General features: G+C 51.0%; 3 protein-coding genes across 6 annotated transcripts in view; 1 reads left to right on the forward strand and 2 right to left on the reverse strand.

Moving 5' to 3' along the window:
- The first annotated feature begins 41,902 nt into the window (after window positions 1-41,902).
- Window positions 41,903-47,626, forward strand: ABHD8 (abhydrolase domain containing 8). The gene is made up of 4 exons (XM_044420992.1): window positions 41,903-42,603; window positions 43,681-43,851; window positions 44,430-44,646; window positions 46,602-47,626. The coding sequence occupies exons 1-4, from the start codon at window positions 41,903-41,905 to the stop codon at window positions 46,755-46,757; spliced, it is 1,245 nt and encodes a 414-aa protein (XP_044276927.1). The 3' UTR covers window positions 46,758-47,626.
- Window positions 47,627-55,146: 7,520 nt separating this feature from the next.
- On the reverse strand, window positions 55,147-66,332 carry ANKLE1 (ankyrin repeat and LEM domain containing 1). Of its 3 annotated transcripts, none has more exons than XM_044421044.1 (9): window positions 65,967-66,332; window positions 64,538-64,690; window positions 63,768-63,873; window positions 62,440-62,548; window positions 59,608-62,331; window positions 59,204-59,366; window positions 58,078-58,249; window positions 57,452-57,581; window positions 55,147-56,029 (listed from the first exon to the last, which is right to left on the reverse strand). In XM_044421044.1, the coding sequence occupies exons 1-9, from the start codon at window positions 66,077-66,079 to the stop codon at window positions 55,869-55,871; spliced, it is 3,831 nt and encodes a 1,276-aa protein (XP_044276979.1). In that variant the 5' UTR covers window positions 66,080-66,332; the 3' UTR covers window positions 55,147-55,868. The 3 variants fall into 3 exon arrangements, with proteins under 3 accessions (XP_044276979.1, XP_044276980.1, XP_044276981.1); XM_044421045.1 differs by having other exon boundaries at window positions 64,538-64,823; XM_044421046.1 differs by lacking the exons at window positions 57,452-57,581; window positions 58,078-58,249.
- Window positions 66,333-66,750: 418 nt separating this feature from the next.
- BABAM1 (BRISC and BRCA1 A complex member 1) overlaps window positions 66,751-70,074 on the reverse strand; it is an 11,567-nt gene continuing 8,243 nt past the window's right edge. For both annotated transcript variants that reach the window (XM_044421042.1, XM_044421043.1), the window contains 3 exons: window positions 69,535-69,664; window positions 69,090-69,176; window positions 66,751-68,108 (listed from right to left, as the gene is read on the reverse strand). In XM_044421042.1, the coding sequence (XP_044276977.1) occupies window positions 67,908-68,108; window positions 69,090-69,176; window positions 69,535-69,664 (418 nt within the window). In that variant the 3' untranslated portion in view covers window positions 66,751-67,907. The remainder of the gene's footprint in view (window positions 68,109-69,089; window positions 69,177-69,534; window positions 69,665-70,074) is intronic.

A 70,074-nucleotide genomic window follows, 5' to 3' on the forward strand; every position in this document is an offset into this window, starting at 1 on the left:
TCCCTTGCTACATAGCCTCGGGGCGGCTCACACAAATAAATAAATATAATACAAATACAGATAAAACCTGGAAAGATGAGCTTGCATTTTGGACAGGGAAATTAAGAGATTGTTTAGAATTTTGGGACTGGATAGGGTCTTTTTACAAATAATGTGTAAGGAAAACTATCCCAGGATTGGGGAACCTGCTGAACTTACATTCTTCTGTATTCTGTCATAGAATAAATGTTATATGCACAGTGTTTAAAACCAGATCTGGCATTCTATTTATTTTATTTAAAGCTTTTGTATGCCGTTCCCTTGCTACATAGCCTCGGGGCGGCTCACACAAATAAATAAATATAATACAAATACAGATAAAACCTGGAAAGATGAGCTTGCATTTTGGACAGGGAAATTAAGAGATTGTTTAGAATTTTGGGACTGGATAGGGTCTTTTTACAAATAATGTGTAAGGAAAACTATCCCAGGATTGGGGAACCTGCTGAACTTACATTCTTCTGTATTCTGTCATAGAATAAATGTTATATGCACAGTGTTTAAAACCAGATCTGGCATTCAGTCTCTCTTTGAAAGGAGCTTTCCTTGGAAACATGATAGTCTTCTCTTTACTGAATCAAGGAATGCTTTATTTCAGTCACAACACCACTTACAAATAAAACCAAAACTCAGTACTAAATCACAATTGGACTTTCCATATATCTTGCCACATAATCATTCACTTGGATTTTTCTCACAGGACAGTTCCATGAGGCTTAGCAATGCCTCGTCACTCACCACTGAGCCAGCATCCCCCATTAATTTGTCTAAGGAGAACATCAGTAAGAGAACATCCAGTGAAACCCGCTGTATCAGAACGAGGTGGCTCCGTCTGGTCCAGCTGTCTCTTTCCTCCCGTTGGACACTTCCTGGAAAGAGCGCAAGAACAAGACAACAAGAACCCTCCTTTCCACTCCCTGCAGCTATTGCATGGCAGACCACCTGCAAACATGGGATCATTCCTCCACTACCAGAACTAGCCATCATCAATAGATTTGCCTTCCGTGGATTTGCCTGACACTGTTTCAAGCAGCTCTAACCTTTCCAGGTGCAGTGGGAGAGTCCACTAGCCAGTGCGGGCGATATATTGAGGGGGAAGTCATGTTTGTCTTGCAGCTACTATGCAATTGGTGGTGAGCACCCTTTTCAAACGGCTGCAGTTTGCTCAGAGATCTACCAGGAGGTCTAGTTGTATCTTCTGACTACCCTGATTCAGATTAAGGTCAAACAGGGGCTTGTTGCCCTACTCTGGAGCTTTTTCAGCTTGTCTGCATCTTAAACTCTGGTGCCCAGAACTGGATGCTAGACTCCAGGAGTGGTCTAACCAGCGCTGAGTGCGGAGGAACTAGTAATCCATGGGATTTGGAAGTGATGCTTTTATCCATGCAGCCTAAAATAGCATTTGCCCCTTTGCAGCCACATCACATTGTCCCCTCCCCCACTTTTATTTGTTTTAGAATACAGGAAAAAAGAACAAGTTCAAACATCTGAAATGCAAATATATACCATTCACAATGATGTTTGTCCATCGTTTTCGATGGACGAAAACGTGGAAGCCCATTCCTTATGGGGTGTATGGGGTGATCAGGGAGGCGTAGCATCTCTGGTGTAGGGGCATGTCGTGTCCTCTTAGGGCAGCTCGTCCACCTTTGGTCCCCACTCGTCACCCAGCTCTCCCCTGTGGCTCCCAGTGGCTGCAGCATGCGCAGCGGCCACACCCCGGGCAACAGCTTCGACAGGCTGGCCAAACCAGGCAGAGGGTAGCCCTTGAGTCAAGACCTTTGGTGAGATAGGGACTTGTCTGTCCCGAGCATGTGAAGACAGACCCCGGCGGATTGAGCGGATGAGACCTACTCGAATAGAACCAACGGTCATGAAGCATTTTCTGCAAGCCTTGTGGTGCGCTAAGAGCGCGGCAAGGCACGAAGAGACCCTGGTCAACCGCTGCGCCCAGCCCATCTCCAACCGTCTCGACTCTCGTCCTGCCACTGGAGCAAGATGGATTCTGGGAAGAGAGAGTGAGGCTGACTATGCACACCTCTCCCTCACTTTAATCTAATCCACGCGCAAGTCTTGACATTCTCAGTTCTAGTAAACCTCAAAGTCCTGTGGTGATGGGCAAGCGACGAAGCAGCAGGTGTGGATACACTGGGAGCTGTAGCCAAGGACCTGCACACAGGCGGCTCAGGTCTAATGGTCGTCTTCTTGCTGACCGAAGCAACAGCTGGATTCGGCGCCTACCTGAGTGACTGAGCAGCCCTCTAGGACCGCACTGCTCACCTCCGTAGCAAGAGGAAGGGGCTAGAAAAGGTGCCCTAAACATTGTTAGCTTCACAGAACCCTGGCCAGCTTACTGTAGCTGGAGGGGATCCATCTTATGCGGTTGAACAACAAAACTGCAAACAAAACGTAAATGCAAGGTAACACCACTGACTATTGGCACATGGAATGTATGCACGCTTCAAGACAACCCCTCAGCAGATCGACCAGAAAGAACAGCAGCCCTGGTCACCACAGAGCTCGCATGATTTAACATCGATATTGTGGCCCTGTGTGAAACTTGCCTAGCCAACGAAGATCAACTCACAGAAACGGGAGGCGGTTACACATTCTTCTGGTGTGGACGTAGCAGTGACGACGACGTGAATCTGGAGTTGGCTTTGTGGTTAAGAATCATCTTGTCCCCATACTTGCCAGTCTTCCCAAGGGCGTGAACGACCGACTCATGACAATGCATCTCCCGCTACCGAGAGAAAAGCAAGCCACACTGATCAGCGCCTACGCACCCACAATGACGAATCCGGATGAAGTAAAGGACAAGTTTTATGAAGATCTCGATGTCTGACTCTCATCCGTGAAGCGCACTGACAGGCTGATTCTAGTTGGTGAATTCAACGCGAGAGTAGGATCCAATCACTCTGCCTGGGATGGCGTCATTGGAAAAAATGGAATTGGCAAATGTAACAGCAATGGCTTACTACTACTGAAGACATGTGCGGCTCATGATCTGATCATCACTAATACCATCTTCCGCCTGCCCACTTGCAAAAAGACGTCCTGGATGCACCCACACTCCAAGCACTGGCATCTCATTGATTATGTCATCGTGCGGAGGAAAGACAGACAGGATGTAAGGGTGACCAAGGCCATGCCGAGTGCTGACTGTTGGACTGACCACAGACTCATCATCTCCAAATTAAGCCTTCACATCAAGCCTAAGAGACGTCCACAGGGAAACAAAGCTGTGATGAAAAGATCAATGTCAGCAAACTGAGGAACCCCAACACAGCAGCTTCACTAGCAGAAGATCTTGACAACCAACTCTCAGAGCTGCAATTAGAGGAAAATGCTGAGAAGGACTGGGAATGCTTTCGGAATATTGTGCACTCTTCTGGCGCCGTCGTTATTTGTTTTTCGGCGCCAGGCGAAGACCTTTTTATTTAAGCAGTATTTTAAATGTTAATATTATTGAATTTTATTTGGCCAGGGCGGCTTGTTTTATAGTGTATATTTTATATTATATATTTGTATTTTATTGTATATATTTTAAAATGTTATTTTAATTTTTTGTTGTAAGCCGCCCCGAGGCTTCGGCGAATGGGGCGGCATAAAAATGTTTTAATAAATAAATAAATAAATAAAGGTTCTTGGACCCTCACACAGGAAACAGCAGGACTGATTTGTTGAAAATGATGAAAAGCACCGCCTTCACCGTGCTAATCAGAATGACCCATTGTCAACAGCTAAGAAAAACGCCTTAAACAACGCTCGCCAAGGCTTTTGACACTGTGAGTCGCGAAGGTCTGTGGTGCACCATGTCGAAGTTTGGGTGCCCTGACAGATTCATCCTGATGGTATGTCAGTTCCACAACGGCATGACGGATTGTGTTTTGGACGATGGAGAAGCTTCAGAGGCCTTTCCTGTCACAAATGGCGTCAAGCGAGGGTGCGTGCTGGCACTGACCCTGTTCAGCATAATGTTTTCAGCCGTGCTGACAGACGCCTTTCCGAACAACTCCTTGGGAGTCAGCCTGAAATACCAGCACCGATGGGAAACTGTTCAACCTGTGAAGACTCCAGGCTGTCACCAAGATAAAGGAGACTATGCTACAAGACCTCCTTTTTTCCTGACGACTGTGCCCTGAATGCTGGATCAGAGCAGGAAATGCAAGCCTGCATGGACACATTCGCAGTAGCATGCGACAACTTTGGCCTCCTCATCAACACAGAGAAAACCAAAGTGATGCATCAGCCAGCTCCGAAAGCCCAATACCAAGAGCCCACCATCACAGTGAAGGGACAAAAGCTGCAAGCAGTGGACCCGTTTACATACCTTGGCAGCACCCTTTCCCGTGCAGTGACAATTGACATCGAGGTCAACTGCAGAATCGCCAAGGCAAGCTCTGCATTCGGCAGACTGCAGACCAAAGTGTGGGACTGCCGTGGAATAAGTCTTGCTACAAAGCTTAAAGTCCACCGAGCAGTAGTGCTAACTACCTTGAAGTATGCCAGTGAGACTTGGACAGTATACAGGAGGCACGCTAGGCAACTGAACCACTTCCACACGACTTGCCTCTGCAGACTTTTGAGGATCCGGTGGCAGGACAAGGTGCCAGACACAGAGGTCCTCTCCAGAGCAGGCCTGCCGTCAGTTCCCACCCTGCTGATGAAAGCCCAGACACGCTGGGCGGGCCATGTTGCAAGGATGCCAGACCACCGCATCCCCAGACAGCTCTTCTCTGGTGAGCTGTCTCAAGGAAAGCGATCGCACGGGGGACAAAAGAAGTGATACAAAGACATGCTGAAAGCCTCTCTCAAGTCCCTGGTTATCGACACCACCTCCTGGGAGACCCTGGCACAAGACCGATCAACATGGCGCACGCTGATCCACCAAGGCTGCCCAACTTCTGAAGCCAGAAGGACAACTATAGCACAAGAGAAGCGAGCGCTCCGTAAAGCCAGAGTTGCAAACGTTGCAACATGGTGCCCGCAGATGTCTGCCTGACTCCGTGCCCGTATCGGCCTTACCAGCCACCTGCGGACACACCGTGGACAACTCACAACCCGTTAGATGTCAAGGTCTTCATTCACAATATCAATAATATAACACACAAAACCCAACGGATGATTAAAGAAGTAAATAATACTGTGTTCCCACCACTCAGGAGACCAATAATACCCCCATTTCATTTGATATAGTATAACAATTAACAATATATAATATCAATTATACCCATATCCCCTCCAAAAATTCAGATAGATTAGGCTTATACTAACTCTTTTTAAATTTTTATTTCTGTTGTCAGTTTATCATTAATTACCATATTCCATATTTCATCATAGAAACATAGAAACAGAGCGAGCCCAAAGGGGTCTCCTGGGCCATCTAGTCTGACCTCCGGCTCCAGCCGGCTACTCTCACCACATGCCCACCATGTGCATGTACAGCCTATCTATGAACACCCACACCGATGGGGCCTCAACCACCTCCCGGGGAAGCCCATTCCACACCCTCGGGGTCCTGACTGTCAGGAAGTGCTTCCTGGTGTCCAAATGGAAGCCTGGTTCCCTGAGCTTTGCTCCGTTGGGAGCCCGTCCTGCCTTCCTCTGCAGGGGAGATCAGGTCTCTCCCCACCTCCATGTGACACCCCCTCACATACCTGTGTGTCGCCAACAGATCCCCTCTGAGTCTCCTCTTCTCCAGGCTGAAGAGACCCAGTTCCCTCAGTCTCGCCTCATACGGCATCCCCTGCGAACCGGCCGCCAACCTTGTGGCCCTGCGCTGCACTGACTCCAACCTGGCTATACCCTTCCTGCAATGAGGGGCCCAAAACTGAGCACAATACTCCAGTTGTGGGCGCACAAGAGTCATATAGCGTGGTAGTAAAACCTCTCGATCGAGAAGCCACACTTCTGGCTGTGCAACCAAGGGTGGCGTTCGCCCTCTTGGCCACCACATCACACGGCTGGCTCATGTTCAGCCTGCAGTCAACCGGCACCCCGAGGTCCTTTTCACAAGAGTTGCTCTCCAGCCACTTGTCCCCTAATCTGTACTTATGACACCTATTCCTATGCCCCAAGTGCAAGACCTTGCACTTACTACACTGAACGCCATCCTGTTGTCGCCTGCCACTTCCATCGTCTGTCCAGATCCTGTCCAGATCGTACCATTCATGCCTTTGCATAACCCAATTCTGTTTCAAATATCAATATCTGTTTCCAATATCACTAACCTATCAATAACCTGGCTGTCCTCATCAAACTTAGGATCAGTTCTTCCTTAACTTCATTTATATCTTGTTTTCCTATCAACAGCAATAATATAATTCTTGGTGACATTCCTAAATCTATATCTGAAATTTCTCTAATTTCGTTAAACACTATAATCCAAATCTCTTGTATATTATCACAATCCCATCACATATTTTTATAAGTTCCAATCCCTTTCCATCTCCAACATATATTAGAATATTTATCATTAATTTGATTTAACTTAACTAGTGTTAAGTACCATCTCCATATCACTTTATATCCATGTTCTTTAATTCTAACCGACATGTTCTTATATTCTCTTCTATTCCAAATATTCTTCCAATCCTTGTCTTTTATTTCACCTATGTCCATTTCCCAAATTGATTGTAAACTTTTTGTCTGATTGATTGATTTTAATTTATATGAATATCCTATAAATTTTAGCATTTCTTCCTTTGCTTGTATATTCTTCCTTAATCTCACATTCTTTCACAATTGTTTCAGTTGTGTTGTCTTTCTTCAGCTTTAATTTATCCTCCATCTTTACCCATTTTTCTAATTGAATTCCATTTAACCAATTTAATTTGGCCTTTGCCAATACACTCCTTCATTGTGTTATATTCTTTTATTTTTATAATCTACCCATACACGATCATTTTAAATGTATTAATCCAATCCTTTGATTCTATTTTTGTGAATTTCTCCATTTCGATCCCTGGTGTTAATGCAGAAATTTCTGGAATGAACTGTTGCCTCTAATTTTCCCATACTTCCATTGTATTTTTTAAAAAGGAATTTTGAATTCTCTTCATAATCTTTTTAATATCATTTTAAAACCAGTATATCCCTAAATGATCACCTATTTCCCTTAATTCTTTTTAATTCGATATCACCATATTAGTTCTTTGCTTTGGGCTATAATATCTCAAACTATCTTTCATTGGTTTGCAACCCAATACTTTTTAACATCTGGAATGTCCAGCACTCTTTTATTTGTGATTCATACTATAGTACTTATTCTTGCTCTCTTCCCTCCATTACAATAAGCCTCCAATAATTTCTGCTTTTCCTTTAATTCTTGATCATAAAAACTGATCGTTGTTGTTAGTCATGAAGTCATGTCCGACCCATCGCGACTCCATGGACAACACTCCTCCAGGCCTTCATGTCCTCCACCTTCCCCGGAGTCCACTAAAGCTCACGCCGACTGCTTCAGTGACCCCATCCAGCCACCTCATCCTCTGCCGTCCCCTTCTTCTTTTGCCATCTATTGTTCCCAGCATTAGGCTCTTCTCCAGGAAGTCCTTCTTTCTCATTAGATGGCCAAAGAATTTGAGCTTCATCTTCAGGATCTGGCCTTCAAAGAGCAGTTGGGGTTGATCTCCTCTGGGACTGACCAGATTGATCGCCTTGCGGCCCAAGGGACTCACAGGAGTCTTCTCCAGCACCACAATCCAAAGGCCTCAATTCTTCGGCGCTCAGCCTTCCTTATGGTCCAGCTTTCACAGCCATACATTGCAACTGGGAAAACCATAGCCTTGACTATACACACTTTTGTTGGCAGGGTGATGTCTCTGCTTTTTAGAATGCTGTCTAGATTTGCCATAGCTTTCTTCCCCAGGAGCAAGCGTCTTTTAATTTCTTGGCTGCAGTCCCCATTTGTGGTGATCTTGGAGCCCAGGAAAATAAAATCTATCACTACCTCCATTTCTTCCCCATCTATCTGCCAGGAAGTGATAGGATCAGATGCCATGATCTTCATTTTCTTAATACTGAGTTTCAAGCCAACTTTTGTGCTCTCCTCCTTCACCCACATCAAGAGGCTCTTCAGTTTCTCTTTACTTTCTGCCATTAGAGTGGTATCATCTGCATGGTTGTTATTTCTCCTTGCAATCGTAATTCCAACTGGTGATTCATCTAGCCCCGCCTTTCTCATGAAGTGCTCTGCATATAAGTTAAATAGGCAGGGCGACAGTATACAGCCTTGCCAAACTCCTTTCTCAATTTTGAACCAATCAGTGGTTCTGTGTCCAGTTCTCACTGTTGCTTCTTGACCCGCATATAGGTTTCTCAAGAGACAAATAAGATGTATTCTCATCCCATTAAGAACATGCTACAATTTGTTGTGATCTACACAATCAAAGGCTTTGACATAGTCAATGAAGCAGAAGCAGATGTTTTTCTGGAACTCCCTAGCTTTTTCCACGATCCAGCGTATGTTGGCAATTTGATCTCTAGTTCCTCTCCCTCTCCGAAATCCTGCCTGTACTTCTGGTAGTTCTCGGTCCACATACTGCTGGAGCCTAGCTTGCAGGATTTTGAGCATCACTTTGCTAGCATGTAAAAGGAGTACCATGGTGCGGTAGTTTGAACATTCTTTGGCATTGCCCTTCTTTGGGATTGGAATGTAAACTGACCTTTTCCAATCCTGTTGAGTTTTCCAAATTTGCTGGCATATTGAGTGTAGCACTTTTACTGCATCGTCTTTTAGGGTTTTGAATAGCTCAGCTGGAATACTGTCACCTCCACTGGCTTTGTTGTTGCTCAGACTTCCTAAGGGCCATTTTACTTCACATTCCAGGATGTCTGACTCGAGGTCAGTGACCACCCCATCGTGGTTATCAGGGACATTAAGCTCTTTCTTGTCTAGCTCCTCTGTGTAATCTTGCCACCTCTTCTTAATCTCTTCTGCCTCTGTTAGGTCCCTGCCATTTTGGTCCTTTATCATGCCCATCTTTGCATGAAACGTTTCCTTCATATCTCATATTTTCTGGTAGAGATCTCTGGTCCTCCCTATTCTATTGTTTTCTTCTATTTCTTTGCACTGTTCATTTAAGAAGGCATTCTTATCTCTTCTAGCTATTCTCTGGAATTCTGCATTCAGTTGGGTTTATCTTTCTTTCTGCCTTGCCTTTTGCTTCCCTTCTTTCCTCAGCTGTATGTAAAGCTTCCTCAGACAGCCATTTTGCTTTCTTGAATTTCTTTTTCTTGGGATGGTTTTAGTTGCTACCTCTTGTACAATGTTGCGAACCTCTGTCCATAGTTCTTCAGGCACTCTGTCTATCAGATCTAATTCCTTAAATCTGTTTGTCACCTCTACTGTATATTCAGGGATATGATTTAGGTCATACCTGAGTGGCCTAGTGCTTTTCCCTACTTTCTTCAGTTTAAGCCTAAATTTTGCAACAAGAAGCTCATGATCTGAGCCACAATCAGCTCCTGGTCTAGTTTTTACTGACTGTTTAGAGCTTCTCCATGTTTGGCTGCAGAGCACATAGTCATTCTGATTTCTGTGTTGACCGTCTGGTGATGTCCATGTGCAAAGTCATCTCTTGGGTTGTTGGAAAAGTGTTTGCTATGACCATCGTATTCTCTTGACAAAATTCTTCCAGCCTGTGCCCTGATTCATTTTGTACTCCAAGGCCAAACTTGCCTGTTATTCCAGCTATCTTTTGGCTTCCTGCTTTAGCATTCCAATTCCCCATGATGATAAGGACATCATTTTTGGTGTTAATTCTAGAAGGTGTTGTAGGCCTTCATAGAACCGGTCAACTTCAGCCTCTTCAGCACCAGTGGCTGGGGAATAGACTTGGACTATTGTGATGTTGAATGGTTTGCCTTGGATTCGAACTGAGATCATTCTGTCATTTTGGAGATTGTATCCCAGCACTGCTTTTCCTACTCTTTTATTGACTATGAAGCCTGCTCCATTTCTTCTGAGGGATTCTTGCCCGCAGTAGTATACCTGATGGTCCTCTGAATTAAATTCACCCATTCCTGTCCATTTTAGTTCACTGATTCCTAAGATGTCGATGTTCAGCTTGCCTTGATTGATGGATCTTACATTCCAGGTTCCTATGGAGTATAGATCTTTGCAGCATCGGACTCTCCTTTCACCACCAGATGCATCCACAACTGCATGTCCTTTCGGCTTTGACCCAGTCGCTTCACTCTTTCTGGCGCTACTAGTACTAGCCCTCTGCTCTTCCCCAGTAGCACATTGGACACTTTCCAACCTGGGGGAGTCATCTTCCAGTGTCGTATCTTTTTGCCTTTTGGTACTGTCCATGGGGTTTTCATGGCAAAGATACAGGAGTGGGTTGCCATTTCCTTCTCCAGTGGATCACGTTTTGTCAGAGCTCTCTGCTATGACCTATCCGTCTTGGGTGACCCTGCATGGCATAGCTCATAGCTTCATTGAGCTACTCAAGCCCCTTCGCCATGACACAGCAGTGATCTATGAAGGAAAAAAATCTGATTGGGCTCATCCGAAACAAAAAAATTTATCTTTGGCAGAATCTAATCTAATATTGTCTACTAATATTGTCTAAAAGTCTACTATTTTTAATTTATAGTTCTTTTAATATATCCAATTCTTCACTATTGTGATTATTTAACATCATTTCTGATTGTTCTCAACTAACTTGCAACCCACAGTACTTCTCTAATTCCTTTAAATGTGAATGTATTCTCTCTATAGTATTTATTGGCTCTTGAAATGTTAACAATGTATCATCCGCTAATAAATTAATTTTAATTTTCTGACATACTCTAATTTCTTCTATCTGTATATCGTTCCTTAATTGCATTTGCCAATACTTCCATCATTAAGGCAAATAATATTGGTGATAAGGGACAACCCTGTCTCATTCCTCCGCTTAGGGTTATTGTTTCTGTAATACCATAATTTACTATTATTTTTGCCATATTTTCTGAATATAATTGATTTATTACTTTCTTAAACTTTGTTCCAAATCCCATCTTCTCTATTAAGATCTTCATTGTTGGCCATTCCAAACAAAGACTTTAAATATATTTAAATATATCTAATGGGAGTATACTTGCCTTTATATTTTGCTTCTCAATATAATAAGTAGTATTTAATATTCTCCTTTCTACCTCTGACTCCTTATAAACCCACATTGACCATTCTCTATATATTTATATAGAAATGCATTCAATCTATTTACCAACATCGCTATAAAAATCTTAGCATCTTGATTGATAAGAGATATCGGTCTATAATATCCAGAGTTTGTAAGATCTTTATTAGGTATTGCTATCAACACTATCAAGGATTTTCTTCAAGAATTTGGAATTATTTCCCCTTCCATCATTTTATTAAACATCTTTTTTACCTCAGGGACCAGTAATTTTTTGTTATAATATTCCACACCCAGTGCATCAGATCCTGGTGCTTTACCTATTTTCAGTTTATTAATAACTTCCAGTATCTCTTTTTCTACTGTTCGAGTTTCCATGATTTCTTTATCCTATTCTCAAATTTTATGCTTTAAATTCTTTTCTATATATATATCTGACTTTCTTTCAAATCTATTTCATTTCCCATATACAACTTTTCAAAAAACCTTTGAAAAATTAAAAGTTTTTCTTTCATCTTGTTTATTTATTCTTTTATTTATAATACTTATATGCCATCCTATTCGCAAAAAGCCTCAAGACGGCTTACAGCATAAAATAAAATATAACATAAATAAAATTCCCGGCTCACACTGGCTGCAGTTAAAAACATAGAAAATTAAAACTTATTAAAATATCACTGGAATAAAAAGGTCTTAACCTGGTGTCGAAAAACAAATAACAATGGCGCCAGGCAGACCTCTCTGGGGAGCGCATTCCATAGGCAGGGTGCCACCACAGAGAAAGTCCTCCTCCGGGTACTTTGTCTCCTAATATCTTTCACAGAGGGTTCCCGGAGGAGGGCCTCTGCTGCCGATCTCAGGGGGCAGGAGGGCAAATATGGAAGAAGGCGTTCCCTCAGGTATCTGGGTCCCAAGCCGTTTAGGGCTTTATAGGTCATTACCAACACCTTGAATTGAGCCCGGACTTCAATGGGAAGCCAGTGAAGCTGGTAGAGGACTGGGGTTATGTGAGAATAACGCCCAGTCCCCGTCAGCAACCTGGCTGCTCTGTTTTGTACCATCTGAAGTATCCGGACCGTCTTCAGGGGCAGCCCCACATAGAGCGCGTTGCAGAAATCCAACCGGGAAGTAACCAACGCGTGTGTCACTGTCGCCAGGCAGTCTTCCTCAAGGTAGGGGCGCAGCTGATAGATTAGCTGAAGCTGAAGGAAAGTGCTCCTCATCACCACAGTCACTTGAGCTTCCAAGGACAGCTCCGGGTCGAGGAGCACTCCCAAGCTGCAGACCCTGTCCTTTAGAGGGAGTGCAACCCCATCCAGGGCAAGGTCCAGGCCACCTACCCAGGAATTCGATCCACCCACCAACAGGACTTCCGTCTTGTCTGGATTAAGTTTCAGTTTGTTGGCCCTCATCCAGCCCATTACCTTGGCCAGGCACCGGTTCAGTACAGCCACTGCCTCACCTGGATTGGTGGAAAACGAGAGGTAGAGCTGGGTATCATCAGCGTACTGATGACTCCGCAGCTCACACCTCCTGATGACCTCTCCCAGCGGTTTCATGTAGATATTAAATAGCAAGGGGGACAAGATGGAGCCCTGTGGAACTCCGTGGCATAACTGCCATGGCGCAGAGTCAAAGTCCCCCAGCACCACCTTCTGGAGTTGGCCATTGAGATAGGAGTGGAACCACTGCCAAGCAGAGCCTCCTACTCCCAATTCTGCCAGTCTATCCAGAAGGATACCATGGTCTATGGTATCGAAAGCCGCTGAGAGATCCAGGAGGACCAACAGGGACACACTCCCCCTGACTCTCTCCCTGCACAGGTCATCATACAGGGCGACCAAGGCAGATTCAGTACCAAACCTGGGTCTGAAGCCGGACTGAAATGGGTCCAGATGATCAGTTTCATCCAAAAGTGCTTAGAGTTGTCCCGCCACCACCCGTTCCAACGCCTTGCCCAGAAATGGGATGTTGGCCACCGGTCTATAATGGGTCGCTCTGGATCACTCTGGATCCAGTGATGCCTTCTTTAGGACAGGCCTGATTACTGCCTCCTTTAAAGGAGCGGGTACCCGGCTGTCCCTCAGAGAGGCATTAATAATCTCCAGGACCCAGGCACCAATCCCGTGTTTGGCTTTGGTCAGCAGCCACGACAGGCAAGGGTCAAGTAAGCAGGTGGTGGGACATACTTGTCCAAATCATCAGACCGCAATAACTGAAATTCATCCAAGAATACCTGACCAGACAGAGTCATTGGCTTCTCCCATAAAGGATCTGAGTCACTTGTGGAGTCCAGCTTGTGACGAATCTGAGCGATTTTCTCCTTGAAGTGCTGGGCAAAGTCGTCGCAGCAGGCCATCGAAGGTGGTACAGGATCTTTCTCAGGGCCAGGATGTATCAGCCCATGTACCACTCAAAAGAGATCCACTGGACGGCACTGTGAGGCGGCAATGAAAGTGGAGAAGAATTTCTTCTTCGTCGCCCTCACCACCACAGCATGGGCTCGATAATGAGCTCTTAAGTGTGTTCGGTCAGATTCATCCCGTGATTTCCTCCACCTGCGCTCTAGTCGTCTCCCAACCCGCTTCATCACCTGTAATTCAGATGTGTACCATGCGGATGAACGGGCTCTGCTGGGCAGGAGAGGACGCTTAGGAGCGATCGTGTCAATAGCTCTGGTCATTTCCCCATTCCACAGTTCGACCAGAGCATCAACAGGAGCGCCAGCTTTATCAACCAGAAAATCCCCCAGAGCCTTCAGGAATCCATCCGGATCCATCTGGCTCCAAGGGTGGACCCACACAATAGGGTCTGCACCCTTACAGAGGGAAAGGCCGGCATCAAGCTTGAGCCTCACCAGGAAGTGATCTGACCATGACAAGAGAGTCAGACACAATTTCCTCACCCTCAGATCACCCTCTTCCTGCCCCGTCGAGAAAACCAGGTCCAGCATGTGTCCATGTTCATGGGTCGGGCCTATGACATGTTGAGACAGCCCCATGGCCGTCATGGAGGCCATGAAGTCCTGAGCCGCCCCGGTCAGAACAGTCTCAGCATGGAGACCAACATCCTGGGGATCCTCAACACCAGGTCTGAGCCAATCTCCATCAGCTCAGGCAAGGACTCTGATGGGCAGAAGGGTGCATGGTACACTAGCAGAATCCCCAATCTGTCTTGGTTGCCCAACACCAGGTATAAGCACTCTAGACCAGGCCTCGAGAGAATAGGAAGCCCTGCAAGGGAAATAGAAGCTCGATAAATTAAAGCGACCCCCCCCCTCCCCTCCGGCTGGGGTTGGTGCTGGAGCAGATACCCGGTTGGGCACAGTTGAGAGAGGGACACATTCCCCCCACTCTCCCGCCCAGGTCTCTGTAATGCAAGCCAGGTCGGCCCCCTCATTCACAATTAAATTGTGGATGAGGGAAGTTTTGTTATGGGCCAACCTGGCATTGAGCAGCAGTGCCATCAGGCCCGAGGGGTGGTTGATAAGCTTACCCAGAACCTTCCAGCTGGGGGAATAACCAGAAGGAGGAACAGGTGTCAAACCATCTGTCCCTCCTTCTACTAGGCCAACCTGTTAAACCCCCAATGCCATATCGACCATTGCCCAACACCACCCCAATGGTGGCGCCCACACGCTCCCCAGGCAACCCCATGGAAGCAGCCAGATGTGAAGCCATTAAAAACCAATCCAAAAAATACGATTAAAATACGATTAAAACCACTCCAACCCTCCCCTCACAAAACACACATACGCTCGCCCACACGCCCAAAGTTCCTGGCCAGCCCAGCCCCACACAGCCGCAAACAGCCCCAAACGGCGATGACGCCCTTAGGCCGTCGCCCTTCGAGTTAAGCCGGCGGCCCCTCCCTGAGCCCCGTCCCCAATCCGGCGCAGCTGCCACCCATGCCGGCGGGGAGGGGGGGCCACGGACAACTCGCCGGCAACGATGGAGGGCCCGCAGGCCAGCAGCGTCCCCCGGTCCCGGTCCCACAGAGGCCGCCGTCCGTCCGTCCGTCCGTCCGTCCGTCGGGCAGCGGCGGCATCAGCAGGCAGGTCGGGTCGGCTTTGGTGCCTGTGGGCGGTGGCGGTGGTGGAAAGTGGCCCAGTCCAGTCCCGGCTCAGGCCCGGCCGATCTTGTTACATCTTTCCGCTTTTTCATTCTTTATTACTCCAATTATTTTTTTGCTTTTTTGACTTGTGTGGCTCTGACCAGCATTGTGGAATTTTTATTACTATTTTCATAAAATTCTCTTTTCAAGTAAATTAGATATCTTTGCACTTGTTCTATTTCAATATTTTGTATTTCTTTTCTTTTTAGCTGTTAATTCTAGCATAATTTTGTTTTCTCTACTTTTTATATGTTGTTTCTCTAATTCTTTAATTTCTTTTCCTAATCTTGTTACCTATTGCTCCTTTTGTTTTCTGAGATTATATGAATATTGTATTCCTAGCCATCTTAACTACTGTTTTCATTGTATCCCATATTACATTTGTATTACTGCCTCCTTTTTCATTTATTTCCCATATTTCTTTTAATTCTTTTTCCATTTTATCTAGAATCTTCTCATTTTTAAAAATCTTTAAATTCTCCATCTATTTGCCTGTCTATAATCATGTTTTATTTCCATTTGCATTATTATCATTGCATGATCTGATATTTTAATTATGTTTCTATCCACATTAAAGATCTTAGATAATATTTCTGGTGTTACAAATATATAAATTATTCTTGTAAAATTTTTGTGGTTTCCCATTTAACTCTCTCAATATAAAAAATCTACTTAAATCTGTATTATTATATTTTATATCTAATTTTGATGGGTTGGATTTATCTTTTTCTTTATCCATAAGCACATTATAATCACCCACCATTATCACATATCCTCTTTTTATTTCTTATATTTCTTTATACACCTTATCATAAAACTTCCTATGATTTATATTAGGTGTGTATATATTAGCTAAGGTCACCTCTTGTCTATAAATCAAACCTTGTATTATAAGAAATCTCCCCAAATGATCTCTTTTTATAGCTTTTGTTTTAAATTCACATCTTTCACATTTAAATTTAAATTTCACATCTTTTGGCAACAATAATTGCAACACCTCTTAATTTTGATGTGCCATATGATTTTTTGTATACATCTGCCCAGTATAATTTTAATTAATTCACGCCATCTTTCTTTTGATGTTTCTTGTAAAAATATATCTTCTTTTTCCCTATAGATTTTTCAATTCTAGCATGTTTATGTCTTTCTCCTAAGCCATTTATATTCCAAGACACTATCGTCTATGTTTTTCCTATTCTTTCAATACATCAAAAAAAAAAAAAAAAAATTGGTCTCCATATGTGATTAAATAAACCCTGCATCAAAAACATAACAAAACCCCAATTAAACATATCCCTACCCACACCATATTCGCCACCACATTTATATATGGAAAGATATATATCTTGTCAACCTTCTTCCGAATCTCCTCTTCTTTCTGACTCTACGGAGGAGGTGAACCTCCGACTGCTAAATCCAGCTTCATCTCCTCCTCCCGGTCTCTTCTCTCCTTCCCCGTCTTCCTTCTTGAGAATGTGGACACACCCATCAATTTTTGCATTTGTGCTGCATATTCATCATCAGGAACAATTCCAAGCGCCTTCAATAATTCCAATGCTTCCTCCTTTGTATCAACTCTGTAATATTTTCCATTGTATGAAAATCTCAAAAAAATCAGAAACCCCCAACTGTATTTTATAGAATTCTTCTATTCTATGGAAATATCTGGAAGAATAGATTTAGCCCAGTCCAATATTAATTGAATCAGTTCGTCTCCATTCTCTTTCCCATCCTCTGGATATCCTTTAAGGTGTAGGTTTGTTCATCGTCATCTGTCCCAAATCTTAATCACGCTTTTAGAGACTTGGTTTATCATGGTCATCTGTTTTTTTAACTCTGTGTCTTGTTCTCTCATCTGAACTTTCACTTCTGTAATTCTTTGGAGATTCTCTTGACTTGGTTTAGATGATTCTTTTATTCTTCCATCCATATTGTTTATTTTAATATCTAATATCTTCAGATAATTCTTCATCTCATCTTTCACATCATTAAAAGCTGACATCATTTGTTTCCTTATTTCTCTTCTTTCTTGTAGAAGGATATCAGAATTGTCCAGCTGTGTTGATGAAATCATTGATTTTTCTGGTGATGTTCTTTTTCCCATTCAATTTGGAACTTTTCTCTACGATGGATGAGGTTTATGAGAAGGATCTTGTTTCACTTTGGATTTTTGCCAAATGCTTTCTGGCTCTTTTCTCACGCTATCTGCACTTTTACTATGTTTGGACATACAGTCTATAGTTGTTATTTCCAACTGAGAGGAGAGAGCTCTTGAGTTTAGTGATCTTAAACTTTCAAACAGAATATATCTCTGCAGCTGCAATTTAACATCTAGCCAGCAGAGGGAGCTGAAGTATTACAATTCACAATACTACCAGCAAAATATAGTCTTCCTCTTTATGTAACTTCCACTTTTTTATGTATTTCTCTTTATTTCTTATATTTTATCACCGCAGCAAAAACAAAAAAGCACAGAGATGCTAATCCTGGGTCGTTAATTAACTTTGCTATATGTTCCTTACAGTTCTGTCCAAATGTTTTCCCTTTTAGCCTTCCAGCTGCACAGCGGAAGTAGCTTCTTACCAAGAAAAACAAGAATCATTCAAGAAAAACCTCCCCCTTCCCCCTCCCCCCACTTCTCAAGCTGCTTTTAAGCTTATTATAACAAGTGGCTGAGGTGTTTATAACATAGACACTGTTTCTCAATCCATAAACAGCCGAGATGCAGTTTACTCTGGATTAGGCCCAGCAGTTTCAAATTAAAAAACAGCTCTTGATCCATGTCTATGTTTCAAATCTTCCCAGGGGATAGAAAAAAGAATTGACATACATTTCATGCATTTTTTCAGTGCTTCCTAATCTGAGTATATTTTAATCATATTTTCCCCCAGTGGTCAGGAGGAGAAAGAATTCAGCCTCTGGAGTCCAGCCAAGCTAGCTCCACCCTCTAAGCCACAATCACATTGTTGACTCATATTTAGTTTGTGATCTTCAACAATTCCAAGTTCCTTCTCACTTGCAGTACTGTTGAGCCAAGTATTGCTCATTTTGTAGCAATGCGTTTGGTTTCTTTTTCCTGGGTGCAGTAGGGAAATTTGTCCCTACTGAATTTCATTCTGTTGCTTTCAGCCCAGTGCTCCACCCTATAAAAGCGCATTTACCTTTCTTTCGGTCTTCCAGGGTATTAGCTATTCCACCCAGTTTTGTGTCATGCAGAAATTTGATAATTGTTCCCTGCACTTTGTCATCAAAATCATTACTAAAAATCAGATTATTCTGGCAGGATTTGTTCTTGAGAAATTCATGTTGACTTCTCATCATCACTGCATTGTTTTCAAGGTGTTTACAGACTAACTGCTGTACAATCTGCTCCAGAATTTTCCCAGGACTTAATGTCATACTGACTGGGGAAACTCCCTGATGGAATGTGGGAATGCTGTGGACAAAAGCTACCCTGTTTTTAGCAAAGCTTTTGACACAGGGCTTCATGATTCACAAACTAGGTCAAAGTGGGCTAAATGAGCGATGATCAAGTGGATCCACAGTTGGCTAGAGAATCAGACTCAAAGAATGGCACCTTCTCAGAAGAGTTCTGGACCCAGAGCTCTTCAGCATTTTCATTAATGGTTTGGATGAGGAAGTGCAATTATCAGATTTTTGGATGAAAAAAAATTGGGTGGGATAGTTCATACCGTGGAGGACAGAAAGAAGATTCAAGATGATCTTGATAGGCTGGAGCGCTGGCCTGAAAGCCGCAGACTGAAATTCAATAGGGACATATGCCAATTTTGCACCTAGAAAAAAGAAACTGAACACATCCTTACCAAATCATGCTTGGAAAGCAATTTATTTTCTTTCACCATAAAAACTCTGTGTGGGGGATTTGTCACACACGTTTTTAACACAGCACTAATTTCCGATTCTCCTTGCCTAAAGTGACCTGGATAAAGCAGCATGAACCTCCCCCTGCTTTGTAAATGTTGGCATCTGCATGGAGCAACGGTGGCAAAGCTGCAAATTTCCACCAACAATGAAGTATCCTGGCCTGTAGTGATCTTACTGGACTGGGAAAGCTCTGACCAAGGGGCACCTGCTCTGCAGCACCATGAGGCCACTGGCTTGGGGAAGGAGCCAAGCGATCAGCAGCAGCCAAACCAAGAGACACATGGAGAAGCCTTCCGCCTTTGCCTGGCAATCACAGAAGGCCAAGGCCAGCAGGCAGCACAGCTGCCATGACTGACACTGCCCACCTCCGCCCCAGTCCCACTTGGGAAGGCTCAGGACCTCTTTGTAGTACGGATATTTTCTCCCGGATTGCTTTGTGGTGGACTCGCCCGATGGAGATGCACAGGAGAGGCAACACATTTCGGTCATTTTGAGAACTTTTGGTGGAGAAGTAAATTCAGTCCCACCTCAATAGGCTCTCTTTGCATCTTGGGGGGAGGAAAACATGGTCAGGGTACTGCCTGGACCTATCAAGCTGGAGCCTTTGGCCTTAGTTCTCTGTTCCAGGCTAGATCCCTTCCAAAGCTGAGTGCGCCAACCCTCAGTACTTCACAGAGGGCTAAGGAACAGGAAAGTTGCAAGTTGCGCAGATGCAGTCGACACTCTTCTACCTGTGCATCAAAGATCTTCAGGCATCTCGCCTTTTACTGTCAGCTCTGGTGCAAACTGGGGCTTGCAACACTTTCCATCCCCAAGAGGTGCAGAACCCCCACCCCACCCCAAGATGCTGGTTAACTGGTCCTTTTGACCTTGTCCAGAGGTCAGCACTTGTCCTAGAGACCTTTACCAATCAAGTTACATCCGATTAATGATATCTTATGAACCAGTAACGTGGGAAGTTCTCTTTAAAGTTATGCCTAGAGGGGAGGGTACATAAGCATACCTAAAGGGCTGGCCAAATGTAATTTTTTGTTTCAGAAATTCCCATGAGGTTCTGCTGTACTACAAAAGCCTTTGAAAAGGTGCCACTTCCATTAAGTCCCTGGCCTGGATGCTCTGCACCCTGAGACTGGTGAGGGAGTTTTGGGGGTGCTGGGAAATGGACTGCTTGCCCCTTTCGGAACTGACTGCAAGAGGCCCTCCGCGCCTTTCCAGCAATCTCCTCTGGGCCCCACTGGCACCTGAAGGTGGACAGACTCCCTTGCCCTTTGCAATGGGCTCTCTGTGAAGAGTTTGTAAAGATATATAAGGATATCCAAGGACATACAGGGACCTACCCTCCCAGATTTCTTTTTATCGTGGCTGGATCGATTTGTTTTAGCTGTTGTTTTTGTTGTTTAAATGGCTGTATTTTTATTAAAGTAAATGACATTTTGCTACATTATATAATTTTATTATAGAATTTACTTCTCTATTGAATATTGCAAGCTGCCCAGAGAGCTTTAGCTTTTGAGCCCTATTGACAACAAAATCCCCCTTTTTATCTGGAGGGATTTCTGTAACAGATGAAGTCTATATTGGTACCAGTGATGTAGGGAAATGCAATCGTGAGGTCCCAGGAACCAAATTTAGGTTGCTCTGAAGAAGGCTGAAATCTAGAACCACCTGAAATGCTGCCTTTTCCGTGCGCAGGGCCAGCTGTGTGGAGAGGACCAGGCTTGGCAGGCAAGGGGTGTCAGCCACGTTGGAATGACACAATGCAGGAAGTGCTCCCCTGTGCTTCAAGGAGTCCAGCAGTTAATCTAAAGCTTGGGTCCTCAAACTAAGGCCCATGGGCCAGATCCAGCCCACCATGCCTATTTAACTGGCCCACCCCACAGGTTTTGCACTCCCCAGCTGCGGGCGGGTGCGGGCGGGTGCAGGCGTGCGGCTTGCTTGTGAGGTTGTTTTGGACTAGCTCAGAGAAAATGATCTCATGAGCAAGCTGGCGCCTCGCCGTGCGCATCAGGCGGTAGCTTGCTCACAGGGAGACCATTTTGGACTCAATAAGAGAAAATGATCTCCTCGCAAGCAAGCTGGCACCGCACCCCACGCCGCCTCCCCCAATACCCGCCTCACCTCACATGTGCATGCTTGTGCGTGCACTCCCCCCCTCACCCCCCCCCCGGCATTGCCTTGGTGGCCCGCGCCCACTGCTGGCACCTATGAACTGGCCCCCTTTAGAAAAAGTTTGAGGACCCCTGGTCTAAAGCGTGAAGACTCCTCAGCAGAAGCATCTGTGGGGGGCAGTGATGCCTGCCTCCAAAACCAATTCAGTTCTAGGAACACACAATTGCCCTCCAGGCCAGAATGCTCAGCATGATCTCGAGGCAGGGAATGAAATCAGGGAGGGCTCAAGCTAAGGCAGTGGCGTAATAACGGGGGACTTTAGCTATTTACTCACTGGCTGGATAAATAAATGCATGTCCCAGTTCTGACAGAGGGTTAAAATTCCTCCATGGTCTAAAACTCTGCCTCCTGGAACAGTTGCTTGCAGACGCAACCTGAGCGGAGGCAATCCTGGATTTGATCCTAGGTGGGGCGCACATTTCAACGTCATGGAACGGGTTTGGGCAAACAGCACAAACATCACGATGCATGTCCACCTACAAGGCAAGATATGCGGGAAGGTGAGCACACGTGTCCATGTGCACCACAGAGAACAGGAACTTGGGGCTGGGACCAGGGGGCCCAACTGAGAGGTGGCAGGCAATCCTTCAGCCTTTTTCCCCTAAAGCCAGAAAGCCTGCTATGGGCACACAAGTCACATTTCTGAAGTATAAATTTGTAGGTATGTTCAGCGTAATGTTTCCAACTTTGATCGGGGGGTGACCTCAAGGCTGCCCTCACTGGCATGGCAATACCTGTACTACAGCTCAGTTGCGGGGACCTGGCTTTATTTTATTTTATTTTATTTTATTTTATTTTATTTTATTTATTTATTAAAACATTTTGATGCCGCCCCATTCGCCGAAGCCTCGGGGCGGCTTCCAACAATAAATTAATATAAACATTAAAAATCCAAAAAACACAATATAAAATAAGCCGCCCTGGCCAGATAAAATCCGTTACTACTAACAGTTAAAATACGGCTTAAATAAAAAGGGTTATTTATGCTTAGATATCCCTTGTGAGTGGGCAGCTTTCTTTCTCAGACTTCATGCATCTGAGGTCATCTGGCCTGGAACTTTAAACCATCAAAAAATGTCAGTCATTATAGTTTCCCAAGTCTAACTGCCATAGCCTAAGAGGGCATTCCTTCCCTCAGCTTAGCCATGGCTTGTTCGACCCCATTCAGGAAATCAAATGGGAACGTCCTTCCTTCCACCAGACTGAGCCCAGTGAAATGGCTTGTCTTCCTCCTGCTCTGCTTCCTCTGCTCCTTCCTCTTCCTTGGCCATTTGGTCAATCTGAGGTCACCTGCCTTCTTCAACAAGCTGCTTTGGGCATCATCAAGCTGTTGCCATTTCTTCTTTTCTGGCAAAAACTGTAATGGTGGCCCTGGCCTTTAAGGCCGCCAAGCCAGGAAATGTGGCAGGAAAACTCCTGGGGAGGCAACTGGCAACCTCCATTGCCTAGTCTGGCCTTCATCCAAGTGGTGATCTGGAGTGTCCAGCTTCTGACCTCTCCCTCCTTCCCAGACCTGAACTTCCATTTGCCGGCTGGAGAGATCTTTGGGGCGTGCAAAGAAGGCTCAGCCCCCATGTTTTACACAGTCCTCAGCGACATTTATTCCTACGCTGGTTTCCTGGCTCTGGCGCTGGTCCATCACCTTCAGCATGCTGGTGTTCTGCGGCACAGTCTCCTTTGCGCCCAACCAACTGAGCATCAAGGGGAAGGCCATGGAGACCGTGGAGATCTTCTCCATCTTGGCCTCTGGGGCTGGTCTTCTGGGTTGCATCTGTGTCCCGAAATGTCACTTCATTGCACTGAGGCCCAGCTTCAACTGCAAAAACCAGGGGAAGGCCTGAGACGGTGGCACCTTCCCTGCTTATTCAGTCACCAGTCTAGCATTCCGCCCCAGCTACCTACCAACGTAGTCCCCCCGGCACACAAGTGGAAGAACGGCCTCCATCTCACCCGTCTTGCTCCACTCCTAGGCAAGCAATCTGTGAACCTCACTCTTGGTTGAGATGTGTCCCTCCAGTTACTTTGATCATCACAGAATCACAGCTTCAGGAGGGGTCCCAGAGGTCATGTAGTCTAACCTTCAGCTAATCGGGTTCTACAGGGAAAAATTTGCCAAGCAGCTTCTCCTTGGATACCTCCAGCAAAGAAAAAAAAAAAATAAGTAAGCATTCGGCACACTGGGCCCCTTGCCACCTTCCACTTAGGAGATTTTTTGTTCCATGAAGCCCTCTACCCAGAGCGTTTTGTAGCAATACTCCCTGAAATATATCCCCCCTCCCCGCAATGTCTAGCAATTGTGACCCTGGCAGTGACAAGTAAATGAGTGATCAACTTAATACTCACACTGTTAGCTTCTTCCAGAAAGAGATTCAATCATGAGTGGGCCAGTAGCTTTGGGACATGCTGGTTTGCGATTGAACCGAGTTCCAATGTTACCGTTCCCCGCATAATGGATCTTCTTCACCGTCTCACCATATATGTACGGGCATCCCTGACTTCTGGCACCCCCTCCAGTATTGTGGGGAAATTTGATTAATCAAATGGGAGAGATGCCTCAGGGCAGGTACCAGTCGTGAACCGGATTCTGGTTGTCATTAGGGTAGATCTTTTGGCCTTTACAAAAACCTCTGACTCAAAGGCTTGAAGACTCAACGGAGAGTCTGCACTGGAAAAGACAGCCCTTTTTGTTTCGCTTTTACATATGCTTGCTACGAGGCTGCAGTGCAAACACAGCTGTAAACTCACACACATCCCTGTTCTGAAGGAGGAAAAGACATGCCTGTAGACAAAACTAGTCAGCTCAGAATCAACAGAGAAATGTATACAAGAAGGGTCATTAGGCTGGATCAGTCCAGGGTACATCAGGCCGCACAGCTGCCCAGAGGAAGCCCAACCCTCCTGCCCGTGTTTCCCAGCAACTGGGGCACATGCACCCACAGCCTCTGATACTGGAGAGAGCAGAGAGCTGCCAGGACTCATCATCATGGGGTACTTCTGCTCCTCGGTGAATCCAGTCCCCTTTTAAAACCTTTCAGATTGGAGGCCATGAAGCTTTCTGACTGGTGGGAGCTTGGCTGGGAGATGGGACCTAACAGCCTGACTCTTCCAAGAAATTTGGTAGCTCTGAATTTAAAAAGAGAGCTTTTGAGCATGTGCAGAATGTCATGCTTCCAACTTGCTTAGCTCTTCACCGTGCCAGCTGAACTACGGGGACGCTGCTGGGCTTGCTTCTGGCAACTTGCTGCTAAAAGGACTGGAGAGACCTGAGTTTGAATCCACCCCATCCACCCCCCCCCACCACCACCACAGCCGTAAAGCTTTCCGGGTGGCTTTGGGCCAGTCACGGGGCCTCAGGCTAATCTATCTTACTGGGCTGTTCTCAGGATAAAATGGAGAGGAAGAAGACCATTAAGCCATGTCCACTAGAGATCCAGAGATGGCCACTAACTATAGACCAGTGGCCAACATCCCGTTTCTGGGCAAGGTGTTGGAGCGGGTGGTGGCAGGACAACTCCAAGCACTCTTGGATGAAACTGATTATCTGGACCCATTTCAGTCCGGCTTCAGACCCGGGTACAGTACTGAATCTGCCTTGGTCGCCCTGTACGATGACCTGTGCAGGGAGAAGGACAGGGGGAGTGCATCCCTGTTGGTTCTCCTGGACCTCTCAGCAGCTTTGGATACCATCGACCATGGTATCCTTCTGGATAGGCTAGCGGGACTGGGGGTCGGAGGCACTGCTTTGCAGTGGTTCCGCTCCTATCTCAACGGCCGGTTCCAGAAGGTGGTGCTGGGGGACTATGGCTCTGCGCCATGGCAGTTATGCCATGGAGTACCGCAGGGGTCCATTTTGTCCCCTTTGCTGTTTAACATCTATATGAAACTGCTGGGAGAGGTCATCAGGAGGTGTGGGCTGTGGAATCATCAGTACGCTGATGATACCCAGCTCTACCTCTCGTTTTCCACCAATCCAGGTGAGGCAGTGGCTGTACTGAACCGGTGCCTGGCCGAGGTAATGGGCTGGATGAGGGCCAATAAACTGAAGCTCAATCCAGACAAGACGGAGGTCCTGTTGGTTGGCGGATCGGGCTTCGGAGAGGGTGAAGTGACCCTTGCCCTGAACGGGGTTGCACTCCCTCCTAGGGACAAGGTCCGCAGCTTGGGAGTGCTCCTCGACCCGGAGCTCTCGCTGGAAGCTCAGGTAACAGCAGTGGCGAGGAGCGCTTTCCTCCAGCTTCGGCTGATTCATCAGCTGCGCCCCTACCTGGAGAACGACTGCCTGGCGACAGTGACTCATGCACTGGTGACTTCCCATCTTGACTTCTGTAACGCGCCCTACGTGGGGCTACCCTTGAAGACGGTCCGGATACTTCAGTTGGTTCAAAATAGAGCTGCCAGGCTGCTGACGGGGACTGGGCGTTATGGTCACATGACTCCAGTTCTCCGTCAGCTTCACTGGCTTCCCATTGAAGTCCGGGCCCAATTCAAGGTGTTGGTAATGACCTATAAAGCCCTAAACGGCTTGGGTCCTGGTTACCTGAAGGAGCGCTTACGTCCATATATGCCCAGCCGCCCCTTGAGATCAGCGGGAGGGGCCCTTCTCTGGGAACCCTCCGGGAAGGAAATTAGGAGGGTGGCTACTCGGAGGAGGGCTTTCTCTGCGGTGGCGCCCAACTTATGGAACACGCTCCCCAGAGAGGTCCGCCCGGCGCCGTCGTTATTTGCTTTTCGGCGCCAGGCGAAAACCTTTTTATTTAAGCGGCATTTTAACTGTTAGTATTAACTGATTTTATCTGGCCAGGGCGGCTTATTTTATATTGTAGTTTTTGGATTTTTAATGTTTATATTAATTTATTGTTTGTAAGCCGCCCCGAGGCTTCGGCGAATGGGGCGGCATCAAAATGTTTTAATAAATAAAATAAATAAATAAATAAATGTGGGCCTCTGAAGAAAAACCAGCAGGAGATAGCGCTGGCTCCACTGTGGCCAGGCAGGCCAGGCGCTGGAGCTCCGCCTGGCTGCACCACACACTCACTGCTGACCCCCAGGTGCCCAGGGGAAACAGTGGGTAGGCTGTTCCACAGATGGGGGGACACCACCAAGAAGGCCCTTCCCCTTGTTGCCACCCTCCAAGCCTCCCTCGGAGCCGGCAGGCACCGGCAGTCAAGTGCAGTGTCCAAGTACATGGCGGCCGGGAGAGACGCTTGAACTGACATGAGCTGCACGTTCGGAAACATCTTCAAGGGCAGCCCCATGTGGAGTACCTTGCGGTAATCTTAGATGAGCAGAGGGTAGATTACTGAAGCTAGGCTGCCTCTGTCTAGATGGGGACACAGCGGGTAGAAGGTTCCACGAATCTCAGCTGGCAGTGAGCACCCCCAGGCTACAGGCCTGCTCTTTTGGGGGCTGCAACCTCAGCTAGGACGAGCTGAGCACCCTCCACCTGGTCAAGCATCCCGTCTTGTCTGGCTCTACCTTCCCTTTGCCAGCCCTCATTCCTCCAGTAAAGGAGAGCCCACCACCTCCTGGGGAAGCTTGGAAGGCTTTGTGCCAAATTGTGCATAAAAGCAGCCACAGGCCGGGCAAGGGCATCAGAACACCCAGCGGTCCCTTGAGCAGTACACTGCGGAAAGAAGCATCTCGGGAGGTTGAACTCGGGTACAAAGAAGGAAGAGCAGTCAGGACAAAGTGCAAACCTGACCAACGAGGCACAAAAGTAGAATAAAGGAGATTTAGAAAATACGGATAAAACGCAGCTTAAATTCACAGCACAGCATGCAAACGGAAAGGCAGCAGTGCGATCCATAGGGTGCATCGAAGACGCGGATGATTGATTGATTTAAAGCATTTCTATGCCATCCTTTATGACAACCTCTCAGGGCTGCTTACAACATTAAAACCAAGAACAATCCACAGCAAAGGGGGCAGAGAAAAGCCACCTTTGCTCCTACCCGAGTTTTCAGGAGAGTCCTTCCCTCCAGTGCCAAGGCTTGCAGTCTCAAATCACAAAGGCGATCTGCAGAATTTAGCCTTCTTGCTTGGCGAACCTGTCCGGCCTCCGGCGGCAGACGGCAAGATGTCAGGCGCGGGAGCCGCATCAGGGACAGCCTCCCGGGCCTGGCACCTCAGATTTCCACCCGGATCCTCTGCCTCGCTGCCTTCTGCCCCGATCCAGGGCCCCGTGGACCCGCCGCGTCGCTTCCCAAGGCGGCAAGCTCGGCGTGCCCGAGCGCTTCGCCTCCTGCTGCGCGCAGCCGCGAGGCTTCGCGCCTGAGCTTGCTGCCTTTTCCCGCAGGCGGAAAGGAGCCGGCGGAGGGGCGCGTCGGTGGTGCGCCGTCCCGTGGACCCGAGTCAGGGCCTTTCCACCCGCTGCCTCCACCGCCGGCTTCAGCCTCGATCCGGCAACCTGAGCCATGTGTTCCTTGGGGAAGCCGAAGTGGAACTCGCACGAGTCAGTCCGCCGTCCTCGCCCTTCCCTTTGCTCGCCCGGGCCCGCCTCTCTCCTCCAGCAGGGACTGCGAGGCAAGCATCCCCCGCGCCCTGAGCAGAAGCCCCGAAGTCGAAGCAGAAGCGGCCGAGGGGGCTTCTCCACCTGCCCGTCAACGCACAGACCCTCCCCCTGCGAGGAGGGACTTGTGGGCTTTGCCATGGCTAAGGGACGCGAGGGCAAAAGATAATCCCTCCTCCTCCTCCTCCTCTTCCTCCTCCTCTTCCTCCTCCATCCACCCCTCCCTTCATTTTTGCAGCGATGCGCGCTGAAAGCAGGCGCGGCGGGCATGGTCACAGCCCCCGGCCAAAGCGGGGAGACCGCGCCAGCGCTGAAGCCGCGAGAGCGGCGGGCGGTTCCCGCAAGAGCACCTTCGCTCGAGCTTGTGGCCCTGTCTCCCCCGCCAAGCCCCCTTTGCCGGCGTGATGAGCTGACGGGAGGCGGCCGCTGCTGGATACACGAGGTGAGATGCTCCGGTATCGCCCCGCTTTTGGCTCCTCCGGCGGCTCCGCCAAGTGGCGCGCACGGCGAGGGGATGGGGGGATGCTTTTCTGCAAGGCAGCTCTGCGCGCTCCAGGCGAAGGAGGGCTAAAAATGGCTGTGAGCGTCGGCGGCTCCGCGCAGGAAAGCCGGAGCTCAGCGAGGATTTGCAAAGGACGGAAAGAGGATTGCAAGAAGGCGCGGAAGAAGGGGAAAGGGGAGAAAAAGGAAAGGCGCGCGGGCGGGAGAAAGAGGGCGGCTTCCGAGGCGTAGCGACTCGGGAAGCCTCCGGATCGGTTGGGGTGATCCTGGCACAGGAGGAATGGATTTTGCCCTCTTTGGCGCGGGGGCTGAAAAGGGGGACCCGCCAGAAGATGCGGGGCGAAACTCCTGCTGAGCCTGCGAAGCATCCTTGGAGAGGAGAAATAAGCCCCTCTCGCTCCATGATTTGGGACCAGCAAATTCCAGGGAAGGCCAGAAGGGGCCAGGCAGGGCACGGCACGACGCCCAGGCCTGCTCCCTGAGGCGACGTCTGGCGAGGCTGCGTGCGTGCAACCGCCCCCCCCCTCGAGGTGTCCTTCCAGAGGGGCACCGCATCTTCCAGGGCTGCTGGCATGGCTCCAGCACAGGGCACTTTCTTTTGCCTGATCCACTTAAAAACAGAGTAACAGAGCGAGTCAGAAGGGGCCTCCCATCAGGGCCGTCTGATCGCCTGGGCCTGATGGGCCCTTGCCCTGGGCCCCATACTCATCTGTGTGTGTTAACCCTTGGAAAATTGGAAAGCTTCCAAAGTTAACAGTAGTTGTAGTTGTCATAGGGCACCAGGACACTGCTTTGCCCGGGGTCCATCGTGCTGTTGACAGCCCTGCCGCCGGGCCATCTAGTCTGACCCCCGGCTCCAGCCGGCTCTGCTCACCAGATGTCCACCACGTGCATGTCCAGCCTGTCCTTGAGCACCCGCACCGATGGGGCCTCCACCACCTCCCGTGGGAGCCCATTCCACACCCTCGGGGTCCTGACTGTCAGGATGTCCTTCCTGGCATGTAAGTGGAACCTGGGTTCCTGGAACTTGGCTCCATTGGAGCGCGTCCTTAATCTCGAGGTGCAGACCCCACCCCTTGACAAGCTCCCCCTCCAAAACCTGCAAGGTGCAGGGGATGCGTCCGAACACGGTATCGAGGTGGGTCTTCCAGGCACACTCCGGATGCCCAGAGCGCTGTGCTCTTGGGAGCCCAGCCTGTGGGGCCCCCTAGCACAGACGGGGCCGGGATTGCTTCGCCTGCCCTCTTATCCTCAGCTCCTGGGGACATGGGTGCTTTGGATGCTCAGGGACAGACCAGGATGCAACCACTTTTCCGCAGGTTTTGTTCCCCGGGTGCAAATGGGCACCGGGCCCTAAGGAGAGAAACACTAACAAGCCCATCTGCCTTCTAGGAGTGCAGCAGGCCCTGCACTGGGCTGCTACCACAGGTGAACGGTGACAGGATTCTGCTCAGCATGACTTTCCCTTCTTGCCCTATTCTCTCCCCACCCCCATCTTCTGGTTTACTCCCTCCCTGACACCAAACCAACATTTCCTGGTGACTGGTGGTGCGCACTCTTCACTGGGCTCTTTTGGGGGTCCCCCTGCAACACAGGGTCCCCTTCAATGATTTTCTGGAACTTCGCAAGGCTCGGGGTTTCCCCAGGTCCCCCGCCTCACTCATGCACGGTGCCTCCAGCCCTGCCAGGGGGAGCTGGGCTCCCTGCTGACCAGGGTGCTGCTCCTGGCTCCCCTTCCTGGCTCCCGTGACACCTTGTGCTTTCTCATGGATGGCTTGGTTTTTGGGATCCTCAAGCGTGGCCGCAAATGAGCAGCGCCCCTTTCTCTCTGCCCTCCCTCAGAATCAATGCATTTGCACAATGGACTCCTGTGCGAGTGGATCTCTGCCAGGGCTTTCAGCACAGCCCTGCATCTCAGCCTCCACAGGCGACCAGAAACCACGTGCAGGCGAGGGAAAGGGCCGCGGGAGGAGAGCGGGAGCATTTCTTCCCTCCTCTGGCTGCCAAATGGGGGATGTGTCCCCCGCACCGGACATAGGCCAAACGCCCTTCCAGGCGCCAGTGCCAGCGGTGCTTCCTTGCCCCTCCTCTGCCTGTCCTGGGCCGGGCATTAACTTTGTGAGCTTCGAACAGAAGTGGCGCTGGGGAATCCCAGCGGTTCAGGGTGGGCTCTTCAACCTGAAGTCCTTCATGCCACTCTAAAGCGGCGGCAGCTCCTGGGCTTTGCCCAGCTCTTCTCCAGACTCCAGACCCAGAAGCAAGAGCAGCCGCAGCTTCATGGCAGTGAGGGGCTGGCTTGTTGGCCTCCCAACCCTGAAGGCTTGCAGAGGAACCTCTGGCTTTTGATTTCCTTGCTGGCTTCCTTGCTTGCAGCCACCGCACTATGTGTCCCACCCAAAGTGGACTCTAATCCGCAAACACTTTTGCTGTAATCAAGATTTAAATGGGACTTCTCCTCCCTGTTTCCCTTGCTAGTTCCTCCAGCCCCCCCACCACCCCTCAAATGCTGCTTAGTCTGCAAGGTGCCACAAGAGCTCTTGGTCATTTGGTTTGTTTTTTCATTGTTGTTTTTAATTTTCTTTCTAAATGGTGCCTAAATTTGAAGAATAATTACAGGCATTAGCCAATCTATGCAAAGGATTTTACAATCACATATCCATATTTCAGGAAGATTAAGAACTGGTATTGAATACAAAACTTGGACAATCCTCCAAAGCCTGTCAGCTCTCACTTAAACAAAAGAAAGCAAGTTTCTAGACCTTAAGGGATAGGCTTAAAGCTATATGAGATCTCAGAAGCTGTGTGGGGAGGGGAACACACAATTCAGCAGAGCTTCAGGGCCAATGCATAATTTATTGTGGCTGGAAGAAGTGGGACAAATTATGCAGCATTTGCAAAGATGTGCAAAATTGCACATAGTATCCTTTATACAAGCTGCAGGATTTGGATTCTGATGCATTAAAAATACAACATAAATGATCTTTGAACCTGATTAAAACCATGCTGCTATTTGGGAGTGAAGTTTGCAGTTTATGGACCACCATATCTCAATGGCTCGGATTGGACTGGATGTTCTTGTATCATTTCTTCTTGCCCTTAAGCCAAGAGTGGTTCTTTTTTGCAGAGAGGGAAAGAGACTGAAAAAACATTGCTGAAATGGCCATTTTCGGTATGCTAACCACCTCCTGTCTGTGGTGGATACCCCTTCCCAGCAATGGTATCATATTATGAGCAGCAAATCCATCTCAGCTCCTGACCAAGCGACAGAAAGTAGGATGGGGGAGTTTGAAGGACTTGCAAGCAGTAGAGCGCCTCAGAGGGCACCCCTGTGCCCCCCTCCCTGCATGGCTGCCAAGAAGACGCTGGCTCCAGCGGAGTGGTTGGGATTGAATGCGTTAGGAACAAATAAGGAACAAAAAACATTTGCAGATCCACCACCTGGGTTTTACCCTGGTGCGGTGGGCATGTCGTGAGCGGAGCCGGCTGGAGCCGGCTGGGGGTCAGACTAGGTGGCCCGGGAGACCCCTTCTGGCTCGCTCTGTTCCTGTGTCCCTATGTTTCTGGTGCGGTACAGTTCGTTTTTAACACTGCAGCGCCTCCTTGTGGTTGTTTCAGGAACAGGCAGGCAAAGAAGTAAAAACATTGAGGGACTGGGAAAGAAGGCACTTGCAAAGGAGGCAATCGGAATCCTGAGAAAGGATGCAAAAAAAGCTGCTTTGATAAAGAGTTGGGTTAAAAGCTTCCTGGAGAAAAGCACTCATCCAAAAAGATACGTGAATGTTGTGATGTGCCGCAGGTCTCTGACCTTCTGACGACAGCTCTCCGTTCGGTATGAAACTGCTAAAAGTAATGCCATTATGGTGGTCCCCTGGGAGACGCAGCCAAGGGCACGTCGCATGGAACATCCTGGCCACTTCTCTTATGGCCCCGATCAGATTGTTGCTTTTGCAGAGACAACAGGCCCTGAGGAGGAGCACCAGAGAGGGGTTAGCCTGCAACCCGACGAGCTACACTGTTAGAGAAGGGATCTTAGCCCTTGGAAATTGCAGAACCTGCCAGGCGACGGGGAAAGCAGAGAGACTGGGGCAAATGCCACCCAGTGGAGCAGTGGTGTGGGACCTCTCAAACCCAAGGGCGGAATCCCATTTTGGAGAAGTTCTCAGGGACCACATCTGAGCAAAGACAAAAGGGTGTGGGACCAGAAGTACCAAATGAAAAAAAATTTTAGCTCAAAGCTCTCTTTCCTGGAGCAGTTTTAGAGAGGGACTAAAAGTGGCAGAAAAGCTAGGAAATCCCAAAGGGTCAGTGATTGGGGGAGCATGGAGCCAGAGGAAGGGACAGGAGTATTTGGGAAACCCCAGGAGGCCAATTGTTTGGACCCATGGTGTGTGTGTGTCTCATCTTCCAGGCATCAAACTGGCCATGTATGTGTGCTAAATTAAATATCTACCCAGGCAGTCCATCGATCCTCTTTATTTTCCTTCCCTCTTTCTTCCCAGGTTTTCTCTGTTGGCGGGAAGTGGGTGTTGGGACGCATGCGACCGGCATTCCTGCAAACACGGGGCTTTGCGGAGGGGCACCTGGGGGCAAAGGGTGATGCTCAGAGAGGCGATGTGCCAAGAAAGGACAGGAAGGGGAGGTGTCCAGAGGGCCAGGGACCTTTCGCGGTGATGGGTTCTTGGCCCAGAGCAAAGGCACTGGAGGTGCCTCACAGAAGGGGAGCAGGCTGAACGCGGGTGGAGGGAGGGGCTCGCAGCTTTACTGGCCTGCATTGCTCTTTCCCCGCATGCCAAACCGCCCCCCCCCATCCCTTCCCTCCCTCACCTCTTGCACACGAGCACAGGAAATGGAAAGCACAGCCCCTCCTGTGCAAGGCCAGGAGATGCACATCTGTGGGGCTTGGACAAGGCCCCTCCCTCAGCAGGTCGACCTGCTCGGCGCCAGTCCCTCTACCTGTGCTACCTGCACAGGAAAGGTGTTTGTGGCGGGAAAGGGGAGGAGCAGACCTGGGGCGCTTGGTGGCATGGACCCATGGGATACCCCCAGGCCAGCCCTGGGCACCAGCTGTGCGGTCTTGGCAGGTGGAGGACTGGGGGCGCACAGCCCCGGTGCCTCTCGCATCTGTGTTGCCCCGTGTGGCCTGGGCCAGAGTGAGAGGCAGGAGGAAGAACAGGGGAGCTGTGTCAAGGAGGGGCAGTTCCCAGGCCTGATGGCGCCTGGGTCCCCAGCGGGGCTGCTTGTGCCACCCTCTGGCACCCGTCCTGGCCAAGAAGTGCACCTTGCTCCAGCAGGGCTCTCCTATGCCCACGCTGACTCGACAGAGCGGTGGGGTGTGCGGGGGCCAGGAGGGGGCACCAGCAGTGGCTGGCAGCACCCCCCGTCTGCGCTGGGCACCTCCGGCTTTTTGCGCCTGCTTTTCACTTCCATGGAAGGCTGCTGCCTCTTCGCATGGCTCCAGGGGTCACTGGAGACCACTGCCCCTTGGCTTCTGTGGCCATGGTATCCCGGAAGCAGATTGTGGACATTCCTGAATCTCAGCAAGCAGCTCCCCATCACCCACCTCCCATGACATAAACTCCAAGGACTTTCTGCTCAAAGTAGGTCAAAGAAAGCTCCCCTTCAGCCCACCAGCCCCCTTCCCTTCCCTTCCCTTCCCTTCCCTTCCCTTCCCTTCCCTTCCCTTCCCTTGAGGGATGTGGAGCAGCAGAAAGAAGATGTGGGCAAAGCTGCAGTTTATTTATTTATTTATTTATTTATTTATTAAAACATTTTTATGCCGCCCCATTCGCCGAAGCCTCGGGGCGGCTTACAACATAGATAAAACAAGTTAAAATCCATATAAAATAATCTTAATTAAAACACACATTATAAAATAAGCCGCCCTGGCCAGATAAAATTCAATTGTATTTAGCATTTAAAATGTTGCTTAAATAAAAAGGTCTTCGCCTGGTGCCGAAAAACAAATAACGACGGCGCCAGGCGGACCTCTCTGGGGAGCGCATTCCATAACTTAGGCGCCACCGCTGAGAAAGCCCTTCTCCGAGTAGCCACCCTCCTAATTTCTCTCACGGAGGGCTCCCGGAGAAGGGCCTCTCCCGCCGATCTCAGGGGGCGACTGGGCAAATATGGATGTAAGCGCTCCTTCAGGTAACCAGGACCCAAGCCGTTTAGGGCTTTATAGGTCATTACCAACACCTTGAATTGGGCCCGGACTTCAATGGGGAGCCAGTGAAGCTGACGGAGAACTGGCGTCATGTGAACATAACGTCCAGTTTGTCCACATGTGAATGAAGCTTCTTGGGAGCGGGGCGCCCTGTCTGCCTGACACCCCCTCAGCTCCACGGTCACAAAATCTAGCCCTGCGGCCCATGGGCCGGATCTGGCCCACCATGCAGATTTATCCAGCCCGCCTCAGAGCCTTTGGACTTGCTTGGAGAAAATGGTTGTGGGGAAAATGGTTATTTATGCCTGTGAGCCGCCCCGAGGCTTCGGCGAATGGGGTGGCATAGAAGTTCCCCTAATAAATAATAAAAAATAAAACGATCTCCGAGTGAGTCAAGGCAAGTGCGGTCGTGGGCACACTCGTGCAGGGAAGACGGGTGCGATCGCAGTCGCGCCTGGGGGGGGAGGTGGCCAGGGTCATGCCGGCCTTCCCTGCACGAGCGGCCAGCCGCCGCCGCCCCCCCAGCCTGCGCCCACCACCTTTCAACTGCCCCCTGTTGAGAAAGTTTGAGGACCCCTGATCTAGACACCCAGATCCTGGCAGCTGTGCTCTAGTGTCCCTTAAGAGCAGGCAGTTCAGGGTCAGTTATTATTGCTTATGACATTTCTAGACAGCCTCCAGCTGAAGCTGTCTGGGTGGTTGGCAACATTAATTAACAAAGTTAATCACAACACAAATAAATCGATGTATTAATATCCGGGCTTTATTTTAGACTGTATGGCTACCATCACCATCATTTCTATTTTACCGTTTGCTTTTCTTTAGTATTCTTGTTATTTATCTATTTTATTTATACCCTGCCAAAGGTGACTGACACAGTCCTCACCTCCCTTTTCGCATCGCAACAACCCTGTGAAGTAGTTGGCTGAGAGTCGGGGATTGGCCCAAAGTCAACCGGTGAGCTTCATGGCTCAAGCCAGATCTCCCAATGCCCAATCCGGCACTCTGACCACTAGGAAACACCGGCTCTCGTGGACTTCTTAAAATCCCATAACTTGCAGGAGGGATGCTTTGTTCTGCCTCCTCCTCCTCCTCCCTCTCGGTCTTTCCCCTTCCGGAAGCCACATGGCGTGCAGGGCGCGGAGCCTGCCGTTCCTGCCTGCATCCACAGGCGGGCGCTCCTGCGACCCTTTCGCACGCTTCGGCCGAACCCGTCCTCCTGAGCGGATGAGGGAGGTGGACTGCTCATGCGACGCGGCTCACTTCTGGCTCGAGAGAAAGGCAGCGGCAGCATTATGCAACGGGCACTCCTTCTCTCAATTGAGCTGGTGCAAGCGGTGGTGGTACCCAGCCTCACCCCGGTTGCTATGGCCGCCAGTATCTCTCCATCTCTCCCTCAGCCACTCACTCCGCTTTCATTCAACAAAGGGATCCCCACAGCCCACAAGGTTTAATTTCATTTTCTGCTCTGTGAAGAAGGAACCCTTGACACCGTCGAGGGGTTGGCTGAAGCAGCTGCAGCCGGCAGCCATTTTGCAGTTCCAGGTTCTTCCTCCTGCAGCTCAGGGATTTTGCTGCTCGGTCCACACACGGGCTTTGGTTGCTCTGTGCCACTGCCTTGAGATAAGAGTTGGTCTGATCTGTGCTCAACAGGGATGGGGAATGTGTGGGTGTCCGGATGGTGGTGGAGGACAATTCCCATCATCCTGCACCATTGGCTGGTTTGCCTAGGAGGTGCACTCCAAAAACCTGTGGAGGGCTATAGGTCTACTGCCTCCCTCCCATGAGGCCAAGAAGTGCAAACTCTTCCTCGCACCTAGATGGGACGCCGGCATTTTCTTGGGTTCCTCGGCACAACTGTTCTATTGGCAGGGTGTCCTCTGCTGATTTTTAGCTTATTTCTGACATCAGCAACTCTGAGCATGCCAAGGCTCCCCCCTTGTCTCTCAACGGTTCTGGTCTCAGCAATGGTCCCACTGGCACGGGACCAGCTGCTGAATTCTGAATTAGCCAGAATTAGGCAACAGAATTATTATTATTATTATTATTATTATTATTATTATTATTATTATTATTATTATTATAACATTTCTATGCCGCCCCTTGCCGAAACCTCGGGGCGGCTTACAACATGATAACATAATTAGACAAGATTCCAATTGGCTCTGCTTGCAGGCACAAGGAGAAGATAAGCTTGGTGCCCACCTCCCTGGCTCTCGCTCAGTGCTGCTGGCTGAGAGCTCAGCAATCTCTTCCTGGACGTGAACACCTGCCAACAGCCTCTGTAGCAAGGGGTGGCAGCTCCAGAAACAAAAACAGGGAAGAGAGGCAGTTCGGCTGATTTCTAAAAGGCAGCAGACTGTCCTTTGTGAAGGACAGAGCGGAGCGCCTTGTTCGCTCCGGGGGTCGCCAGCCGCTCCTGGTGATCCATGTGGGCACAAACGACGTGGCCAGGCAGGGTCTGGTTGGGACCACCAGGGACTTTGAGGCCTTGGGGAAGGAACTCCAGGAGTTGAAGGCCCAAGTGGCCTTCTCGTCAATCTTACCTGTCCAGGGATTTGGGCCAGGAAGGGACAGGAGGGTCGCCAAGGGGAACGACTGGCTTAGGGTGCAGTGCCAGAAGGAACGCTTCGGGTTCCTCGGCCACGGCACCCGGTTTCTTGCCAATGGACTTCTGGCCAGGGACGGGTTGCACCTCCCAAGGACGGGGAAAAGGTCCTTTGGAGATGCTCTAGCGAGCTTGGTCCGGAAGACTTTAAACTGAGCCATGGAGGGGGTGGGTACAGGCCCCCCAGAAATGTGTCTGCACTGGACAAGTGTGGGGAGAGGATCTGGGAGCTGGTTTTAGAGGTACTGCAGGGACTGACAGAAGAGGGGGCTGGTATCAGGGAGGATGGGAGGAAGGAGGAGGCTGGGGACTCCAAGGAAAGGAAGCCATGGGAAGGAGTTGAGGTGCATGTACACCAATGCCAGGAGCATGGGTAACAAGCAGGAAGAGCTGGAAGCTCTCCTGGGAATGGGAGGGTCTGACCTGGTGGGGATCACGGAAATCTGGTGGGATGAAAGGCAAGTCTGGAATGTGAACACAGAAGGGTATCACCCTTTTAGAAAGGACAGGAAGGGAAAGGGGGTGGGGGGATGGCTTGATAGGTCAGGGAAGGGATCGGATGCAGTGGGACAGAATGCAGCACAGGTGGGGATTCGGCAGAGGCAGTCTGGGCGAAACTCAGGGGTTTTGACAGGGAAAGAGACCTGACAGTGGGGGTATGTTATCGCCCTCCAGGTCACCTTGAGACCCTGGATGATGTCCTGACAGGCCAGATTCTAAGGATATCTTGGAGACACAGTAATTATGGGAGATTTCAATCTCCCAGATATTAGTTGGGAGACTCACTTGGCGGTGACAGCCAGGTCGCATCGCTTCATAGAGGCTATAGAGGGAGGGTTTCTCGCACAGAGGGTCTGAGAGGCGACGAGGGGGGGGAAACATCCTTGACTTGGTCTTGACCAATAGGGAGGAGCTGATAGATGAAGTACAGATTAGGGGAGCTCTGGATGCGAGTGATCACTCCATCCTTTGCTTTGAGATCAGGGGACTGCGGATGTGCAGCAGGTCAAGCACTAGAAGCTGGGACTTCAAGAGGGCCGACTTTGGCCAACTGAAGGCCAGACTGGGGAAAGTCTCCTGGGATGGATTACTGGAAGGCAAGCGAGTTGCGGAGGGGTGGCTGGCACTCAAAAGGGAGGTTTTGGAGGCGCAAGCCTTGACGATACCTGTAGTCGGTAAGGTGGGGAGGCGGAGGAGAGCGCCGCCATGGATGCGAAAGGAGGTGGTTAGAGGGATTAGACCAAAGAGGAACCTCCGTAGGAAATGGGTACTGGGGCAAATAGAACCGGGAGGAGGAGGCCCATCGCAGAAGGATTCTTCACAAGGCTAAGGCTGCATATGAGCTGAGACTTGCCAAGAATATCAAAAGCAACAAAAAGGGCTGCTTTCAGCAAAAAAAAAAAAAAAAGGGAGGGGGGGCTTTCTTTCAGGAAGAGAAAGGGGAGACAAGTGGTGGGACCACTAAATAAGGAGGAAGGAGATCCAGTGACTGATACTAAATAACTATTTTGCCCCTGTGTTCTCCCCAAAGCAGGACGGGGGAGCTCCGCATAGGAGATTAGATGAGGCTGGGGACTTAGGGGCACAGATTAGAGTCACCCCCCTTGAAGTCAAGGGGCTCCTCAGGCGGGTTACACCTGAGAGTATTTAGAGAGTTGGCAGGGGTTCTCTCACGCCTGCTGGCCTCCATGTTTGAGGCCTCGTGGAGAACGGGTGAAGTTCCAGAGGACTGGAGGGTGGCATCAGTGGTCCCAATTTTCAAAAAAGGGCAGTAGAAGGGACATGGGGAATTACAGACCAGTTAGCCTTACATCCATTGTAGGAAAAACAATAGAAAGGCTCATAATAGAGAGAGATCTAGTGATGCTGGATAGGGAAGGGAGGCTGGCAGCCACACAGGTCCTGCCAGATAAATCTTGTGGAATTCTATGACAAGGTTTCGAGGTGGCTGGATGGAGGGGATGCAGTGGATGTGGTTTACCTGGATTTCAGCAAGGCCTTTGACAAAGTTCCCCATGATATCCTGGTGGAGAAACTGAGGAGTTTTGGGACACACCAAAGCACTTTCCGGTGGATTAGGGCATGGTTGACTGACCGAAAGCAGAAGGTAACCATTAGCGGGGAATAATTGGGATGGCAGCCAGGGACAAGCGGGGTCCCCCAGGGCTCTGTCCTGGGGCCGATCCTGTTTAATCTTTTCATTAACAACATGGAAGAAGGGGTGAACAGTCTGCTGATCAAATTCGCAGATGATACTAAAACTGGAGCAGTGGCCACAACTGAGGAGCAGGTACTCCAGATCCAGAAGGATCTGGACAGACTATGGAAGTGGACAGGAGACAACAGGATGGCGTTCAGTGTGGATAAGTGCAAGGTCTTGCACTTGGGGCACAGGAATGGGTGTCATAAGTACAGGTCAGGTGATAAGTGGCTGGAGAGCAGCGCTTGTGAAAGGGACCTCGGGGTGCTGGTCGACTGCAGGCTAAACATGGGTCAGCAGTGTGATGCGGTGGCCAAGAGGGTGAACGCCACCCTTGGTTGCACAGCCAGAAGTGTGGCTTCTAGATCGAGAGGGGTATTGCTACCACTCTACACGACTCTGGTGCGCCCGCAACTGGAGTCTTGTGCTCAGTTTTGGGCCCCTCGTTACAGAAAGGTTGGAGTCAGTGCAGGGCAGAGCCACAAGGTTGGTGGCCGGTTTGCAGGGGATGCCGTATGAGGCGAGACTGAGGGAACTGGGTCTCTTCAGCCTGGAGAAGAGGAGACTCAGAGGGGATCAGTTGGCGACATGCAGGTATGTGAGGGGGTGTCACATGGAGGTGGGGAGAGACCTGTTCTCCCCTGCAGAGGAAGGCAGGACGCGCTCCAACGGAGCAAAGCTCAGGGAACCCAGGTTCCGTTTGGGTGCCAGGAAGCACTTCCTGGCAGTCGGGACCCCGAGGGTGTGGAATGGGCTTCCCCGGGAGGTGGTTGAGGCCCCATCGGTGTGGGTGTTCAAGGACAGGCTGGACGTGCACATGGTGGGCATGTCATGAGCGGAGCCAGCTGGAGCCGGGGGTCAGACTAGATGGCCCGGGAGACCCCTTCTGACTCGCTCTGCTTCTCTATTTCTATTCAAAGGAGTGTTTGCACAGGGGAGGGAAATCCCTTTGATTTCAATGCAGCTGAGGTGTTCCTGCCTCCAGGCCTTCCTTCCAGGAGGGCCTCTGGCCTTCAGCAGGGGGTGCAAAAGGAGAAAGTGGGGCCTGGAGTAAAAGGAGGTCTGTAGGACGAAGTGCTCCTGTTAGGAGGTGATAGTTCCCAGCCACCTCCTCTTTGTAGTTACCAGCAACAAACTCCACCTTGGATCACTTTGCAAGCAAAGAGGAAACCTTGAAAATGTGGATCCTGTGTACCTGAAGTGCCACAGGGGCGTGCAGAAGTGTGTGAGAATGTAAATTGAAGGAAAAACTAAATAGACACCAAAACTTGCTTATGGAGGACCACGACCTTCCAGGATGTTGTTATAGAATGTTGTTAAGTTAGTGTCTTTCCTTTTCTTGCACTACAGGTGAGTGTGGCAGAGAGCACAGACATCTTTGCACTCCCTTTAACAGTGAGGGTACACAATTCGGTACCCTCCAGATGCCTGGGATTACAGCTTCCATGACCCACTCAGCCTTGGTTATAATGACTGCTGCTGAGGAGTGATAGTCCATAGAATCTGCGAAGTGCTGAGTATTCTTGGCATATATCAAGCATCCAGGAGCAAAGGCGGGGAAGGATTGACGTTGTGGGTGCGGTGCATCCGCTTTTCCCGGAAGTGCACAGAGATGTGCCCAGACAGGAAGAGAGGGAAAGTACGGTGAAGTGTGCATTTGTACAGTTCCTTGTTCTCACATCAGTGAAGCTGCTTGCTAAAGTCCACCAGATGTCTCCCTAATTTCCTCTGGTCTGTGTGGAGCAGGCCATGAGCATGTTGATTAAGGTGATTAATACCCAATTTAAGATGTTCATGATTACCTATAAAGCCCTAAACTATTTAGGAACTAGGTATCTGAAGGAATGTATCCTTCCATATATAGTTGACCTCCCCTTAAGATCTGGGTTGGAGGTCCTTCTTCGGGAGCCCTCTTTGAAGGAGATTAGAAGTGTGGCTACTAAGGGAAGGGCCTGCTCTGTGGTGGCACCTCAGCTTTGGATTATGCTCCCCAGGGGGTGCACCTGGCAACAACACTTCACTTATTTTGGTGCCAGGCCAAGAGCTTTCTATTTTCCCAATATTTTAAGAGTTGATGTGGTTTTAATATGGGTTTTATCTGGTTATTTATTTGATACTGCTCTTTATTGTACTCTCATCCTCAGACCTCAGTAAAGGACAGGGTAGAAATGGTTTAAAGACAGACAGATAGACAGACTGAGGCTGCCATTCCACAGGGGAACCAGCCTCAGATCCCATGTGCTGCAACTTAGCTAGTGACATGGATTATTTTCTGGACATGGAGTGATGGGGAGGAAAAGATGGGTGCGCTGCCCGTGTGCACACATTCTCATGCACCGGTGCACAAGCACAGGTGCACGGAGGTGCTGGCCAAGTGACTGAGCCGTGGCTTGGGGGAAGCTGCCCTGCTCTCACTTGCCAGGGGACTCTTTAGGCGGGGGGGGGGAGAAGGGCAGGAGCAAGCCCCTTACAAGAGGGTTGGACGCACCACCATTTCTCTCAGGATGGGGCCCTCCGCTGGCCTGGGTGCCCTGAGCTGATGGGCGCCTCTGCCTCCGTGTGCCCTGCCGCAGGAGCCGCCATGCTGACCAGCATTGCCGACGGGCTCCTCTGCTGCCTGATGGGCAAGACGCCCAACGCGGTGGGCCCCCTGGAGAGCGGCGAGTCGGGCGATGGGTTCAGCTTCGTGGAGGTGAAGCCCGGGAGAGTCCTGCGGGTGAGGCACATCGCACCTGCCCGGCCAGCAGGGGCCGAGGAGGCGGCCCAAAAGGCGGGCGCCGTCCACTGCAGGCGCCGGATCACCGTGTACCGCAACGGGCAGGTGGTCATTGAGAACCTGGGCGACTCCGTGCGCGCCGACATCCTGGCCTGTCCCGAGGGCGTGGAGCCCAGCAGCACTGTGGAGCTCGAGGTCTCTGACCCCCATCCCGGCCCCCCCGCCAGCCCCGCCGCCCCCGCCGTCAAGCGGCGCCGGCACAAGCCCAAGAAGCTGATCGACATCGACTGCACCAAGTTCATCAGCAGCTGCAAAGGGAGCCACAGCGACGTGGTGCTCTTCTTCATCCACGGTGTGGGGGGCGCGCTGGACATCTGGAAGGAGCAGCTGGACTTCTTCAGCAGGCTGGGCTACGAGGTGGTGGCCCCAGACCTCGCTGGGCATGGGGCGAGCTCGGCCCCGCGGATTGCCGCCGCGTACACATTCTACGCCCTCGCGGAAGACATGCGCACCGTGTTCAAACGGTATGCCAAGAAGAGGAACGTCCTCATTGGACACTCCTATGGGTAAGAGTGAAGGCCAATGTGAGGGGCAGGGTTTCCTGGGTCTGTTCCCCAACTGGTGCGGTCCAGATGTGCATCACCCCCCTCCCCCATCATTCCCATCAGTGGCCATGATGGGGGTTGCAGCCCAGGACAGCTGGAGAGCATGTGATCGGGGAGGGCTGGGCATAGGGGTTTTGGAGAAGGATTGCCACTTGTTCTTCCCCCCCATTGGCGTCTTCATGTGCTTCCACATTCCTCATGCCTGCATTTGCATAGCCTGAAAAAGCACCACGAAAGGGAGCCAGGATGCAGCTGTGTGCAAGTTAGAGAGAGACTGGTCTGGTCTGGTGTCTTTTAATTTCAGAACAACCAATCACGGGAACTCTCTGAGAGGTGCACACACACAGAAAAGATACAAGGAATGAAAACAGCTTGGCAGCAAAGAGTAAAGCCATGTGAGCATAGGCAGCTTAGCCAAAACATTTGCCCCTTCTGGTTTTAATTACTGCAGCGTTACCTGCCCTTGCAGGGGAGCTCAGGTAGACGTGCACCATTCCTCCCTTCCTACTCCTTTCCTTCCTCACGAGGGAGGTTCAGTCCAAACCATCATTCAGAGGCACCCAGAGAGGCTCACGGAGCACTGGGCCCAACAAGCCTCGGTCCTGGTCCCAAGCCAGCTCTCTGCAAAGAAGGGCCACGCTGCATCCAGCAATGCAACAGCAGAGGCTGAATCCTCTGCATGCCTTTCTGGTGCAGACAAAAGTGTGTGCCGGTCCACAAGCTCACGCACAAGGCACGTGGCATTGTGTCCAGGCTGGGTTTACTGCGAGGGATTTTCAGTGGGGGGACATGGCCTGGCGGGGCAGAGATGGGGGAGGAGACGCCGGCGTGCTGATGTCACCTTGAGAGAATGAGCAAGTGCTGGCAGATCTCTCCTGGAGGGGCAAAGCTTGCGGTGCCAGGCAAGCCATGGGCCAGCTCCAGGCCTTGCAGCACCGGGGCTGAGGGGCCACAAGTCAGGACCCCTCGCCTGCCAGTCCAGATTCCAGTGGTCCTTCTGGCCCAGCTGCCTCACCCCTTTCCTCCTCTTCCACACAGGGTATCCTTCTGCACCTTCCTGGCTCACGAGTACCCTGACCTGGTCCACAAGGTCATCATGATCAACGGGGGAGGTCCCACTGCCCTGGAGCCCAGCCTCTGCTCCATCTTCAACATGCCCACCTGCGTCCTCCGCTGCCTCTCGCCCTGCCTGGCTTGGAGCTTCTTGAAGTGAGTCACCTGCCCAGGCAGTGGAAGAGAAGGAAGCATTGCAGAGGGTGGGAGGGCACTCCTACTCGATTCAGAGCTATGAGGACTAGAATCTTGCTTGATCTTTAGGAGGAGGAACCATAGCTCAGTAGCAAAGCCCCTGCGCTGCATGCAGAAAGCACTAGGCTCAGTCCCCAGCATTAAAAGGAGCTTGGGCAGCAGGGTGGGGACAGAGGCAGCTTCCACCTGAAGTTGCCAGTGATCAATGGAGAGCACCACTGACTCGATGCAAAACATCAGCTTGCCAAAAGGAAGCCATTCCCGCTTTGGCAAGTCTGGAGTCCCCAGAACGAGCTCCCCTACAGTCTCAGGATTCATCAAGGTGAGCATTCCCGCCCTCTCTTCATCCACCCTCCCGTTGGCACTCCCCACCTGCCTCGACTCTTAGGAGTGAGAATTAGAACATCTGTATCTCTTCTGCTTCCCTGTGGCCTGCAAAGAGGCCAAAATCCCCTTTGCCACAGCACACGCCCGGGCCCCAAGCTTAGGGGAGAACTCAGCACGGCCCCTGAGCTCATCTGCCCCTTTCCCCCTTGCAGGGCTGGCTTTGCTCGCCAAGGTTCCAAGGAGAAGCAGCTGCTGAAAGAAGGAAACGCCTTCAACGTCTCCTCCTCCGTCCTGCGGGCCATGATGAGTGGCCAGTACTGGCCCGAGGGTGATGAGGTCTACCACGCGGAGCTCACCGTGCCTGTCCTGCTCGTGCACGGAATGCACGACAAGCTTGTCCCTGTGGAGGAGGACCAGCGGATGGCCGAGGTACTGCTTCGCCATGGGCAATGGATGCTGGAAGGCAGAAACAGTGCGCTTGAGCTGCAGCCATGGCCTTTCGGGGGGGACCTGCCACAAGAGGTGCTCCGCAAGAGGTCCTGCGTTAGAGGTCCTCCATGTGGCCAAGAGGTCCTCCACAAGAGGTTCTCCGCAAGAAGTCACCCCCCCTTGAACTCGAGGGGCTCCTCAGGGCATTGGACATTGCAAAGGCGCCAGGCCCTGACGGGTTACACCCGAGAGTACTTCGAGAGTTGGCAGGGGTTCCCTCACGCCCGTTGGCCTCCATTTTTGAGGCCTCGTGGAGAACGGGTGACGTTCCAGAGGACTGGAGGGTGGCATCAGTGGTCCCAATTTTCAAAAAGGGTAGTAGAAGGGAAATGGGGAATTACAGACCTGTTAACCTTAAGTCCATTGTAGGAAAAACAATGGAAAGGCTCATAATAGCGAGAGATCTAGTGATGCTGGATAGGGAAGGGAGGCTGGCGGCCACACAACACGGCTTCTGCAAAAATGGGTCCTGCCAGACAAACCTTGTGGAATTCTATGACAAGGTTTCGAGATGGCTAGATGGAAGGGATGCAGTGGATTTCAGCAAAGCCTTTGACAAAGTGCCCCATGATATCCTGGTGGAGCAGCTGAGGAGTTTTGGGATACACCAAAGCACTGTCTGGTGGATTAGGGCATGGTTGAATGACCGAAAGCAGAGGGTAACCATTAGTGGGGAATCATTGGGATGGCGGCCAGGGACAAGCGGGGTCCCCCAGGACTCTGTCCCGGGGCTGATCCAGTTTAATCTTTTCATTAACGACATGGAAGAAGGGGTGAGCAGTCTGCTGATCAAATTCACAGATGATACTAAAACTGGAGCAGTGGCCACAACTGAGGAGCAGGTACTCCAGATCCAAAAGGATCTGGACAGACTATGGAAGTGGGCAGGAGACAACAGGATGGCGTTCAATGTGGATAAGTGCAAGGTCTTGCACTTGGGGCATAGGAATAGGTGTCATAAGTGCAGGTTAGGGGACAAGTGACTGGAGAGCAGCGCTTGTGAAAGGGACCTCGGGGTGCTGGTCGACTGCAGGCTGAACATGAGCCAGCCGTGTGATGCGGTGGCCAAGAGGGCGAACGCCACCCTTGGTTGCATGGCCAGAAGTGTGGCTTCTAGATCGAGAGGGGTATTACTGCCACTCTATACGACTCTGGTGCGCCCGCAACTGGAGTATTGTGCGCAGTTTTGGGCCCCTCATTACAGGAAGGATATGGCCAGGTTGGAGCCAGTGCAGCGCAGGGCCACAAGGTTGGTGGCCGGTTTGCAGGGGATGCCGTATGAGGCGAGACTGAGGGAACTGGGTCTCTTCAGCCCGGAGAAGAGGAGACTCAGAGGGGGTCTGTTGGCGACATGCAGGTATGTGAGGGGGTGTCACGCAGAGGTGGGTAGAGACCTGCTCTCCCCTGCAGAGGAGGGCAGGACGCGCTCCAAGGGAGCCAAGCTCAGGGAACCCAGGTTCCATTTAGACGCCAGGAAGCACTTCCTGACAGTCGGGACCCTGAGGGTGTGGAATGGGCTTCCCCGGGAGGTGGTTGAGGCCCCATCGGTTAGTGTGTTCAAAGACAGGCTGGACGTCCACATGGTGGGCATGTCGTGAGTGGAGCTGGCTGGTGCCAGAGATCAGACTAGATGGCCCGGGAGGCCCCTTCTGACTCACTCTGTTCCTATGTTTCTATGGTGGCCAAGACCATGTGGCATCCAGATCTATAAACTCCCATAAACTGGGAACTGCTGGGAAGGGCACTGATGGAAATCAGTTAGGATCCTGGGACCCCTTTCCTCACTAGAAGGGCGTAATGCCAAGGGGGCGGTTTAATTGGGTGAGGAGAGGGAACCCTGCAGCCCACGGGAGGGAGGGCTGCTCCTGAGTGTGTCTTGCTTGGTTTGCCCTCAGATCCTGCTCATCGCATCCCTGAAGGTGATTGATGAGGGCAGCCACATGGTGATGCTGGAGTGCCCGGAGACGGTCAACACGCTCCTGCATGAATTCCTGCTGTGGGAGCCGGAGGCGATTCCAGCTGGGGATGGCCTGGCAGCGGCCAAGAAGTAGCGGCAGAGCCCAGGGCTGAGCAGAGGGGAGCCCTGCATGCTCGCTGCTTCCACAGAGAGGAGCGACTTTCCCAGTTTGGAGCTGGCGTGACCGAGGGCAGAGGCCCATCCTGCCTTGGGGATGAGGGACGAGCTCCATCCTTCCCCAGAGAGGAGTGGAAAGGCCAAGAGGGCCCAGTGAACTCTCAGATGCACCAGGGTGGAAGGGGAGCTGGCCAGCACAGCCCTTTGCCACTCACACCCATGATGCTGGTGGCTGCACCACCACAGTTCCCTGGGCTCAGCACTAGCAGGGATGACCGGGAGGGCCCTGGGTGTATCTTCTCCTCTGCTGTGCTGATGGAAGGAGGGACTTCTCTGTTCAGGATCGCCAGATCAAACTGGCTGTGGCTTGACACCGTGCAACTCAGCATGCTGGGGCTGGAGGAGAAGACTGTCGTGGCTCCTCTGAGGCCTCACCTGATGTTGCAGATTGAATCAGAAAGTGTCAGGGCCCTGCATGAGTGGCAGCAGGCCAACACGGATTTGTTTTCCTTGCTTGGTTACCGGATGGGACAAACCCAGGACGGGGGAAGCGGCCTCTCTTAGGGGCTGAAAGCACCATCCTGGGGTCGAAATTCTCCAGGTCGCAGCATGCAGGCAACTTGAGGGAACAATCCCCTGGTATTAGTTACTCATCATTTATGTGTCCCAACTTTTGACTTTCACAGGTACTTCACATAAAGTTGTCCCCAAATCATTGCATACTTCCTCTACAGGACAGCCACCCTGAACCTTGGGGCTTCTGGATGAGAGTGACTGCAAGTCCCATCATTCCCAGATTAGAATAATGGGGGTTGCAGGGCAACATATTCAGAGACCCTAAAACTGGGGAAGATTGCCAGTTTTAAGAACAAGATTCAGAAACCTAACTGAGCAAAAAGATACTTTTGCTGTGATTTGTCTTCTTTGCAGCTTGTATGTAAACATTGGGGGAGTATAAACACCCCCAAAGCTATTGCAGGGTAAACAAGGCCCTCTCCGACCTCTGGCAAATTGCTCTGGAGAACATGCTGTCATGTAAGCAAGCTGCATCAGCAGACACTCAGTTTTCCATTATCTGACCAGACTGTCCAAATCCGTGCTTCCCTCCGGCTCAGAAACAGCTGCTTCAGCCTTAATGTGCAGCTCTAAGAAAGGCTCTCGGAGGAGGCATGGTTCTCAGAATGTAGGGGCAGCTGCTCCTTCTCCTGCTTCCTTAGCTCAACCTCCCAGGGCAGCAGGTGCACAGAAACTCCAACAGTGGAACCTTTGGGGAGATTGCGGTGGTGAAGACATGCAGAAGAGAAATCACTTCAAAGTTGAGTTTTGCCTCCATCTTTATGGCACCATAAGCAAATCTAACCCCTTTGATTTCTGAAACAATGGCTGTGTTTCTCTGAGCTTTGCTAAGATAAGCAACGGGTTGGTTCCGGCTTCCACCTTCCTTCCAACAAGGCTGAGAAGGCTGCCTGCCAGTGGGGATGCCAGTCAGTGCAGACAAGCCTCTGCTGCACCACGCATCTACTGGCCAGGAATAAAGCACAACCCAAGGTCCCCTGCCAGCATGCCGGGCTTGGTCCCCCATTTGGTTCCTAGCAGCATCTCCAGGTGTGACCTCCTGCCTGGGACACCCTCAAGCATAGACAGCCTGTAGCTGGGCAGAGGACGGTCTGTCTCAACAGGCTGCTTTCCCCTTGGGCCATCCAGTTTCCACAACTGCTTGCAACTGCAGGCACCCTTACTAGGAAGCAGCTGATGGCAAAAGATGCCAGGGATACCCCTGCTGCTGAGCAGCCCTGGTACCCCGGGCTGTGTCCATTGCTGTTGAGCAGATTGATGCTGGTCTCCAGGCTGCCCCCCTAGAGACCAAAATAAATAGCCCTAAGTCATGTAGCTATACTGCTAAGGGCATTCACTGCTAGATTCTGGCCTGCCTGCATATACAGAGGGTGCCAAAATGTATACAAATTTTAAGAAAGGGAAAAAAACTATTAAAATTGTAATACTCAATATATACTGATAACAAAAGATGAATACCAGTCACATTTGGCTCCTGGAATTACAAGAGGTGTTCAGAGTGGTTACCATCAGCATCCAGACACGTCTGGTTATGACAAACTTGTTGCTGTGCTGGATCTTCCCTTGTGCACATCGCACACAGTTCCATGTGTCTCGAATTTATCTCAGACGTGTGGGATTGTTAGGTGTGTTGGAGGTTCTCTTGCATACTCATGCCTCCACCATACTTCCACAACGTTCTCAAATTCCAAGTACCACATCAAATGGTCTTGTGCTCCTCAGATGACAACCATGCTTCTGCCATTTTCTTAGCATTTATTTGATTAACTTCATTTTTGAGTGAACATCATATTACACATTGCCATCCTAATTCAATTCAACTTCGAAAAGTAATACACAGATAACATCTCTTAAAATGTGTATACATTTCTTGGCACCCATGGTATATTTTCAGCATAATATAGAAACAGAAACAGAGCGAGTCAGAAGGGGTCTCCCGGGCCATCTAGTCTGACCCCTGACTCCAGCCGGCTCTGCTCACCACATGCCCACCATGTGCACGTCCAGCCTATCCTTAAACACCCTCACCGATGGGGCCTCGGCCACCTCCTGGGGAAGCCCATTCCACACAGTGCTTCCTGGCACCCAAACGGAACCTGGGTTCCCTGAGCTTGGCTCCCTTGGAGCGCGTCCTGCCTTCCTCTGCAGGGGAGAGCAGGTCTCTGCCCACCTCCGTGTGACACCCCCTCACATACCTGTACGTCGCCAGCACATCCCCTCTGAGTCTCCTCCAGCTGAAGAGACCCAGTTCCCTCAGTCTCGCCTCATACGGCATCCCCTGCAAACCGGCCACCAACCGTGTGGCCCTACGCTGCACTGACTCCAACGTGGCTGTGTGCTTTCTGTAACGAGGGGCCCAGAATTGCGCACAATACTCCAGTTGCGGGTGCACCAGAGTCATATAGAGTGGCAGTAATACCCCTCTCGATCTAGAAGCCACACTTCTGGCCATGCAACCAAGGGTGGCATTCGCCCTCTTGGCCACTGCATCACACGGCTGGCTTGTGTTCAGCCTGCATTCAACCAGCGCCCCGAGGTCCCTTTCACAAGTGCTGCTCTCCAGCCACTTGTCCCCTAACCTGCACTTATGACACCCCTTCCTATGCCCCAAGTGGGAGACCTTGCTGGCCCAGCTTCCCAGCAGCTCTATGTAAGGGTGGAAATAACCCTGCAGGGAACCCTGGAAAGTGGCTGCTGCCAGATGGACCAAGGTAAGTGATTCAGTGCCAGGCAGATTCCTATTCTCACAGAGTCAGGGTTAAACTCTCTGAAGGGAAAGGTATCCTGGAGAACACTCTGCGGGCAGGCAGCACCCAACAGTAGCACGAGGTCATTCTTGCAGCAGAAAGTTGTAATGCAACGTGGCAAGTTTCCAGACCTCATTGGGGTTCTTGATCAGGCACACACACAAAACCTGCAATCAATGACCTTCCCTTTGTCCACACCTGGATAGTTGTGAAATTGGATACTGTTTTCCAAGAAGGTAGGGGGATCATACAAGTTTGCTTTTTCCCCAAAACCTATGTGACACTGGACTACCTGCTGGAAGCTGCCATTCACTTGGACTCCCTGCAGTGCAGGCAAAGATAAGTCCAGCACAGTTCTGGAACAATTATGATCACAACACATCAGATGGCAGGCATCCTGTGGGTAACAGACTCCACAACGAGTGAGCCAGCACTGTAGCTGCAGGGAGGGGGCATTCATGGGCAATGCCGGCCCAGGTGCTTGGGAAACTGGCTCTCTCCCCGTGCTTCTTTTGGAGGGGTTTTGTACAACTGTCAAGATAGGGGAGCATCATCCAGAACAAGCAGCAACCTGCACAGGGTTGGGCTCAATGGTCTTACTGGCCCCTTCCGATACTCCTACGCTATGATTCCCTGAACTCCTACAAGTATTAATTCCAGGGGTGTGTGTGTTTTAGTCTGTCTAACTCATCTTCTCACTTGCCAAACAGTTATCAGCTTGTCAGTACATGTCAGTTTCACTGATATTTCAGCCATGCACAAAAAAGTAAAAAACAAAACATACATCCCATTATGGAAGCAAAACCTCATTCCTGTGATTTTAGGAAGATACACATCCTGGTGAATAATACTAGTACAATTTTCAACTGCAGATATGGATATTTAATACAGATCTGTATTTTGACATGTATGACCTTTAAAAAAGGAAGTATTAAGCAGTTGACTAGATTGCTGTAATTCTTACACTTGCTTCACAAGTGGCCCCGATCCAAGCTGGATTTGCATCCTTTAAAGTACATTTCGTGAAGGCTTTTGCAGGATGTACCTAACCATAATCCAGGGTTTAGTCACACTAGGGGATAGCGAGATCAGTGCTGGATAGCGAGGATGGTGGGGACACAACTAATGCAGCAATTTTCGTATCAGCTGAAGGTAAAAGGAGGCATCATGGGGTCAGATGGCTGCTGCAAAAACCCAGGTTCATTGGTCCTGAAACTTCAATGTTTCTCCAGCCCGCAACCCTGCCAACTTCTGGCTCCTGAGGAGGCAAGGGGCCTCCCAGAGGGTTAAGCCATTTGCATTGCTGGAATTCAAGATTTTGTCATTTCCAAAGCTGAAAGCTGAATCTGCCGTGTCTGTCTGAGCAAGACAAGCATGCTGTTTTTTTGCAGCATAAAAAGGTGTTTTCTGACCCAAGTTGAGAGTGCACACAACTGCAGCCAAGAAACTTCTCAGGCCTCACTAAGCTGTATTCTAGGATGACTGTTGGCCTGCTTGAAGTTGTACTGCAGCCTGGCTTTGGAATTCCAAAACCCCAACCTGCCCATCCCTGCCAGGCTGATGAAATGAAATGGGGCAGATCACTTGTGTCGTTCCATCCAGACTCTCAGATTAAATAAAAAAGTGTTACATTATCAAGAAATGGACTCATTTTTGAATCGACCTAACAGGAAGATTGGGATGGTTCAGACGAAGAGATCTAGGACAAACTGCACCCCAGCACCCGCACAGAACACATCTCTACCCAGAAATGGGGGCCTTCCAGATATGTTCAACAACTCCCATCATGCCTCAGCCAGCCATGTTTGCGAAGAACTATTAGCCACTGCCAGTTTAAAATGGGCCAGAAGTAACCTCTCCAGCGGAAGGCAAGCAAATTGAGGCTCACCAGATGTTTGGCTGACAATGTCCTCCAGTCCTGGTCAGTAAGGAGAGATGGAAGCCATAAGCCAACACAAGTTGCTCAGTCCCTGTGTTAAAGCATCACCTCCTGGTAACAAACAAGGGCAGAGGTTGTCCACTCCTGCCCCCTGGCTGGTGAGACTCACACAGAGGCATTTGTCTGCCCTGGGCTGGAAGCTGGACACCTGCTTTGGTCTGGCACAGGAAGGCCCTCCTCAGATATACACATGTGGAAGTCCTTTATCGAGAGCTTGGAAACCACAGGCCTTACTGAGCCTCAGATTAACATAATCCAATTTCCTTACCTCTCTTTTTCTTCCATCTCACATTGAAAACAGCAAAGGCTTGTGGGAGTTGGAGACCCACACATGGAGAAGACACCACAGTTGGGGAGGCCACTCTGTTGGCAAGCAAGACAACAAGCTCTGGTCTGCCTGCCATCAGGGCAGTATGAAAAACACCAGGCCGGGCACCTCTGCCCATCATCCTGTTCACACTGTGGCTGGCCAGATGCACACCGGGCACCCGCAAGCAGCTGCATGACTGATAAGATGAGGGCCAACTTTCAAGAGGGCCGACTTTGGCCAACTGAAGGCCAGACTGGGGAAAGTCTCCTGGGATGGGTTACTGGAAGGCAAGCGAGTTGCGGAGGGGTGGCTGGCACTCAAAAGGGAGGTTTTGGAGGCGCAAGCCTTGACGATACCTCTAGTCAGTAAGGTGGGGAGGCGGAGGAGAGCGCCGCCATGGATGCAAAAAGGTGGTTAGAGGGATTAGACGCAAGAGGAACCTCCGTAGGAAATGGGTACTGGGGCAGGTAGACAAAAGGGTCTACCGGGAGGAGGAGGCCCGTTGCAGAAGGATTCTTCGCAAGCCTAAGGTTGATTATGAGCTGACACTTGCCAAGAATATCAAGAACAACAAAAAGGGCTTCTTTCAGCAGGTAAATAGGGAGAGGAAGGGGAGACAAGTGGTGGGACCACTAAATAAGGAGGAAGGAGATCCAGTGACTGATACTAAATAACTATTTTGCCTCTGTGTTCTCCCCAAAGCAGGACGGGGGAGCTCCGCATAGGAGATTAGATGAGGCTGGAGACTTAGGGGCACAGATTAGAGTCACCCCCCCGGGAGTCAAGGGGCCCCTCAGGGCATTGGACATTACAAAGGCGCCAGGCCCTGACGGGTTACACCCGAGAGTACTTAGAGAGTTGGCAGGGGTTCCCTCACGCCCGCTGGCCTCCATTTTTGAGGCCTCGTGGAGAACGGGTGAAGTTCCAGAGGACTGGAGGGTGGCATCAGTGGTCCCAATTTTCAAAAAGGGCAGTAGAAGGGACATGGGGAGTTACAGACCTGTTAGCCTTATGTCCATTGTAGGAAAAACAATGGAAAGGCTCCTAATAGAGAGAGATCTAGTGATGCTGGATAGGGAGGGGAGGCTGGCGGCCACACAACACGGCTTCCGCAAAAACAGGTCCTGCCAGACAAACCTGGTGGAATTCTGTGACAAGGTTTCGAGACGGCTGGATGGAGGAGATGCAGTGGATGTGGTTTACCTGGATTTCAGCAAGGCCTTTGACAAAGTGCCCCATGATACCCTGGTGGAGCAACTGAGGAGTTTTGGGATACACCAAAGCTCTGTCCGGTGGATTAGGGCATGGTTGAATGACCGAAAGCAGAAGGTAACCATTAGTGGGGAATCATCGGGATGGCAGCCAGGGACAAGCGGGGTCCCCAGGATCCTGTTTAATCTTTTCATTAACGACATGGAAGAAGGGGTGAACAGTCTGCTGATCAAATTTGCAGACGACACTAAAACAGGAGCAGTGGCCACAACTGAGGAGCAGGTACTCCAGATCCAAAAGGATCTGGACAGACTATGGAAGTGGGCAGGAGACAACAGGGTGGCATTCAAAGTGGGTCTTGCACTTGGGGCATAGGAAAGGGTGTCATAAGTGCAGGTTAGGGGACAAGTGGCTGGAGAGCAGCGCTTGTGAAAGGGACCTCGGGGTGCTGGTTGACTGCAGGCTGAACTTGAGTCAGCAGTGTGATGCGGTGGTCAAGAGGGCGAACGCCACCCTTGGTTGCATGGCCAGAAGTGTGGCTTCTAGATCGAGAGAGGTATTAATACCACCATATATGACTCTGGAGCGCCTACAACTGGAGTATTATGCTCAGTTCTGGGCCCCTCATTACAGAAAGGATATAGCCAGGTTGGAGTCAGTGCAGCGTAGGGCCACAAGGTTGGTGGCCGGTTTGCAGGGGATGCTGTATGAGGCGAGACTGAGGGAACTGGGTCTCTTCAGCCTGGAGAAGAGGAGACTCAGAGGGGATCTGAGGGGGTATCACAAGGAGGTGGGGAGAGACCTGTTCTCCCCTGCAGAGGAAGGCAGGACGCGCTCCCACGGAGCCAAGCTCAGGGAACCCAGGTTCCATTTGGATGCCAGGAAGCCCTTCCTGACAGTCAGGACCCTGAGGGTGTGGAATGGGCTTCCCTGGGAGGTGGTTGAGGCCCCATCGGTGCGGGTGTTCAAGGATAGGCTGGACGTGCACATGGTGGGCATGTCGTGAGCGGAGGCAGCTGGAGTCAGGGGTCAGACTAGATGGCCCAGGAGACCCCTTCTGGCTCGCTTTGTTTCTATGTTTCTAAGATTAAGGCAACATCGCAGGATCAGTCTGGCCATATTGTTATCCCGCCCTTCCCCCATTCTCACAACAGCCATGCAAGGCTGAGAGAGAGAATACACGGGAGGGACATTACTTCTATTTTGTATCACCAAGAGGTATGAAAGTCTGAAAGACCATCTTTTACATAAAATCCTGAAATTCATAAAATCCTCAAATTGGAAGCAGGGTGGATCCAGCTTCATTTCAGTGCTAGAAATTCAAAGAGGCAGTCTCCACTGTCCAGGCCCTGCTTCAGGAATTCTACCGGGAGGGAGCCAGAAGTCAGCTAGAAGTGACCTAGATTGTAGTGGTGCTTTGTTTAAGAATCCAAGTGATTCTGCTCCAGAGTTCCAGGCACTGCGAAGGGGACCTGCAAAGCCCTCTGCTTGGCTGGAGAGCACCCCACACCTCTGGGCTGCGCAAGCCAAGAAGGAAACCAGCCGGCCTCGTAAGGGTTGAATCAAACACCACAGGCCGATCTGAGCAATCACCTTTTATTATACCAATTCCAAGGAATCCCAGAAAAATTTCGACTAGAAAACTGTAAAAAAGTACAAAAGCATTCATTATAGAGTTCCTTTAGAAACAGCATTTTCTGCTGCCACACAGAAAAGCCTTTCCGAGAATGGGAAGCAGAGCCAGTGCGGGGGGACCCATTAAAGACGCAGAGAAGAATGCTCATCCCGTCTGCTCCCAGTAAGACCACTCGTCTGGAAAGGACAAGGCTCTCAAGTAAACATTTCAAAACACAGAGGAAAAGCTTCCTATGTCCCTTGCAAGAACACACCAGGCACACCATTGAAACCTACTCCGAAGCCCTCTCTCTTCCCACATTCCTTAATGCTGCCGTTACCCCAGAAGGACACCACTTCACAATGCCAAGACCCAGCCAGGCTCCCACGCGAGCGAGGCAAGCAGGCCACCATAGCCGGGCCAGCAAGCACTTTTAATCACTGGCTTGCTGGGGCTTGGCACAGGTAGCTCATGCACAATGGGAACCCCAACCCTCACTTATGTCAAGCTCTCATCAGCCAGGTACTCCGTTCCCACATGGCAGACAAGGCCAGGAGTGATGTATCAGGCATGCTGTGATCAGTCCCACACAGGAGAGAGGACGATGCCAATCCACTCAGCCAAGGGCAGTGTATGAAGGCCCCACAGGGACTCTGGATCACCTGGGCACCTCTCCATCACCAGGTGGCTCAGATGTCAGCAGGACGCAGCTGCCGCTCTCCCTCTGCCAGGAAGATCTGCATGGCTCTGTGCAGAAGGTAGATGCCCAGGCGCCGGCGCTGCTTCATCGGCCAGTTTGCGGCAACACCATAGTAATCCCCCTTCTTCTGGTTGGTCAGCATCTTCAGACCTGAAGGGAAAGGGGGAAACCACTCAAGCATGTGAGAGGAAAGGAGAGGCAGGCTGGCAGGTGACCTTCAATTGTTTGACATATCAGGTGGGATGTGCCTTAAAAATGACTGATGTCGCCTCTGTCCAATCACGCCAACCATATCAGGAACCTGGGAGAGCCCGGAACACATGGTTCATATGGTGAGAATGCCCCAGGTTCACTCTCTGGCAATCCAACGGGTCACAGGCACGGGGGAGTCCATCCCCTTGCCCTGCTCCCTGTTCGGAAGGAAAGAGGCAGCTGTTCTCAGCGTGCATGCCAGGGGACCCCAACTCTCCAAATGGGGAGATGGGCCTGGGAACTGAGGCCTCCAGATGTATAGGCGGCCAAGAAAGGAGAGCCTACCTCAAGGCAGGGGTCTCAGGTGTTCAGGCAGACCGTGAAAACCATCAGAGGCAGCAAGTGCCAAGAGCAGGCATGGGAAAGGAGCTGCAGGCACCAGAGAGCCTGGTGCGACCCTTGACCCTGACGCCATGGTCCAGTATCTGAAGAGAAGGGCGAGCCAGCGAGGGAGACTACACAGAGAGGAGCGCCCCAGGGTTACTCAGAAGGAGGGCTCTTGCAAGCGGGTGCTAGACTGGGTTCAGCAAACTGCCCTGTGCAAGTGCTCTGAGAAACTCTTTCCTTGCTGATGATACTTTGCTGGATGTACAAGGGAGAATAAAGACCTTTTGCCAAAGAATAGTTGTTGCTTTGAAAGAGAGAAGGGGGAAACCAAGAGCCCAAGACCCGCTACCTGGACCATGGACACCTGGGTGGAAAAAACCGTGGGGTTTTAAGTGGAACACCCCTGGAAAAAGTGCCTTGCTCTGCTCAGGCAAGCTGCTGGTGAGCTTTTGGTTCAGAGACATAACCTGTGCACCTTGCACAGTACAAGGGAGGTTTGAAGGTGAGGTATTTTTAGCCATGTCTGTGTGCTCACACGCAGAGCCACAACTGTACTCTTCAAATCCCCAAGGCTGCAACACAGGAGAGGGCAAAAACTGTTGCTGCTGCAGCGGGCAAAAGCAGTGCCAAGGGTAGCTTCAACCAGCCATGAGGTAACCCCGTGTCAGTGCCTTGGGGGCAGAGGGACTCCCCTTGCAGGAGACGTGCAAGCAGGGGCTGGTGGCCGAGGATCAGGGCCTCCTCATCCGGACCTGCCGGCATCATGCATGAGGCTGGGCTGCATGGCCCCTGAGCCACCCTCTCCAGCTCTGACTCTGCAGCCGGAGTCAGCACAGCCTGTAAGGAATGGCTCCGGCCACTTTCACCTGGTTCTCTGTGAAGCCCTCTGAGCAAGCCCGGCTACGCTGCTGCTGGAACCCCAAGATGCCGCCTGCACACCTGCCACACGGGGAGCGGGATGGTGCGAACGGGCTGCCACCCAGCAGACCTTACCCATGGCGTCCAGCATGCAGGCCTCTCGCGTGTAGGCCTCCACAGGGATGACGTTCTGGAAGCAGTGCACAGAAATGACGCCCTCCCCACTGGCCCAGCTCTCCAGGATGTGCTGGGGCTTGGAGCAGGCCTGCGGAGGGAGAGGGCACTCAGCGACAGTGCGGGCCACACAGGGAGGAAGTCAGCATGCCCCGCCCCCACGCAGACGCCTTGCTCTCACAGGGACACCCACACACAGCAGCAGTGGCTTTGCACAAGCCCAGCCAACCTCCCGAGTGCTCACAGCTGAAACGCTTCCGAGGCACAGCGAGCAGCAGCCGGAGCTCACAGCGAACATGTGTGGACACGGCTGGTATTTCTGGCTTCGCTCCCTCTGCCTTTGCTCTGCACAGCACTGGAATGCAGCCCCCAAAAGCTCTCCAGAAAGAGATTCCCCTTCCGGCTGAAAGAGGCTCCCGCACCTGGCACCACCCAAGAGCAGACCTGGGGGCACCACCAACCTGCCACAGCCAATTACTGTTGAGGGCCTCCGCCTCTCTGTTCCCCATTAGTCTGTCTACGAGAGGAAAGACGCTGCAGGTGAGGTCACCCACACCCCCCAGAAGCTGGTTCCCTGTGGTGTGTACCTGGCCACCCCGCCTTCCCCGGCCATCTTTGTAGCAGGTCAGGGCTTCATAGAGGTGCGAATATGGCCTGGAGCGCTTTCCCTTGCCCACGTAGAAAATGGCGCTGATGAAGGTCCGGAAACATTCTGCCTGGCTCACAAACTGGCAGCGGAAGGGCAGGTTCTGGGTCACCCTGAGAAAGAGCCCCGGCAGGAGATGAGATAAGAGGAACCAAGAGGCAATTGACAAGAGGAAGATGGCACATGGGGAAGAGAAGTTTCAAATTGTCACTGCTGAGGTCCCAAAATGGAGCGGAGGCAGCAGGCCACTCACTGTGCCCATGACCTGCTGAACTCTGCAACCAGGACACTGAATCTACTTTTTTCCTCCTCCCTCCCCATCCACTTTACTTTTGTGCCATCTTTTAGATCATAAATCCCAAGAACGTTGCTTGTCTTCATCCTGCAGCAGACCTAAGTAATCCACAAAGCTGAGAGCCTTTACTATTTCAGGAACTCATTGGTAAACAAAATAGTTCATGCTGTGTGCAGAGAAAGTCCCTTATGAGGCAGTTTCCCCTGTTGCTGACAACTTTATATTTAGAGGCAGGGCTGCAAACTAAGTTATGGGACACTTGTTTCCAGGCAGGCGGTCCAGGTTCCACCCCTGGCACCTCCACCCGCTGCCTGAAACCCTGGAGAAACACAGGCAATCAGTGCAGATGAGATGGGATGTCCAGACGTTTGGTGCTTCCAAATCTCAGATACCAAGTCCAGCCTGGCAGACGCACAGGAGCCGGAACAGCTAATGGCCATGCTGGCCAGGAATGGCAGGAGCTGCAGCCCAGGATGACTGAACTGCATTAGGCCAGGGGAAGCCGGACCCGCCCTGGGACGCATCAAGCAACTCCACTGGCGCAAGATGAAGGGCTCAGTACCTTCCTGATCTTGGCAAATCTTGGGGGACCAAAGAGGGGAGCGAGAGGCAAAGTTCTTGAGGCAGAAACAGTGAGACAAGCAGGTGGGGTTAGCCAAACAACACCCAGCCCTCTCCCAGCTGATCACAGGCCTGCAAGGAGGGGAGAACCCCGTCTTTCTCCCCAGGCAGCATGCAGGAAAAGAGACTGTGGCGTCGGGAGAGATCTCACCTGGGGTCCAAGAGCAGGTAGTTGAAGCTAGACTTCAGCACGCCTTCCCGCCACCTCTTGCTCTTGTCCGGCTGGTCAAACTGCCTGGCCAGAGCCATCTCGTCATCGCAGCCATCTGGTATCTGGTATGTTTCCAAGGCATAAGAAAGTTCCGGGCTGTAGCCTGGCCATATCAGAGAATGCCCCAAAACCCCAGGCAGAAAGACAAGTGCATTAGCATATAACCCAGCACATGTGGAAAGAGGCGGGATGTAGGGTCTGAAGCCATCCCAGGGCTGTTCGGCCCTCCCTCTCACCACAGGCCCCGGGAGCACGTCAGACCACATACCCCCAGCTGGTCACTGTGCAGGCTGCCCAGATTCTGCAGCACATTTGTGAGGTACCTGGCAAGGGCAGCCACCCACCTGCAAACCCTTTCCGGGCCTTGGCTTTGGGGTCTCTCATCAGCTTCTCCAGCAGCTGCAAGTAAACCTTCCTAGTGAGGCCCGTCATGGGTCCTGGGCTGACCCCAAAGTCACGCAGCTTGCGGGCTAGAGCTTCATCTGAAAGGTGGCTCGGCTGTGGGGAGGCCTGCAGGGGGACGCCCCCCACATATTCCTGCCCTGCTGCTGGGCCCATATACACCTGCCAGTTGTAGATGATAGTGTCTTCAGAACTGGAACCACCAGCAACAGAATTGTCCGAGCATGGAACGTGCCGCTCGATGAGTGTGTGGCCTTCATCCTCGTCCACATACAGGTGCTGCACTGGCTCGATGACGCTCAGGTTCACCGGTCGGCCACCGGGTGACAAACGGACCCCCTGGCTGATAAGGTCTGGTGCTCCAGAGAGCTGCCTTCTGCCAGATATCCTGCTGAAGCTGATCCTGGAGGGCTTGGGGAGCCCCCTGGCCATGCTGCACAGGGCACCTGACTGGTGGGGATCACTCCCAGGGGGTGCAGCACCCCGCTTTTCCCCCTCACCACCGCTGGCCGGCTGCTCACCCGTCCCTGCAGCCGGAGAGCAGGCAGAGCCCGACTGGCCTCCACACTGCGCGAAGTCTCCCCCTGGGTTCAGGGGCACCACTGGGCTCGGGATGGGCGGGCCTGGTGGGCTTAACTGCAGGCCTCCATCTGAATTGGCCTGGGTAATCCCCGGCTCAGCTGCCCCTGCTCCTGCCATGGAGGGAGGCTCCCCAGACCTTGTGCCCTCTGGCCGCTTCTGTGCTTCTCTGGAGGCTGGGCTGCTCCCCTCGGGGCCCCTCCGTCGCCTGGGCCGCCGGGGCATCTCCAGGGTGTCATCAAACAGGGACGGGGTGGCGCTGCTGCAGTGCATTGTTGACACTGTCACTCGGCTTTTGGTCCGGGGTGTGACGTGGCCGGGCCTGCCGTTCTGCCGCAGCAGAGGAGAGTGGCAAACCCTGGTGGCGAGCATCATTGACCTCAGCCTTGCTTCCAAGCTGGACGCCTCTTCCTTGGCGCTGGGGATGACCATCGTATCACCCACCATTTGGTCTGAGACCACAACGGTGTCATCCACATCCCCAGCCGTCATGGGGACCTCAGGGCTCTGGCTGCCTGGAAAAGCCTGTGTTTCTTCCGGCGCCCTTAGAGTAAGGACTGTGTCCCGAGTGTGCAGGCTCTTCCTTCCCTCCACCTCTGGGGAACCTGCTGAGAGATCAGATTCTTCCCTGGTCGGCTCTGCCCAAGCCACAGATGGCATGATGGCTCCTTTGAGCACACCCTGGGGCTGCTGAGAAGCGACTCGTTCATCAGTTGCATCAGAGGAACCTGGAAGGAGTTTGCTCTCTGCCCCAGACTGTATTTTTTCCCACGATTCCGGCAATGGCTGTGGATCCTGCTCCTGCTTGTCCCACTTGGCAAGACTCCCAGCTGGGGACATTCTGGGGAGAGCTGGCTCGGGGCAGTTTCTGGTGTATTCATTGCTTCCATTGCCACAGAGATCCAAAGCAAGCTGCTCAGCAGACGTCCTGGAAGGAGCTTGTCTCAAAGCAGCCCCATTCTGCGAAGGCAGCAGACCCCCGGCCCGGGCAGGAGAGGGCCGCTCGCCAAAGCTGCCTGCCTCTGGTGTCTCGACAAGCTCGTGGGGGCTGTGGCAAGGCTGTGCCAGCAAGCTGTGGTTGCCACTACTTGCCGGGATGCCTGGTGCCTGGGCGAAGCAGGCTGCCCGCTCCCTGTGTCCCCGAGCCTCATGGCAACACTGGTCTTCAGCAGCACTCACACGGCGTTTGCTGTGGCTCAGACTGAGCGGGCTGCTGCCACCGCCATCAGTCCTCCTGCCCAGTGGCTCCCCGCTTGCAGAAGGCCCCTCTGGGCTCCCACAGGCCCTGGAGAGCAAAACCGGCTCAGCCACGGTCTTCTCCAAGTCTGACACAGCTGCGGAGTTTGCCCAGGAGAAGACGTAGGCATGATCAGGCGACGTGACGTCCAATCCTTCCTGGCCAGACAGCTCCACCATGAGGTCTGGGTCAAGGAAGCTGCTGTGCCAGGAAGGGTCAAGGGCAACATTGCTACCCCGAATGCCAGGAAGGTGCTCTGCTTTGCATTCAGATGTAATTACACAGCTGGAGAGGGCCTGGTGGGACTCAGTAATGCCTGGCGTTTCAGGGTGTGCCCTGGATGTGCAAGGCTTGGCATGGCAGAGGGCACCGTTCAGGCCTAGAGACAAACTGCGCGCAGCAACTGCGGCAGCTTCAGCACAGTGAAATGGAGCTGCACCCCCCATGCGGTGCACAGGCCCATCTCTGGGGCAGCCCCACACTGCAGAACAGTCCCGGGTGGGCCCACTGACATTGCCACGTGTGAATGAGGGGCTGGATGAGGCTCCCAGCTGAGCATGGAGGTCATGCTGCTCAGAGAGCATGCTGCATGGCCAGGAGCACTCCGTCAGGAACGAAGCCGAGCGCCGGTCCTCCAGGGAGCAGTTCTCCTCCTGGTGATCCCCTGGGGGACTGCCAGGTGCAGCAGTGAGAGCGAAGGAACGGCAGGGCACCACGTGCAGAGGAGCCCCATTCGACTGTGGGATCTGCCCAGATGTGCTGGGATGGGCATTGCAAAGCTGTGAAACACCACCGGTTTCAGAAAAGTCTTCTGTTATGGTGGTAAGAAAGCTTTCTGCTCTTCGCTCAGCTGAATAAAAGAGAGGCAAACAACACAATGTTATACTTAAACCAGGTGATACAAAAATAAAGCTGACAAGTTTCAGATATGTGGGTTTAGATGACTCCTGGCACTTACGCATCCAGATGTTTTGCTCCTTGTCCATTTCTTCCAGGGAACTCTGCAGGATACGGACACACATCTTGTTACCCTGCTCCAAAGCCAGATCGAGGGCTGTGTTCCCATCCTAGAGACAGGAACAATCCTTACTGCCTTTGGCTTGCTGGGTCCTTCCATGTGGACCACACCCTGTTTAGTAGCCTGTCAAGTACTCAAGCTGCAGGGGCCATGTTGACATGCAGTGAGATTGTGTTGCAATCGGCAGCCGAATTAGAGTCAGCCACCATGGCTGGAAGTGGATTTTCAAAAGTGCCAGTGCTGGTTTGGTGTAGCGTCTGAACCTGCACTCCACCAGAAGCAGCTGCTGCTGACAGAGACAAGAGTGCCCAGCAGACGGAAAGAGAAAGAAGACAGGCCAGCCCAAATCAGTTTGCCTCATGTACATCTGAAGGCTCAAACCATGACTTAAGTTATAAGCAATGGTTACTGCAAACTCTGGAACTGGGCCCATGTGCAAGAATGACACACAAACAGGCCCCCAAGAGTGAGAATCGCTTCTCCATTCTCATTGTTTAACACAGGCCAGTGTGTCAGAATTTAACCAGTTGGTTTACTGAGTTTGGCTTTCATGAATGTCATACCTGTCATGTGCACAAGGGATCCCTGAAACTGTAAGCAGTAGTAGAGGCAGAACTGAATGCAAGTTGGCCTGTACCATTTCAAAATGGAGGGCAGAGAGTCAAGAAGCTGGAAGAGCTGAGCATATGCCAAGGACCCAGGGGCTCGGAAGAGCCTAACCCTGACCCTGGAGATGCCAGAAAATGTTTTCCTGGCCGCAGCACTTAGCAAGCGATTGGAAGAGCCACTGCTTGGCTCCGTTGCACCACACTATGTTCTGCCAAATGAAATGTGTTGAATGCATCTTGGTGTTTTTTGTTCCAACTTAGCATCTAGTTTCAACAAAGGCTCAGCTTAGACGTGTGTGTGTGGGGGGGGGGCTTTTGAGCAGAGACAAATGAAAAAAAAAGTTGCCAGCATTTCTTTAGATTCCACCCGGCCCCCTGGCAGAAAACAAGCAGAAATTCAGCACTGCCCAGCCATCTGTCTGCCTGTGATCAAAGAGCCAAATGTGTACTTTAAGGATCAGTTCCCTCCTCTTTTCTGAAAATTCAGATTTTAGGGACACAAGAACAGCCGTAGTCTGCCTACACACACTGAGCATGCTGGCCAGAGCTGGAATCCAAAGCATGTGGAGGAAAGGCTCTGCTAAGCAGTCACACTCCCAAAGAAGCAGCTGCAAAGGAGGTCCCCCACCAGCCACATCCAATGTCCCACTCTGGACTCACCTGATCTTTGAGCCAGGCATTCCCTCCGGCCTTCAGCAAGAGCCTTAAGCAAGTGTAGCACCCCCAGGATGCCGCAACATGCAGCGGGGTAAGATCCTCCACAGACCTGTGAAAAAGGAATGCAGGATGAACAGATGCTTCTTTTCTAACACACACCAAGAGCTGAAGAACATCAAGAGGTGCTCCATCAGGCCAATATCTTGGTTTCTGAGAGAGCCAACAAAATACTTCCAGAAAACCTACATCCAGAAATGCAGCACCCCTTCCACTATGGGGCACCACTAGCATTCACACACATCAGGACAATGACAGAACTCTTTCGGAACGTGAGCAGAACCATATCGGCTCAGGCCAAGCTGGGTCTGTACAGCTCCACAGTGTTTCCTGCCAGTGCCATTGAGAGCTTCAGTGGATTCCACGGGAAAGAACAGAAGTGACTATTCTGCCCCCAGTCAGTCTCAGCCAGCAAGGCAAATGGGCCATGGATGATGGGAATTGTGGTCCTAAGCATCTAGAGCCTTCTAGATTGGAGGAAGGTAACAGAGACTAGTGGTCCCCAACCTGTTGCTCCTCCAGCTTGCCAATGCCATCAGCCCAGACTGATACAGCTAAGAGTTACAGATGTTGAGCCTTGTAGTCCAAAACATCTGCGGAGTTGGGGCAAGGTTAACACAGGTGGGTATCCACAGCCTGACACAGGACATGGCAGCTTTGCACATCCAGAAAGATCCCAGGGGCAGGTTCAGAAATCCTCTCCCAGTCCACAGTACCTAACATTGGGGTCTCCGCCATGCTGGAGAATGAGATGGAGACATCGAATGCCGCTCTCCTGCTCCACGCCAGCAGCCAGGTGGATAGCAGCCATCCCCTCAGGCAGAACCAAATTGGGGTCAGCACCCCTTTGCAGGAGGGCTTCCACCATCCTGGAAAGCAAGGGCAAAAGCTTCAAGGCAGAGAGAAAACCCTCCAAAAGGGTTCAAGCTCCCCCTTTCTGCTTACAATCTTCACACCAGTTTTGCAAAATGCTAGTTTTCATCATCTCTTCTAATGGTGACCCTGGGTGCACACAGGAAGAAAAGTGTGGAAGTATGGAAGAAAAGCCCACACTTGAAGCAAAAACCAGCCAACAAATGAACCAAGTTCAATTGCAGATGGGAATTTCTCTGGCAGAAACAAGTTTTTTAAAACATGCAAATAAAATAAAAGCCTTGTTTGCAAACAAATAAATGGCTTGCAGATATCACATTTTTTATTTTTAGTAGGTACTTTTCCCCCAAAATATACTGCATTATGCATATTATAACCACTCTCTTGTAAACCTCTTTGGGTCTTTTTAATATGAGTGAGGACACAGGCCTGTGTCTGCTAAGACAGACCACAATTAGACAATGCACAGTGTCAGAGCAAGATGTCCTCTGCTGCAATATGGCTGCTAAAAGCCTGACATTGTAAAAACAGTTTTAGACAAAGGTAGGATTCTTGATCTGACCAGGAGTCCATGTTGCAAAACTGCCTCCTACATACACCTTAGAAATGCTAATGTCTCTGTCTTCTTTTGGGGTACATTCTAAGGAAAGTTGATTGTTTACCTGTCCTGAAGGTCCTTCTCTTTGTGTTGGCCTAACCTCCCCCCGCCCCCGCCACCATGTGCCACTAGCAAACTGCCTGCGTGATCTCCTCCCCCAAACCGTGCATGTAACTGGTAGATTATAAAAGGGTCTTGACAGTCCCCATCTTGGTGGTCCCTTTGGGGGCTGCCAACATGCGTGTATTTCCTGTATGTCTGAAGAAACTGTAAATGTTTTGATAGGACACCCCCAGCGGACAATCTCTGGGTGGTGTTTTCACTCTTGACACCAGCACTGTTGTCTGCCTAAACTTGCACAGGATTGCAACCTCGGGGATTGTAACAGCAGCAACAATGCCTTTGATTAGTACTCCAGTTGTCGATTAAAACAGCCTGAAAGTGACATCTAACATGGATCAAAATCCCTACTTGAGGGAAAGATGGGTCATTTTTGTTTGTGCGAGTAATCCCCCTTTTGCAAACAAAACCAACAAAAAGAGCCCTTCCACAAAGAAGACACCACAGATTAAATGTACTTGTGCAAACAAGCAGGCAACAATAACCCACCCATCCCACCGCGCAAACAGAAGCCCCCAATACACATGTAGGGCAGCCTGCACACGTGCACTTACGTGTCCTCTTCGCCACGCAGCGCATCGCAGAGCTTCTCCGCGAGCTGTAGAGCGCCTGACCGCATTCTACCAGCAGAGGGCGGCCAAGGGGACGGTGGAGCCCATCTGCGCATGCTCAACGCAAGGGCCGCGCACACGCCGCGCCCTCAAAGCAAGCCGCGGCCTCTGCCATTCCCTCCCCGGGGCCCGGGCTCGCCTCGTTTCCGTCACGGCTTCCGGGCTACGGAGCGCGGGCCCACCGTGACCCCCTCACGGCCGCGGCAACTGCAGCAGCGGCAGCACCGCCTTCCCGCTTCCAGTGTTCGAAGCTTCCCTGCCAAGCCTCGCCGCAGCTTCCCATTGGCTAGGCACAGCGTCGTCGCCCCGATTGCGCTCGCTCGCGCTGAGAGAGAGACGCCGAGAGGCACCGGCCGTTCCCTTGGATAGGTTGGCAGCGCATCAGGTTCCGCCTCCTTCTCTATTTTGCTCCTTGGACCGGCTTCACGTCAGCTGACGGACAGTTCAGTGATCCATTCTGCCCCAGTGCATAGGCTTAAGAAAATTATAGAGGCCGTGCTTTGGCCTTCAAGCCTGTACTTCCGGTTATTTTGCAAACTTGGTTGATTCCCTCCTTTCATTACCTTTTAAACTTTATTTCCATTCTGATTTATGCACATTTTTCCTTCCAGTTACATCATTTTAAAAAAGCCTTTTAAGGCTTCCATTTTACTGCTTGTAATTGCATAGCTTGATGGCATTTCAATCCTCTGACTCAATCCTTGTATAAATATTTAATATGCACTCATTGCATGGACAGAGACTTTTATTGTTATTTGCATATCACACATCAAATGCATATTTGCTTTAAGACCATCCCACCCTGTTTTGCTTCCCTCTTAGGCACCTTCCCTATCCACAGTCCAGGGAGTACAATTCCCATTATCCCCAACAATTAATGCATCGCTGTTGTTTGCCAACCCTGTCAGCATTTGAAAACCCAAACCCAGCCTCTAGGTTGGCAAATCCCTTGCTCACCCCAAAACAGGCAAATGCTTCCATTTACGCCCTTGATCAAAATCAAGTGGCAACTTGCATTTCCATCCTGCAGGTGGGTTGTGAGCCAGCATTGCTTGCTCTGGAATGCACAACAACTGTGCAGTGCAGGCAGAAGTAACTTTCACAGCTGTGTTAAGGGGATGGACCAGGCTGAGCAATGTCTGACCCCTTCTAATTTCCCTACTTTGGGGACAGTTTGAGAAATGGTGGCCATGCTAGCCAATGATGATAAGAGTTGTAGTCAAATCCATCTGGATGACTGCAGGCTGAAGAAGGCTGCTCTGTGGCTTTTCAGCTCCTGGGACGTTGCGCCTAATGCAAGAGATTCTGGCCTTGTCCACTGGCTGAAGAACCAGAACTGCTGGGAGATGCACACCCCCACATCCGTGGAACAAACTGCAGCAAGAGGGAAACAACCCTGTCTCCAAACACTGGCTAGAGAAGGAGCCGCTGCCAGGAAACTAGTTTGCCCCTCAGCTCCAGAAATTAAGGCCTATAAGAATTCTAAAACCAATAACTATAATTTTGTTTCATTTCTTCTTCTCTTCCCTTTTCTTTTGGTGCCATGCCTTCCAATGGTAAATCCAAGGGCAGGGATGGCATAATAATCTTTCTAAGCTGCCCTCTGAGGGGATAAAAATGCTTTTAAAAATCCAAACAAAGCTGTAGAAGCTGTAACGTAATGACAGGTGTTAATTGTGCTAATAAAAAGATGGATCCTGTAAAACATCCACACCCATATGAAATCCCCAGTAAGAACAATAAAAAGCATACATGTAGCCCAGCCAACCAGGTACATTCACTGGCCAGGGTCCACTTGGCAGAGAGAGAAGCCCAGCCTCAGATGCCTTTGACCTGCTTCTGCCACTGGCCCGCCCACCCCCCCCCCCCCCCCCCCCCCCCGGGTCACACCACGGCTTCTGCTTCCAGCCCATCCTCTTCCTCCAGCATGCTGTATGAGGCGTGTGTCTGGAACGGCCTCTGGAGCGGATGGGCTAGGAGCTTGGCCATGCAGTTGTGCAGTTCGACAGCTGGGCCAGTCAGAGACACCTCATATTTGTAATTGGTGCCTTTTGCATCCAGGTTGCTGAAGAAGGCAAAGGTCTCCTAGAAAGGGAGAGAGAGAAAGTGACTCATGATCAGATGAGGATGCCATTATAAAGGCCTTCCTCGTATGGCATTTTTTCCCACTGTATTTTTAATCTGCCCAATTGCTAACCTCCTCTGACCCCAGGCAGACTTGCATTCAGAACCATGGACTGAAACACGAAAGTACAGTATTCTTTCCCCCAGTATCCTAGCTTGCTTTTTCAACAACTCTCTCACCCTGAAGGAAACAACTTGGGCAGCACAGATGAAAAACAGAGGTTTCTGTGGCCTTTTCTGTTTCTGTGCTAATTTATGAGCAGGTCCACATATGAGCAGGTTTTCAGAGGGGAGGGGGAACAGACATTGGCAACAACATGTCCAATTAAGGTGGCTCAGATAAATAGATTTGGGCACAAACCATTTCCCTTTCCCCAGACAAGCCACTTGGGTGAGTTTTGGATTCCTTCCTCACTCCCCACTGTTAAGACTATCTGCAGATGCAAGGCAATGCATTTCCAGACCACCCACCCACACACACGCCTCTTGTAAGACACTGCCCTATTCCAAGGCAGATTTTGGTCCCTGAACCTTCAGCGTGCAGACTGGAGACTCTGCCACCAAGCTGTGGTTTTTCCCCTAAATAATACATTAAGATGCCGGTCCTCACCGTTCTGACTCAAGGACTGATTTTAAATGGGAGTATGAGACACGACTTTAGACTGACTCGGCGCTTTAATTCCTCTGGCCCAGTATTGTTTACATGGGCTGGCAGTAACAGCTCTGTAGGGTTTCAAGCTTTTTCCTAGCCCCACAGCAGGATTAGACCCACAGCCTTCCACATTCCAAGCGAGGGCTCTGGCAGGAGACACTCTAGCACCTCCCCGTGCGGAGACGCACCGGCATTTTGGCCACTTGGCTGCCACGGAGAGGCAAATGCAGGTCTCCTTGAGCCCAGTGCTCCCCCACCAATCAGGCCAGGAAGGCTCAGACACGGCTCACCTTCCAGCTGGTTTCCTCCTCTTTCTCCTCTACTCCGTTGTGGATGTATAGGACATCAAAGAAGTAATAGGGGGACTGCAGCATTTTCTGTGGCAAGAGAAGATCACAGAGCCCCGCTGGCAAAGCCGAGGTAACAAAATAGCCGGGTCTAGGAGCCGCAGCCATGAGCACCTGGCACAGTTCTGCTGGCCTGCACCTCCAGACCGCAGCTCTTTGCAAACGCGCCTTGGCACCTTCTTAGCAGCCACTTCTATATTTAAAAAGCACCTTCCACCCAGTGGGTTGATGGAGAAAAGGCAGAGGCAACTATCCCTCCTCTACACTAGCCTGCACAAACCTCCTGATCGCCGCTGGTGACCAAACGAGTCATCAACCCCAAGACAGGCCCAAGGAGAGAATCCCACAAAAGCACTTATAGGGAAAAGGGGTGGAAGGGAACATGTACCTTCATCTGGTCTGTCACAGACACTGGCGGCTCACAGGCAGGGCGGCTGTACACCAAGATGGTCCTGACCACGTACGGAGGTGGGATGGTTTGGACATTCTCTGTGACAGGCAGCTCTGTCTTCTGCAACCTACAGGGAGGAGAGAGGGAGAGCACATGCCCAGGGGAATTTGGCCCGTGGACCTGCCCTGGCGATCTCCTGCGCATGACAACGCACAAGAGGAGCTGGCCACAAGTTCCTGCTTTTCTTGGGCTGCTTTCTGTCCACACAGACCTGCCTCCTCTTACATAAAGAGCAAGGTCCTGTTTGGCATTAATATCCATATTCCTCACACCTCATATGAAAGGGGATTACTGGTGAAAAGAGGGACCCTCTGGCAGAGGCCATTACGGGTATCTGGTATCATTAAATTTATTTTCACAAATAAAATATATTTTATTTAGTAAATGAATAATCTACAGTGGTACCTTGGCTCACGAACTTAATCTATTCCAGGACTCTGGTCGTGACCCAAATTGGTCGTGAGCCAAGTCAAATTT

Source organism: Varanus komodoensis, unplaced genomic scaffold, assembly GCF_004798865.1.
Source record: "Varanus komodoensis strain SLA01 unplaced genomic scaffold, ASM479886v1 scaffold113, whole genome shotgun sequence".
In the NCBI taxonomy this organism is placed as follows: domain Eukaryota; kingdom Metazoa; phylum Chordata; class Lepidosauria; order Squamata; family Varanidae; genus Varanus; species Varanus komodoensis.

Bases quoted from the DNA above. Each gene is read 5' to 3' on its own strand.
- ABHD8 (XM_044420992.1), top strand. From the start codon at position 41,903: ATGCTGACCAGCATTGCCGACGGGCTCCTCTGCTGCCTGATGGGCAAG. The intron at 43,852-44,429 runs GTGAGTCACCTG...TCCCCCTTGCAG, and splicing joins CTGGCTTGGAGCTTCTTGAA to GGCTGGCTTTGCTCGCCAAG. The intron at 44,647-46,601 runs GTACTGCTTCGC...GTTTGCCCTCAG, and splicing joins AGGACCAGCGGATGGCCGAG to ATCCTGCTCATCGCATCCCT.
- ANKLE1 (XM_044421044.1), bottom strand. From the start codon at position 66,079: ATGCGCAGATGGGCTCCACCGTCCCCTTGGCCGCCCTCTGCTGGTAGA. The intron at 63,874-64,537 runs GTACTGTGGACT...CCTTTTTCACAG, and splicing joins GGCGGAGACCCCAATGTTAG to GTCTGTGGAGGATCTTACCC. The intron at 57,582-58,077 runs GTACACACCACA...CTCCCTCCGCAG, and splicing joins GGGGAAGGCGGGGTGGCCAG to GCCTGCTCCAAGCCCCAGCA.